This window comes from Lathyrus oleraceus, chromosome 1 (assembly GCF_024323335.1).
Source record: "Lathyrus oleraceus cultivar Zhongwan6 chromosome 1, CAAS_Psat_ZW6_1.0, whole genome shotgun sequence".
In the NCBI taxonomy this organism is placed as follows: Eukaryota; Viridiplantae; Streptophyta; class Magnoliopsida; order Fabales; family Fabaceae; genus Lathyrus; species Lathyrus oleraceus.
The window spans coordinates 204,534,702-204,606,790 of NC_066579.1; the positions used below are offsets into that span (position 1 = coordinate 204,534,702).

At 38.2% G+C, this 72,089-nt stretch overlaps 2 long non-coding RNA genes and 2 pseudogenes across 2 annotated transcripts; 3 read left to right on the forward strand and 1 right to left on the reverse strand.

The window, feature by feature from the left end:
• Positions 1-27,462: 27,462 nt before the first annotated feature.
• On the forward strand, positions 27,463-28,569 carry LOC127115615 (uncharacterized). Its single transcript, XR_007800808.1, has 2 exons — positions 27,463-27,777; positions 28,383-28,569. It is a non-coding gene; the product is annotated as an uncharacterized LOC127115615 (long non-coding RNA).
• Positions 28,570-45,610: 17,041 nt separating this feature from the next.
• On the forward strand, positions 45,611-46,931 carry LOC127115616 (uncharacterized). The gene is made up of 2 exons (XR_007800809.1): positions 45,611-46,067; positions 46,673-46,931. It is a non-coding gene; the product is annotated as an uncharacterized LOC127115616 (long non-coding RNA).
• Positions 46,932-54,168: 7,237 nt separating this feature from the next.
• Positions 54,169-54,268, reverse strand: LOC127116429 (uncharacterized; annotated as a pseudogene).
• A 7,392-nt stretch (positions 54,269-61,660) lies between these two features.
• LOC127116430 (uncharacterized) lies at positions 61,661-61,760 on the forward strand (annotated as a pseudogene).
• The last annotated feature ends 10,329 nt before the right edge of the window (positions 61,761-72,089 follow it).

The window sequence follows — 72,089 nt, forward strand, 5'->3', positions numbered from 1 at the left end:
ACAGATAACAAGCATCAATGCACATAGGTGCAAGCCACAAGGCCTAAGCATAAGTCTCAATGCCTACAAAACAAACTCAAGTTAGTCATAAACAAGCAATAAACCAATCCTAATTGAGTGCACATCATCAAGCATAAGCAATTGTGCTCTTTGACCTGAAACAAAGCTCAAATGTGAGAACACAAACCACTAGTACAAGACTAGGGTCAAAATGGGAGCAATAAACCAAAACAGAACATGAAACTTATCAAAATTAAGATCAATCCAATAAGAATCAAATCCAAGTGGTTTCACATTCATATCATCAACCATCATCATTTCATGAGGCAAAGAGTACAAAGCATGCAATTTAGAACCTCATAGGACCAAACAGAAAGATCCAATTCAAATCAACTCACAAACATTTCAATAAATTCCCAAAAAATTCATGTCTAAACAGCATTAACAACATGATCTGCACACATAATTTCAGGCCATTTGGACAAAGGGAAGCAAGTCAATTAAATTCATCAAGCCAAAGCATACTCAAACAAGCTCATACAAGGCATTAAATCATGCATCAACTTCAAGCAATCATAAAACAGAATTGGCATAATATAAATGAACCAAATCAAAGCCATGACACAATTCAAGATGTCTATAATCACTCCACAAAATATCAAGTCCATCCAATACATATCAAGAATTTCACAAAACATTTAAGATCATGACTCACAAAAGGTCCACATTTGGTTGAACAGAAAGGAAATTCTCAAACAAATAGGAAATGCACTCAAAAATTCCAGAAAAATTCACAAGTGAACCTAACATCAAGGAGTATCAACATGCAAAAATTCAGCTCATTTCAAGTTCATATGGCAAGGCAAATAAAATCAAGAAGTCAAGTAAGACATGGTGTGACACAAATTGTCACACCTCTAAAGATCATAGCATATCTCACAATCCAGGAATGATAAAATCACAAACTAAAATCCAAAATGTCCATTAAGGTCTCTAGAATAAGCATACAAAATTTAAAGAATTTTGGATTAGGCATCATCATTTCATAATCAAAACATCAAGCAAGGTACATGAAAGAACACATCTAAACAAACCCTAGCCAAAACAGAAATCCACATGTGCACAATTTTAATAAAAATCACCAAAAAATAGTAGAGATTGTAAGGATCATGGCACAAAAAAATTCATCTCAATTGGATTATTAATCAAGAAGTTATGGAATTTTGAATGAGGAAAAAAAATAAAAAAATGAATGGAGAGGCATGGTGAAATATGTGTAGCATATGATGAAAAATGAATATCAAAATGTGGAAATGTCATGGCCAGGACTCGAAGTATGTCCACATTTGAAAACTAGCGCGCGCTAACACCTATAGACATGCACAGTAGCGCTATTTTGGATCAAAACATGGAAATCTGGAAAATATTTCAAGCTTCATACGCGTTCTTCATCAAAACCTAACTCAAGAACTTTTTGTCATGAAAATGGACAAACCATACATCATTGGAAAGCTCCTCTAATGTACATCACGAATCCATGATCAATTAAGCTTAATTCGTTCTAGATTAAAAGAATCAAAGCAAAACATTATCACATATCAAAGTTCAAACCAATGTAACTTTCTCATTTCTCAACCAAATTTAATGATTCCAATTGCAGATCACTCTACTAAGCAAGATCTATCCAAATCATATATCAATTGCAAGAATCATTAAATTCGAAAACTCACCTTCAAGAATTGCAGATGTTGAAAACGCGCGTTTCAGGCCTTGTAGGTGCAAAACAGCAGCTCAATAATGATAAGGAAGACGAATGGATGCAAGGCCTTGGCTCAATAGTGCTTGATTTGCTCAGAAATTCGAATTGCCATGGATGGAGCTCACTTTGACAGTTCCAAATTCCTCAAGATTTCTCCAAAATTTTGCTTCAAATAGCTTCCATTATGCATGTAGATGAAGAATTGATGAAGATCTTGGCAAGGCTTTTGAAGAAAATTGCAAAAAAAATGAGAGAAGAAGATGAAGAATTTTGTGATTTTCAGATCTAGATCTTGATTCTCTTATGGTTAATCAGAAAACAGTTACAATTTAGTTTATATATGCATTGTTAATGATGTTCACTAATCATGATTAGTGTAATTACAAAGGATTAGTGAAAATGCAAGTTTCATGCTAAATGGTAATTGACCAATCCACCCTCACTTGTGCAAAACCAATGTAACAGCAGAATTTCTGGTTTTGAGCAAGTTTCAAATGATATTTGTGAGCTAATGCAAGTGGAAATATGTGAAAACAATGAATATTTTACAAAATGACCTTTTTCCCTCCACTTTTCAAAATTGATTCACTTGAAAATGCACTTTTTGTGTGAGCCAAATTCATGAAATGTAATGCTTGTTTTGGATAGAGGACATCAAAATAATTTTGCTCAAAAAAGTCTCACTCCATTTGGCCTTGTGAATCAAAAGTTATGCAACTTTGAAATTCAACTTTTTTGGACAATGATTTGATCATAACTTGCCAACCACAAATGAGAAATTCATGTTCTTGGACTTTTTGGAAAGGTGAGAGCAAGATCTACAACTTTCATGTTGGACAAAATTTCATTTGAAGCATTTTTGGACATGTAATTTTGAGGAGAAAACCTTTCCATTTTTGGCAAATTTGAATTACAAGTCACTTTCTATTTTTGGAAAGTTTTCATCTGACTTTATTTTCTTCATTCTTGATGTTTGAAATGTCAAATGAAACTTGTTTGGACATGAATGAAGTGTCTCTAACTCTCTCCCACCTCCAAATCCATTAGTTGACCACAGTTGACCACAGTTGACTTTTTCTGACTGATAGATGAATTTGCCATGCACTGATGATCTTGAGCTTCATTCTCCTGATGAAATGGCTCAAACATGAAACCCTAGCTTCCATAAGCTCAATAAAATCCTATGATGATCTCCATATCCATTGAAAACCTCATCTTGTTCACAAGCCCTGATTGGCACCATGCAGATGATTAGGGTTGACCAGAGGTCAAAACCCTAATCCCAAGGTATCTGATCAAGCATGATGAATCTCTTGGTGATGAAAAAACCATGATGATGATGATGTACCATTTCAACCAAGATGATGCTCAATCTCCTTGAGGAACCATGAAACCCTAATTTGAATCACACATCCTCAGATGGTCAATGATCAATCCAATGAAACCCTAGCTTGAATCTCAACCTCTTTATCTTCTGATCAAGACCTAGGAGGATGACTTGCTTGATGTAGCCACATGATATGCAAAGATGCAAATGACTAATGACCTAAAAGATGCAATACAATATGTTAAGCTAGTCCCAAGAGAGGAGGGCAAATTTTGAGGTGTTACAGCTGCCCCTATTCAATCCACTGTGAACCTGTCGATATGAACAGCCTCGGCTTTCAGATGATCAGGGTGAAGAGTGATTGAATACCAAGAACAGATGAACAATTTGCGCTCTGATGGGAAAATAATTAACAGTGCCTGTCAGAATCGGCAAAGAAACAATCTTGAAAGAAAAAATCATCCGTCTGGTACGGAGAAAGTCGGCCTGATCACCGAAACTGAATGTTGACCTGGATACCAAAATAAATGGTAACGCAGGGATACCCATGGCCTGAACACCACATCCGCTGGGGATTATCACCTCTTTTTAATTCTTTTTCTTGAACCCCGAAATTTTCCTTTTTTCGTTTTCTTGAACCCTAAAATTTTCTTTCGCGCAAATGATCCCGGATCACTGCATTTGAACCCCGACATCTTGTTTGCCAAAATAATGAACCCCATTCTCCATTTGAACCCCTAGTCGCCTGACGATAACTTGTGATCGCCATTGTGAACCCCGTTCTCCAGAAAATGCCTCAACATTTCCCTTTCTCCAATTGAACCCCGCTCTCCAGAAAATGTCTCAACATTTCCCTTTCGCCGTTTGAACCCCATTCTCCGCTTTCTTGTGATAATTCCGCTGGCAACGTCGGAAATAACACCAAACACCACTCTGAGGGCGACATATCAGAGGGTATACCTTCACAAAAGGAAGGTAACATGTGCATCTCTTCCTCAGAAGACACCCATAACGACCTCCATTGGCCTCAGCCAAAGTCTAAGGTGACACATGAACAAAAGATAATCCTGAGGACCTCATCCCGGATACAATCTTCAACTCCAATCTCCATTTGGACCCCGATCTCCAGAAAATGTCTCAACATTTCCCTTTCTCCGTTTGAACCCCGATTGTCGCGCTGATCGCGTAACGTCCTTTGATTTTATTTCCATCTCCGCCCGACGGAAAAATTTCCTCCAGTATCGCACTACTGGGGAACATTGCCTATCTGACACCAGGATGTTAAACTCCTCAGAGTAACACCTTCACCATCCGGTGAAACCAAATCTCAAACGGTAACCACGGCTTGAGTCGCGTTGATCGCGTCACGATATTACTCTCTTCAGAGTAACTCTTCCAACTTCATTTCCATCTCTGTCCGACGGAAAAGTTCCTCCCAATATCGTACTACTGGGGAAGTACTGTTGATAAACAACGGTGTCAAACTCCTCGGAGCAACACCCTCACCCTCAGGCAACCACTTCTCAAACGATAACCACGGTCTGAGACTAGCTCATGCTTGCAATAATGATGCATGATATTCTTTTCAGCGTAATGCTCCACAATTATGGAAATGCTACGCGATTTATTATGCATTATGCTATGCTTATTTTTTTCATGATGAATGTATAAAAAGTATCCCCCTCAAGGGACTCTCCTGAGGTGCTCGAGACACTCTGCTGAGGAACTTGCCAACACTTCAACCTCCACCCTGCTGGGGAATAGCACTGCTGCTGGGAAAAAGGAAACCCTTGCTGGGGATAACCTCCTTTGCACTCGGTCCGCTTGGGGACATCGCTGGGGATAAGAACCACCAACGCACTCTGTGGGGAAACAACGGTCTTTGACTTGCTGGGGATGCAACACTCCAGACTCTGTTTGGGGAGACACCTCCCACAGATACCTCTGCTGGGAAACAGCAACCTTCAGGCCTAGCTGCTGGGGAAGTATTAATCTAAAACCTGCTGGGGATAACCATCCTGACCCTGCTAGGGAAGCCACCGACCTTGAATCTGCTGGGGAATTAGTCCTCACGACTCTGCTTGGAGAGATAAGGAAACTCTGGTACTGAACACCCTTCGACTCGTCGAACCACGGTATTCATATCCAACTCCCATGTCAGCTTTCCAATTTTGAGAACTCCCAGACTCGTCTGGACTTTTCTGATTCATCACCTTGTATTCCCAACCGCATCGTACTCGACGGAGAACGAACTCCTGGGATTTATACAAACTTTTCAATCTTCCGACTTTGAAGAGTCTTCTTGATTAATTCTCAAGGATCATCGTACGTCCTTTCGTCGCCTCTTTTTCACCGTTCTTCTATTCACTCGTCCCTGATTGGACTCCATGGGGATTGTTTCGTCAAAAGCTTCCACATCACAACCTGCAAGTGAGTGAAAAATATCTAACAGCACCTGTAAAAGAGATCGTTAGATAAAACCGTGCCCCGGGCGTGTCAAGATTTCAACACTTGGGTCACTCAACCTTCCAAATAAGATTTCAAGCTTCAATCTTATAAGCATGCATTGGAAGGGACCTGTATGTCTTAAAATGCAAAATTCTTTATCAAAATAATCGGATGTTTTAGCAATCAAAGCGGTAATGAAAAACAAAAAACAATTTTTTTTGACTGAATATGCATTTTATTGATTGAAAAAGTGTGGCTCAAATGAGCAATACAAAGGAAGCAATCCCTGAAAAGAGGTAATTGCACACAAAAGGAAAAATCTATCCTAATGGCAATGTGAAACCACGATCTCATCGAGTTCCAACTCGGTTACACCCCCTATGTCCTCAGACTTTCCTCGCTTTCTGCCTTCTGAACAAGACGATTCCGATTGATCCCTACCGGGGATTATCCATGATGCCTTAACCAAAGCACAAATGATCATGCTGGACGCAGTTATTCGTTTCAACCCCTCTTTTGCCTGGACCGCCCTTTCAGGTTTTCAGTCCACCGGGATACCCTTTTTTGCCCAAGTCGCCTTTTCAGGTTTTCGACTTGCCGGGTGTACAGTTTTTTTCTTTTTATCCCTAACTTTTGTCCGAACCTTTTCATTCTGTTTTCGGTTCGCCGGAATGCCCATTTTTGCCTGGACTATTTTCTTCTTTTCGTCCAGCGGGTCTCTTTATACGAAGTATTTTTTAACTGCGTCCGCACTCACAGGGGATGGAAAATCTTCGCCATCCATGGTCGTTAACAACAAGGCTCTGTCTGAGAAAACCTTCTTGACCATGAATGGACATTCATAACTGTCTATCCATTTGCCCCACGATCGTTTTGAGGAGGAAGGATCCTTTTCAGCACCATATCACCTACGTGATACACACGAGGTCGCACCTTTCTGTCAAAAGCACGCTTCATCCGCTGCTGGTATAACTGCCCATGACAGATGGCTGCCAGCCTCTTTTCTTCAATCAGGCTCAACTCTTCGTACCGAGTCCTTACCCATTCAGCCCCTTGCAATTTCACGTCCATCAGGACTCTCAAAGAGGGAATCTAGACCTCAATCGGTAATACGGCTTCCATTCCATATACCAACGAGAAAGGCTTTTGCCCCAGTAGGCTCACGCACCGAGGTTCGATACCCAGGATACCAGCTTCATACTTAATCACACCGTCGGTGCATTCAAATGCTAGTCAGGCAGCACAAGGAATGTGGGATCTCTTCGGCGCAACCAGAACGGCACCAACTCCGCTTCCATTCATGTTAATGGGCCCATCAGACATCAGAATCCGTTCGGATTTAGGGCCAGGCCCCTCCTCCGGGATCGGTTCCTCACAATCTTTTGATTTGAGCACCTCGAGATGTCCTCATCAGGGAACTCAAACATCATCAGTTGATAATCCTCCACGGGTTGTTAGGCGAGGTAATCAGACAATACATTCCCCTTGATTGCCTTCTGAAAGCTGCACTGAATATCGCATTCGGTCAGAATCACTTGCCATCCCGCAACCCGTCTGGTCAATGCTGGCTTTTCAGATATGTACTTGATCAGATCCATCTTGGAAATCCACAAAGTGGTATGAACCAGCATACACTGTCTCAATCGGCGAGCAGCCTATGCCAAAGTACAACAAGTTTTCTCGAGCAGTGAATGTATTGTTTCACAGTCGGTAAACTTTTTGCTAAGGTAAATTGCATGCTCTTTTCGACAAGACTCGTCATGCTGACCCAATGCCCCTCGTAGACCCCTCGAAGGCCATCAAGTACAAACTTACCCTTGCTCCTTCCACAGGAGGTATCAGAATCAGAGGTTCCTGCAACTTATTCTTTTATTCTTTCAATGCCCCTTGGTCATCATTATTTCACCTGACCGTTTGATCTCTTTTTTTTCAACAACTTGAGTATAGGCTCACACGTGGCTGTTAGAGGAGATGTGAACCATGACATGTAGTTCAATCTACCCAGAAGACCACGAACCTCTCTTTCCATTCTCGGTTCAGGCATTTCTTATTTTGTGTTTTTTTTTTTTTTTTTTTTTTTAGCAGGATCGACCTCGATTCCTCTCTTACAATGAACCCCAGCAGCTTATCGGCCCGCACTCTGATAGTGCACTTAACAGGGCTACCTCGTGGCATATCCTGACACGACCAGGCGAATGTATCCACATGCTCTTTCAACAGGGCTACCATTCTGCTTTCGACTCGCCTCTGACGCGGCCCCAACTTTCATTTCTTTTCTGACCTCGGCGGTATACTGGTTAACAATCTCAACTCGCTCTTCCTGCGGCTGAATCACCTTCTCCTCTTGTTTTGACAACCTGGCTAATTCCAGCAGATCACAATCTTCTTTGCCTTCTTCTTCGGCATGATAGATCGGATTGTCGAAGTCATATGAGGTGTAACCAAATTGTTGTCAATGAGATCCGGAGAATTACTTTTCAAAGTCGGAACGAGCCAAAACGCAAGGAAAGAAAAATGAAAACAAACATTGCCATTTTTATTTGTTTTTTAAACTGCAAGAATAAATGAAAAGCACGGAACACCGCTTTTAATTGAAAAACATCCATTTATTTATGATGCAAAATGTTGCAAAATGAAACATGAGGTGGCCCTTACAATGAACCATTACGTTTCGGGCAAAACGTAAGGCTTTCATGTAGATAAAATTTAAACAGAAATTATTACTCTTCCGGACGAGTGACCGTGATGATCTTTTCAGCCTTCCAGTTCTGGATTCCCATCCCTGGCGCGCACGGTTTTATCCAACCATCAAACTCGCAGTCACTGTCAGTCTCTTCACCTACCGCACAGGCGTGATCCGAATCTTCAGCAATTGCACTCACCATCGCTTGACCATGCGCCGACATGGGATTAGCATTAACATTCGGAGATGGTGCAAAATTGATGGCCTTGGAGTCTACCAGATCCTGGACAACATGCTTAAAAGCTCTACAGCCCTCAATGTTATGCCCTGGTGTACCAGAATGGAATTCACACTGGGCGTTCTCATCATAATTAGGAGGCCTCTGATCTGATCTTAATGGAACCATCGTCCTTGGCTGAACCAACCCAAGATCCATCAACTTCTTAAACAAAACAACATATGTCACGGGCGACTTATCGAACTGACGATCAATCCTTTTTCCCCTCACTTGGTACCCGGCTCTCTGTTGAGGTGGCTGATGTTGCTGTCGTACTGACTGATTACCAGCAGGGGTAGTTACCGCAGCAGTGTGCTGGTAGTAACGATCCCTACCGTGTCCTCTCTGGGCATACACAACACTTGATTCACCCTCATTTTTACGCTGACCATTTCCGAAGGGCTTCTTCGATCCTGATGACGAAGCATTTCCCTGTATTTTCCCCATTCTCAGCCAACTTTCTATCCTTTCTCCAGCCACAACTATGTCGGCAAAATTGGTAACCGGGCATCCAACCATTCTCTCAGCAAAGGTCCCCTGCAGGGTACCCATAAAGAGATCAGACATCCCCCTGTCCACCAATGGAGGTTGCACCCTGGCAGCCAACTCCCTCCACCTTTGAGCGTATTCTTTAAACCCCTCACTTGACTTCTGAGACATACCCTGCAGCTGGGTACGACTAGGAGCCATGTCAGCATTGAATTGGTATTGTTTAAAGAAGGCATCGCCAAGATCCTGCCAGCTTTTGATATCAGAAGATTTCAGCTTGGTATACCATTCCAAGGATCCTCCAGACAGACTGTCTTGGAAGAAGTACATCCAAAGCTTTTGATCCATAGTGTATGCAGAGATCTTGCGGATGAAGGCTTAAAGATGAGTTTCTGGGCAGGAACTTCCATTATATTTGTCAAATGAGGGCGCCTTGAACTTCTGTGGGATCACAATCCCCTCGACTAGCCCCATGTTTGACATGTTTACAACACCGGGAGTGGCATAACTCTCCAAAGCTCTAATCTTTTCAGCCAGCAACTGAATCTCCTTATTCTGTGGTTGGGCACCGTACTGACCAAACGGTTTGTTGTGCATAGAGAACTGATCAGCTTCTCGGTCTTCCTCTCTGTCATCATCAACCCCAAAGAATGGAGGAAACAGGCTATCCTTCAGATTAGGACCCATCGGACCAGGTTGACCCCCTGTAGCAGCACCAAAGCCGGCAGCATTATTCACTATACCCACAGTTGTTCTTTTTCCACCATCTCTAGAACCACCCAGCCCCTGGTTGGAGACACCATCCAGGTTTACAGCACTATTAGCAGCGGAAGCCCGCTCGAGCTTCTCAACTTTGTCAGCCAAAGCTTTCTGACCAACTGCAAAACCCTGCATGATGTTGATCAGTTTGCTCATTTTATCCTTCAGCTCGAGAATATCTGAATTAGGGAGATCCATCAGTCTGGGAGTGTTGCGTCTGGTGAAATATCTGTGAGGGCGTGTTGAGTGCAAAGGTACAACTCTACGAGCACGAGCAATGATTCCTGAAACAATCAAGCACGTTAGAACTGATACCTGCAAAATAAAACACAAGTTATTATGATCATGCATGAATGCAGTGTTCATCCACATGAGGAACACTTTATCTCTCGATCCTGGCTTCATCGAGACAGATAATAATCCAGCAGCAATATTCTGATATTCAGCATTTGATTTCATCATACAGATCAGAGATATATGATTTAGCATTATACCCCCAACCATGTGTGTGTTGTGCGGGTGCATACGGTAAAGCAAATAAAGCTTGAAGATCAACCACTGAATGAAAACAACCATCACATAGCAAAATGCACAATAAGCGCCATAGTCATACATCACAGCTGATATAAATAAAATACAATCTTCCAGAATCAGAAAGGAAATACAAGCAAATGAATTCCGTCAACAAGCCTGACGGTAATCCACACAAATGATAAAGGTCTAGCCTGATGAGGGTCCCACAGAAGGCCCTATATCATCAACCATCTTTGCGAACTCTGCGGCGAACCTGAGCTCGGTGTTCTCCTGCTGTAATCTCCCCACCTCCTTCTGGTGAATCTTCATCTGCCTGAAGTAATGATCTCTCTCAGCAATGTAATGATCTCTCTCGGCGGTGATCTTCATTTTCTCTGCTTCCCATTCCGCAGCAAGGACTCTGGCTCTGGCATCTCTCTGATCTCTCACGAGGATTTGCCTCCTCTTCTGATCTTCAATGACCCTGGCAGCTCTGGCTAGCTTCTCCTTAGTGATGTCGTGCTCCTTTGTGGATGACGCTAAGGCTTGGCTGATCTTCCCATAGTAAGCAGTATCCATCTCAAAGCGTTTTGCTTCCAGGGCATGTCGCTTATCCTGATCTTCCATCTTCACTCTAATCTCCTGATTAGACATCTGAATGCGAGCAACACTCATCTCCAATTCAGATTTCTCCGCAAGCAACTGATCTCTGGCTCTCTTCATCTCGAGGAATTCTTCCATACTGACAGAAGAACGCGGACCCTCAATCAAAGGACACCAAGGATCACCTCCAGGAAATGGTAGATGTGTGATCTCAATCCTCTTCCGAAGCCAATCATCAAATAGAGGAAAATACAGGTTGTTGACCTTGCCATAAGGAACTTTGCCCTTTCTCTGAATGTCACGCCACTCATCCAACACTTGTCTCAACTTGGCCTGATTGCCCTCAATCGGGAAGTAAAAGGACTCCTGGATCTCTCGCCCGAGAGGAGGACCCTCCACAGCAAACCCCATCTGTCTCCTAAGAAGCACCGGGTTGTAATTGATGCAACCCTGAACTCCTACAAGAGGCACATTGGGAAGACTCCCACAACTGTATATGAAATCCCGTCCAGCCATACCATTATGAGTCCACGCTATATCAGCAGCCCGCAAACCCATCAACCTGACTGACCACTTGATCGTGGGATCCAGAAAAGCAAAAGCACCTCGGGAAGGCAAATACCCCATAAACCATCTGAATAGCATCTGAGCACAACATCGGATCAGTCCCCCACGCCGCTTCTCGTTCCTGTTATGAACCGAGTAGTAAACATCTCCAATAAGGGTAGGAATGGGATTCCTCTGCACAAACAATCTGATAGCATTATGGTCCACAAAGCTCTTCTGATTCGGAAACAGAATGGTCCCATAAATGCTCACAGCAATCAAAGCACATACCGTTTTCCAATTACCCGTAGCAGCATGTTCCTTGGCTTTGGCCTCCAAGAAACCCAAATGAAAACCCGGTAATTTTCCTTTCTCCTTCAAACCCTCCTTGACCATCTCCGGACTCAAATAAAGAGCACGGGAAATCCCAAGGATGTCAGGCTCTCCCCTAATGGCACAGAAAGGAATCTGATCTCGGATCTGCATACCCAGAATACTAGCATAGTCCTCCATCAGTGGCCCCAACAAGTAATCCGGAAACACAAAACACCTCAAGCCCGGGTCATAAAACTGGAGAAGAGTATGAATGGCGCTTCTGTCACTGTCAGTGAGTTTGAAAACCATCTTCAGAATACCACCGTATGACTCTCTGAACATCCCCACATGGTCGGGCGTAATCAATGCTATCATATCTCTCAGCACACCAATCTCTGGGTCGAAGAAGCTGTAGACAACATCGTGTTTCAAACCGGTCCTCATGTCTGAGCAAGGAGTCTCTCAACCAGGATCTCGATCAAAAATGTCCCTGCATATGGATAAACATGTGTTAGATGCAGATAAATGCAAAATGTGATGATGCTGATGAATGAATGCAATGCATTGCCATCCTCCAAGTCATCTGATCATCTGTTGCCCTGAGTCACAGCCCTGATTTTTGAACTGATCACAACCATCTGAAGGAATATATAACCCCAAATCCAACTCAAGGGTTCCGAAATAAACGGAACTGAAAGATACATCATCATCATCATCAGACAATCTCTGAGCAGATAACCACAAGAACCTCTGAATCGACCCGGGGAATCCTGAAATAAACGGATCCCCACTGATAAATATCACAGATGGAACTCCGGCGTCTCTGAAATAAATGGCCATAAATCCGACTTATAAATAGGACTCTGATCAATGGAACCATTAGTCACCATCAAAGTCACCATCTGAACATGCATCTGTAAGAATCACCCTCCCCTCACAGGTAAATTCTAATCAGGTCATCCTAAGGCGGATAATAGTCTCGACAATCGGGAAGAGATACTCAATGGGTTTGCCCTTTCGGGTGTGCCATTGTAGCTCCCTTAAGATCGTCTAAACCAAAGATCCGGGAAATGATCGGTCACCAGAGTCAATAGTCCAGATGAAGTCACTCAACCAAAGTGGATACTCCACAAAGGAAAAGTTCCCTCAAAAGAACCTCGTCCAGCTTGTGGTACATCACGTTGCCAAACACATGTTGACCTAACATGAAGGAGGCAACATGAGACCACACTAATCCTAGGTGTATACTCGGGCCTGGGTTTTAGCCCCACTCAGAACACCCACCCCAAAACAGAGGAACCACCTGTACAGAGGACAGCAACATGATAGTATGATGCATGCAAATATTTATGCAAATATATACACAACAGAATAATAAATGCAATAAATAGAGCACAAGCAACCTAAACTATCCTAGAACGCTAGGAGAGACTCTCTTAGGGAAGATGGACCAGTAATAGGTCAACTTCAGAGTCCCCAGCAGAGTCGCCTGTTGTCGCATCCCCGAAAAACAACCGGCGGGCTAAAAACAAAACAACACAGAGCCGCCACCGTGCGTTATTTATCCCAAAAGAGGGAAAGGAAACGCTCGAAGTAAACCTGGGAAAAGCATGGTCTCGCGACCAAAGAGAATGGGATCGGGAGTCGGTTATGCGAAGGGAAGGTATTAGCACCCCTACGCATCCGTCGTACTCGACGGGATCCACGCTCAAAAGATAGAAAAAGGTTGCTAAAACAAACATCATACACACACACTGAAGATAACACAGATGGGGAAAGAGGGGAGAGGGCTCGCTAGGATATCGCATCCTATGCCTACGTATCTCATCTGGAACGAGAATCAGAGCTGTCGTAGTTCGGCTCACGCACGCCGAAACAAGACACACACAAACACAGGCAAACTTGGAATCCGAACGCCAATCGCTGGACTTACATCAGATTCCAAACCAAACAAATACTCAGGATACGGACAGCCAATCGCTGGGCTTACATCCATATCCTGACACACAAGAGGGTTAACAAACAAACAAGTTACTAAGGAGTCAGGCACTCAAGCCTAGCAACTGTCAAGCAAACGCACACAAAAAGAAGAAAAGGGTGCCCGGAGAGACCTCGCACGGTCTCCTGCCTACGTACCTCATCTGGTATGAGGATCAGGGCGACGTAGTTCCCCTGAACGGGAAAGAAATTCCAACCAGATACAAAGGGAGACACACTACTAGGGAGCTGGACTCGAGCCTAGATGTTATCATGCATATCATCCCTAAGTTATGGTTTCTATCCTAACTTGCATAGGCAGCAAGCTAATCCTAAACAGGAAAAGCACAGCATGCAAGCACAATCAAAACAAAGCGAATATTCACAATCAGCACACACTATACACAGACAGAGGTGGCTCAAACAAGGGTTAGGCTGCCAAAGCAAGCCAACTGTATCAGGTGATGTTAGCTCTTAACCCTAACATTGAGAGTTAGGGTGAAGCAGATGAAATGGGAAGTGAGGGGTGTGCCTCACAGCTCTTATCCCTGGCCAGGGAGAGGTTCAGACAAAGAAGTGTGGGTTCAGAAAGTGGGAACCCTTCTACACTTATGACACTGACTCAACTGTACAACTGTACAAGGATCTTGGGTTAGGATATACAAGGCATCAACATGTGATGTGAGCCAAGGGATGACTCAACAGATTAGCAGGAGATGGATTGCACATCTCTTGTGTCTGCCAATTGCCTTAACAAAGGTCTTTTCCTGCTTGGGGACAAAGATAAACAAGCACAAGCATTGCCTCTTAAGGAGGACTTCAGACAGGTGCCTGGCCAAGTAACAGGCAGGTCTTCCAGACTACATGGAGAAAAGAAATTCTACCTCAAATGGTTTATACAACCAAGCAACAGCACAAGCAAGTTCACAATGAACTATAGCAACTAAGGTACCTGAAATAAATCCAATATAATCAGTATACCAGACAAACAAAAGTCAAACAGAAAATTACAAGTCCACAACACAAACAGATAACAAGCATCAATGCACATAGGTGCAAGCCACAAGGCCTAAGCATAAGTCTCAATGCCTACAAAACAAACTCAAGTTAGTCATAAACAAGCAATAAACCAATCCTAATTGAGTGCACATCATCAAGCATAAGCAATTGTGCTCTTTGACCTGAAACAAAGCTCAAATGTGAGAACACAAACCACTAGTACAAGACTAGGGTCAAAATGGGAGCAATAAACCAAAACAGAACATGAAACTTATCAAAAATCAAGATCAATCCAATAAGAATCAAATCCAAGTGGTTTCACATTCATATCATCAACCATCATCATTTCATGAGGCAAAGAGTACAAAGCATGCAATTTAGAACCTCATAGGACCAAACAGAAAGATCCAATTCAAATCAACTCACAAACATTTCAATAAATTCCCAAAAAAATCATGTCTAAACAGCATTAACAACATGATCTAAACACCAAATTTCAGGCCATTTGGACAAAGGGAAGCAAGTCAATTAAATTCATCAAGCCAAAGCATACTCAAACAAGCTCATACAAGGCATTAAATCATGCATCAACTTCAAGCAATCATAAAACAGAATTGGCATAAGATAAATGAACCAAATCAAAGCCATGACACACTTCAAGATTTCTATAATCACTCCACAAATTTCAAGTCCATCCAATACATATCAAGAATTTCACAAAACATTTAAGATCATGACTCATAAAAGGTCCACATTTGGTCGAACAGAAAGGAAATTCTCAAAAAAATAGGAAATGCACTCAAAAATTCCAGAAAAATTCACAAGTGAACCTAACATCCAGGAGTATAAACATACAAAAATTCAGCTCATTTCAAGTTCATATGGCAAGGAAAATAAAATCAAGAAGTCAAGTAAGACATGGTGTGACACAAATTGTCACACCTCTAAAGATCATAGCATATCTCACAATCCAGGAATGATAAAATCACAAACTAAAAGCCAAAATGTCCATTAAGGTCTCTAGAATAAGCATGCAAAATTTAAAGAATTTTGGATTAGGCATCATCATTTCATAATCAAAACATCAAGCAAGGTACATGAAAGAACACATCTAAACAAACCCTAGCCAAAACAGAAATCCACATGTGCACAATTTTAATAAAAATCACCAAAAAATAGTAGAGATTGTAAGGATCATGGCACAAAAAAATTCATCTCAATTGGATTATTAATCAAGAAGTTATGGAATTTTGAATGAGGAAAAAAAATAAAAAAATGAATGGAGAGGCATGGTGAAATATGTGTAGCATATGATGAAAAATGAATGTCAAAATGTGGAAATGTCATGGCCAGGACTCGAAGTATGTCCACATTTGAAAACTAGCGCACGCTAACACCTAGAGACATGCACAATAGCGCTATTTTGGATCAAAACATGGAAATCTGGAAAATATTTCAAGCTTCATACGCGTTCTTCATCAAAACCTAACTCAAGAACTTTTTGTCATGAAAATGGACAAACCATACATCATTGGAAAGCTCCTCTAATGTACATCACGAATCCATGATCAATTAAGCTTAATTCGTTCTAGATTAAAAGAATTGAAGCAAAACATTATCACATATCAAAGTTCAAACCAATGTAACTTTCTCATTTCTCAACCAAATTTAATGATTCCAATTGCAGATCACTCTACTAAGCAAGATCTATCCAAATCATATATCAATTGCAAGAATCATTAAATTCGAAAACTCACCTTCAAGAATTGCAGATGTTGAAAACGTGCGTTTCAGGCCTTGTAGGTGCAAAACAGCAGCTCAATAATGATAAGGAAGACGAATGGATGCAAGGCCTTGGCTCAATAGTGCTTGATTTGCTCAGAAATTCGAATTGCCATGGATGGAGCTCACTTTGACAGTTCCAAATTCCTCAAGATTTCTCCAAAATTTTGCTTCAAATAGCTTCCATTATGCATGTAGATGAAGAATTGATGAAGATCTTGGCAAGGCTTTTGAAGAAAATTGCAAAAAAAATGAGAGAAGAAGATGAAGAATTTTGTGATTTTTAGATCTAGATCTTGATTCTGTTATGGTTAATCAGAAAACAGTTACAATTTAGTTTATATATGCATTGTTAATGATGTTCACTAATCATGTATAGTGTAATTACAAAGGATTAGTGAAAATGCAAGTTTCATGCTAAATGGTAATTGACCAATCCACCCTTACTTGTGCAAAACCAATGTAACAGCAGAATTTCTGGTTTTGAGCAAGTTTCAAATGATATTTGTGAGCTAATGCAAGTGGAAATATGTGAAAACAATGAATATTTTGCAAAATGACCTTTTCCCCTCCACTTTTCAAAATTGATTCACTTGAAAAATGCACTTTTTGTGTGAGCCAAATTCATGAAATGTAATGCTTATTTTGGATAGAGGACATCAAAAGAATTTTGCTCAAAAAAGTCTCACTCCATTTGGCCTTGTGAATCAAAAGTTATGCAACTTTGAAATTCAACTTTTTTGGACAATGATTTGATCATAACTTGCCAACCACAAATGAGAAATTCATGTTCTTGGACTTTTTGGAAAGGTGAGAGCAAGATATACAACTTTCGTGTTGGACAAAATTTCATTTGAAGCATTTTTGGACATGTAATTTTGAGGAGAAAACCTTTTCATTTTTGGCAAATTTGAATTACAAGTCACTTTCTATTTTTGGAAAGTTTTCATCTGACTTTATTTTCTTCATTCTTGATGTTTGAAATGTCAAATGAAACTTGTTTGGACATGAATGAAGTGTCTCTAACTCTCTCCCACCTCCAAATCTATCAGTTGACCATAGTTGACCACAGTTGACTTTTTCTGACTGATAGATGAATTTGCCATGCACTGATGATCTTGAGCTTCATTCTCCTGATGAAATGGCTCAAACATGAAACCCTAGCTTCCATAAGCTCAATAAAATCCTATGATGATCTCCATATCCATTGAAAACCTCATCTTGTTCACAAGCCCTGATTGGCACCATGTAGATGATTAGGGTTGACCAGAGGTCAAAACCCTAATCCCAAGGTATCTGATCAAGCATGATGAATCTCTTGGTGATGACAAAACCATGATGATGATGATGATGTACCATTTCAACCAAGATGATGCTCAATCTCCTTGAGGAACCATGAAACCCTAATTTGAATCACACATCCTCAGATGGTCAATGATCAATCCAATGAAACCCTAGCTTGAATCTCAACCTCTTTATCTTCTGATCAAGACCTAGGAGTATGACTTGCTTGATGTAGCCACATGATATGCAAAGATGCAAATGACTAATGACCTAAAAGATGCAATGCAATATGTTAAGCTAGTCCCAAGAGAGGAGGGCAAATTTTGAGGTGTTACAACTTGGACCATATTTTGTGATATATCTTGTTTGTGTATACTTGTGTTTGTTTGTGTGGTCTTTAACCATTAATGTACATAACAAGAACAAAAACCCTAAAAAATATCTTGTGTGGACTGTTGGTTTGATCTGAGACAACTAGACTTAGAATTTAGGCAACACTCCCTTTGGGATAGAAGCATCGAAGGTTCTCGATTGAACTTGTTGACTCTGACTGAAAAGAATAGGTCAGATTGAGAGGAATTCTTGTCCTACTTCTTAATGTTTGCCAAATGCTACCACTTTAATTCAACAATGGCTCCCTTTGTCAAAAGGACTCATGGGCCTGAATGGTTCACCCATGAGTTCCCAGCTACTGACGAGCATGAAATCAAGTTGAAGAAAAAATGAGAAGCTTTCTTAACTCTCATACTTCTTTCCACAAGACATGGGACTTCCAAAGACAATGTGAAGATTCTTTGCTATCAACCCAACTTGGTGTTGCACCAGTTTGGAATCAGTCAAACTATGCCATATACTTTTTCAATCGAAAAAGTGAATTGTGCCTTTGCACCATCAATTACTCTGAGGACGACACTCTTCAACAGATAGCTCAACATGTTTTTACCGCCCTATGATGTCTCTATTCTCTTTCCAACCATCATTCTATTGTACCCCAGAACTTGACACCATGTGGAAGGCGTATCATGGCAAAGAATTTATGACTGCTACAACATTAAACCAACATCTAACTGATGTTTTCTCTTTTCTGTAGAAAAAGTTCAACAAAAGTAGAGCTCGACACATCAAAGAGATCCAGGTTTTCCAGAATTACTTTGAAACTGTGTATGACCCCAACAACCTTAGTCGGACAATCTATGAAGTAATTGTTACTCTGAAAGGAAAAATGTTGGCGAAACTTCCCAACTTACGCATTCCTGATTATGTAAAAGACAAGTACATATTTGCTTTAAATTATTATCCTCATAAATTTCCCTATTTGCTCACCAGCGAAATGGATTTGGCTTTCACCCCTCCTTTTCCATGGTGGTTTATTTGTGGGAAATTTTTGAAGGTACACACAAAAGGAATGTCTGAAACCTGCTCATCGAGTAACTCAGACTAAGAATGACATATACAATTTCAAAGGCGACCTTTATGTCGACATAAATCATGTTAGAGTCGAAACTCCCATACATAAGGGTGAGGAAAGCAAAAGATCTTTCCACCATATTTTTCAACCCTAAAATATTATTTTTTATACTCACAATTGACTTTGTCTGTTCACAGCTGTTGAGCATAGAAAGAGGACTATGGATGCTGCCAATGCTAAAGTAGCACTTAGGCAACCCAAAGTCGAAGCAACTTCCTCCAAACCTCCAAAAGTAAGTTCAAAATCTGAAATTAACTTTAGCATGCTCACTATATTGAACTTACACAATTTGCACTATTATAATTTCTCATTCTTTATGCAGGTTGATGGTGCAACCGTCGAGGGCGAAACTGCTGAAATTGTTCCTAAACCCATTCTGGTTGAAGACTCGTCTCATGGACCCGCTAAAAGCTTAGAAACACTGGTGTTGGCACTAGGAAAATCCTAGTTATCCCTAAAGTGGTTCCTACCCCAAAAATAAAGAAGGAAAAGAAAACTACCATAGGGAAAGGTGAAAAAGCGACTAACACAACAAGAAAGTTAGTCTCGACTGAGAGCACAAATTTAAGCCCAGATACAGACACCTTAAAAGCAAGACTACTCTTCTTTATCCTTTCCATTCCCTTTTTCTATGTACTAACAACTGAAATTTGAAGGACAAACCGTTGACCAAACCTATGTCGGCCTTCACTCAAATAATGTCTCAAGCTACCAGCTCACCACAAATCAACCTACCCCTGCTGCAGACATTGCTGAAGAAGTCAACAAGCCTATAGAAGTTGATGATAACATATCCTATAACTCGACCGACAATGCTCAACCATATGAATCAACTTCCTCGACATTTGAGGAAGAAAGAGGGCACAAAATGGAAATGGACAAAACTTCTCCAGAGGAAACCTTCGATCCAGGAGACTACTGATCAAGATGCTCATTGTAGCGGGGTTTTCGTTACCTTTAGGTTTATTGACTAAACCAAAAGTCAACATACAATTCAAGTCGTCACCGCACTTTTATTTGTACAAAGGAAAGGCTAAAAAGGGAACAAAAGCCAAGTAAGAAGTTTTTCAAATCAAAAACTAATAAAAATGTCAGAGATATAGGAAAGGGGGTTGGTTATGAAATGGGAAGGTTTTACGCACCCAAACCATCCTTAGTACTCTAAGGGAACCCTTTTTGCAAATATGTGTTGTAGGTTGGTATTTGTGAAAATATTTGTACAAAAGATTGGGGGGATGAGAAGAGAATGGATTATATTTACAAATTTTGTTGTTTGAATGGATGAACCCATTGCCTACGTACCATCACAAAGGAGGATCAAAACCTCGTAGTTCGGGGTAAAAATCTCAAAGATTATTGAATTGATTTGACCAAAAGCCTTAAGGTCTTTTGTTATCAAAGGGAGAAAACTCAACCTAAACCAATAATCCACCATGTGAGGAAGGCTTCAACATGCTAGTGAGGGGTTAACCCTATAATAAGCATGGAACACTTATAATCCAATCACTAAGGATGCGGTGAGATTTACATCAACCACTATGATAACTCAAACCTATGACTAATGTTTATGAAAAACGTTTTAATAAGGTGGCCATTGGAACTATCAAAACAACTTAAAGTGAGTTATATTTACAAGTTAGCTTTATTTATAAAATGAAGTCAAAGTTGGATTAAAGTTTATTCACAATGAGTATTTATGAAAATAGTTTTGAAAAGTCAAAGGCTTAAGGCCTGAGTTTCTAATTTGAAACAAAGTCAAAGTTTAGAAAATGGTTTTAGGCTTGGTTAGAGTGGGGAGAAGAAGATAAGGTCTAGTCCTAAAGCATACAAAGATAAGAGGGGAAATATAAACCCTTGGAGTTCCTTTTCTTGGAATCATAGAGATGATTCAAGATGCTCCTTTCCTTTGGACTTAGCAAACAAGCAATCACACAATTTGAATCCAAGCTCCTAGGATCTCCATTTGGCTTGGCTCTTAACTTGGCTACTCATGACAATGGTCCTCTTTTCATAATCTCAAGGTGGGATACCTATCACACACAATCAAACATCAAAAAGTTCACAACACAATAAGGGGAATGGACAAAGAATAAGTTTGGAGAAAAAGTCCTTTAAGATCAACTGAGTTTTAGCATTCTAAAGGCATGAGGCCTAGTTGCTCTTCAACAAGTTTTGCATTCTAAAGGCATGGGGCCTAGTTTCTCTTGAACTCCTTTAAGCATAGGTAAGTCCTAATTCTAAGTCCTTTCTCCTTTTGCAATGGTTCACACAAAACAAACACAAAGCAAACACAAGATAGCAATATATTTATATACAATAATGGGCTCAAATGAGCAAAAGAAAAATGACATAAACATAAAATATATGCTCAAGTGAGCAAAGTGAAAATCAATATGAATAATGAGCAAGAAATAAATGATATTAAAAGTAAATGACAAGAAATTAAATGCTCAAATTGAAGTTAGTAATTAGTGAGGTTATGTTAGCTTGTCATAAGACAATGTAGCGCTATGTTAAGCAAGCGTAAGTGGACTAATATAGTAGTCACGCCTATCTGAGGCCGGTCAATAAAAATATAGGCAAAGAACACAAGTTAGAGATCATGACTAATAAGCCAAGCTCCATAAACTTGCCATGCCAAAACAAAGGGGAAGGGCCTTGTATTGACTTTAGGTTATTTGCTTGACCAAGAAGCAACCTATCTTGGACACAAAGCAACTCACTTGATCATGGATCAAGTTGAGTTTGGTTTGGACCAAAGAAGGTTAAACCTCTCATTTGTCAAGACCAACCATAAGACTTTAACTCATTGGCCATTGATGGAAATAAAGGGATGAAGATGAAAGGGACGGAAAAAGAAGACCACAACCAAATCCAATTGATCAAATGTGAATCAAATCATCATCCATCAACACCAAACAGGAGAGAAATGAAGATAACAAGTCAACAATATTTTTTTGGTATTTTTTGAATTAAAATAAAATGCAAATAAAAAAATAAACAAATAAGGTCAAACCTCAAATTTAATTCAAATCAACTTCAAAGAGTCCAATTAAATTCTCATAGGTTCAACATAGTCAAACAAGCTTTGACTAATTTTCTCACAAATTTTTGAAATCAGCAAGTATTTAAAAACAATTAAAAACAATTAAAAATAGCACAATATGAATTAAAATCTCAAATAATCTCAAATCAAATAAGAAATTGATGAGACTATTTTTCACTGGCTTATCATGATCCATAGATGCTAGGAAAATATTTTTGGATTTTTCAAAAGTTAGAAAGTATTTTAAAATGAATTAAAACTATTGAAAATCAAATAATCCATAAAAAATATCAAATGAAGTCACAAAAATAATTAAAAATCAAAATATGAAACTAGATTTTTCAAGAAACTTTTTTGGAATTAGTCTCATATTTTTATGACTTCAAATGAATTTTTTATGAATTTTTGAAAATCAAATTAATTAACTGAAAATAAAAGAAAATAGAATAAAAGGGAAAAAAACCAGCGCCACAGGATGGACTTTATTAATTGAAGTGGCATTCATGAAGGATCCAGATGTGAGGACGCACGATGCAACCAAGTCAAACGCGCTGCATATGGCATTAAATGAAGTATTCCAAATGAATGATCAAGATTAAAATGTGGCATCCAGATCCAAGGGCCAGGAAGCAAGACACGTTGTGGTGGTGATGGAAACCACCGTCTTCTCAGGCGAGTCAACAGAATTCGGCCACCAGTTGCAGAGAAAAAAGTTTCATGAAAATGGAAAACAAGGACATGGAAATGAAGCTCGTGTGATGGAGATCATCACTGTATCCATGGATCTTCCTCACTCTTCCTATATTGAGAGAAATGTGAAGGAGAAGATCATGGTGTTCAAACTGAAAGTTCATGAAATGGAAAATTGAAAGCATCACAAGCTTGCCTCGAGTGTGAGGACTTTAGAAAACCACATAAACACAAGAATGCTACATTGAATTGAGAGTTCTAGATCCAAAAAGTTTGAATGTATACCTCTAAATTGAAGCACTTCAAGCCACGAATCCTTCAAGATATTGGCTCCTCTTTGCTCTAGGGATGTAGAGGAAGTGAAAGGTTAAGGAATTAAGCTTTGAAGATCAGCTAATGATGCTGAATTTCAAGCTCGAAAGTGAATAAAAATTTGATCAAATTCCTTTGGTATGGCTATGGTTTCAATGCTGTAGCAATTCAAATCTCCAAAAGGTTGATGAATGAATGAGAAGGAACCTCTATTTATAGCTGAAAGTCTCAAATGATCACACTTCTCTCATGCGCATGGCAAATTGAAATTGGATGCATGGGCCTGTACAGGCGTGTGGAAGGCCCAATGATGGCTGCAAAATCATGATGAGTGCATATGGAAAGGATTTGGACGTGTACATGAAATGGAATCATCTTGCATACCAAGTTATAACATGAAATACCAAAATGCACCTAAATGGAAAGGTCTTCGCAACTCCCAAATGGTAAGTCCAAAAGAGTATTGTCAGTAATGGTTGGAAATCCCTTGAAATAAGGAAAAAAAAGTTATGTTGGGCAAAATTTCATTTGGCATTTGGAAATTGATGAAAATTGGCTGTGAAAATCCAAGTACAAAACATATTCAAAGTACTTTGAAAAATTTCCCCAAAAGCAAGCTTAATCAAACCCCTCTATTTGCGTGATGCAAGCTTCAAATTGAAAACCCTCCAACATTAAAGTTGTAGATATTTTCAAGTTGATCAATTTAGACTCAAAGTTTGCATCCTTTTGATTTTCTATGACAAAGTTATGGGCATTTGAAGTTGGGTACTTTTTCAAATTCAATGAATTAGGTCCAATATGACCTATAATGTTTTGTATTATTGTCGCATCTCGAAAAATACGATTCCTCACGATGGTCGCGGAAAAAATTATGTTCGAACAGAGTCGCCACCGAACTTTATTTATCCCAATGATGGAATAGGAAAATATCGATAAAACCTTTAGGAAATGGAATAATGGTCGTCGCAACCATATTCGGGTTCGGGAGTGGATTACGTAAGAGGAAGGTATTAGCACCCCTTACGTCCGTTGTACTCAACGGGAACCTTTTAGTTCTAATGTGCGTTTCGAGTGTTAATTTATGTTTGTTTGTTATCTTTGGGTTATAAAAAATAGAAATGGATGAGAACCTCAGAAAGGGAAAGGGGAGGTTTTTTATTAGTGTGCTCGCCAAGATCTCGCAATCTCGTGCCTACGTATCCTTATGGTACAATAAGGAAGTCAGAGCATTCATAGTTCGGGAAACTACGGTTTGTTGGTGTCTTTTAGTGAACATATGTTTAGGTCGCATTCCAAAGGCTAAACGTTGGCTTGTCTACTCTCGGCGGAGGCTTAAACACTAGTTTGTTGTGCGCATTAGAAAGGATTAAATAATGTTCTTTCTGAAAATAGTTTTGGTCACATGGGGGTGACAAGTTGGATTAATATGTCGGATATTTTGATTGGTCGAGATGTTTTTGGTCGGATGACGATTACTCGGATAGTCGAGTAAGACAACTCGTATCCTAACAATCGGGAAAGGGAATAGAAGACTCTAGACCACTTTCTTTTTCCATCCTTAATTATAGAAAGGATTTGATAATAATTAAGGTATTTTGAATGGATGACGAATATTCGGATAATCGAGTAAGACAACTCGTATCCTAATAATCGGGAAAGAGAATAGAAGACTCTAGACCGCTTTCTGTTTCATCTGAATATTTATGAAAATAATGTTGTATATGGTTGATATTTTTAGAATAAACGACAAGTACTTGAGTGTCTGAGTAAGACTACTCATATCCAAGTATTTGAGAAGAGGAGTTGAAAGCTCAAAACCATCCCCTTTTTCGTATAGTTTGTTAAGAAAATGATTTGATTAGGTTGTATGTTTGCGGAAAAATGACAGTTGTTCGACTGACCGAGTAAGAGAACTCGTATTTGACCAACTGAGGAGTGAAGTTGAAAACTCAAAGTCAACTCCCTTTTCATTTAGCTTACTGTGAAAATATTTTGATTTAATCGGGGTTTGGAAATTTGTAGAGGAACGACAATTATTTGACTAACCAAGTAAGAGAACTTGTATTCAAATAGTCGTGGAGAAAAAATTGAAGACTCAAAGTTATCTCCCTTTTGGTTTCTTGTTATAAAAGGATTTGATTTGTTTGTGCTTAAATGAATTAGAAATGACGACTATTTGACTAACCGAGTAAGAAAACTCGTATTCAAATAATCGAGGAGAGGAGTTGAAAACTCAAAACCATCCCCCTTTTCATTTTCAAATGGAGTGTCGTTTAGATGTGATTAAGTATTTTAATTTAACTTTCGATGTCGGATCGAGGTTCTAAAAAATTGCATTCTTGTGAATGAATTGAATTTATTTAGTGAATAATCCATTTGATCGATTAATTAAAACCGAATAGGTCTCATTGTAAGAAAAGCCCAAGAGTAAGCCATGTGAGGTTGATGGCGATGCTTTTACAAGCGATCGACTTACATAGGTGTTTTGAAAAATGGGCTCGACTTTGAATCGAGAAGTTCTATTTGTTTTAAAAATTGGTTTGAATTGATGGCATGGAAATTATAATCTTTTTGTATTTTTAAGTCTTTATTATTTTTAGGTTCATTTTAAGATGAGATGAAGAATGTACAATGATATATCATAAAGCGAAGTAAAGTAAATATAAAAAAATAAATGTTAGAAGCGGAATTTAAAAGAGTTAGATGTTAATTAGAGTTAATCGTTAAATGTTAGGTGTTAATTGAAATCAACATGAAATAATCAAGAGAATTGCAATAAAATATTAGATCTAAAACAAATAACTAAAGTTTAAACAATTAATAAAAGTATCATTAAATTAAAACTCAAAATAATATTGAACTATCAAAAATCTCAATTCTAAACTATTATCCAAATATTAATTTTAAAATATTAACAAAGATTAAATTCTAAAATCATTCTACATTAAATTAAAAAAATCTAAAATAATTCCAAATCACCTTATAATTATAATTAATCTACAATTATTTCTAAATAAAAAATTATCTAATTAAATTCTAAAATATTAACAAAGATTAAATTCTAAAATCATTCTAAATTAAATTAAAAATTCTAAAATAATTCTAAATTAACTTATAATTTTAATTAATCTACAATTATTTCTAAAAAAAAATCTAATTAAGTTATAAATATTTTCAAAGTTTAAATTCTAAAATCATTCTAAATTAAATTAAAAAAATTCTAAAATAATTTTAAATCAACTTATAATTCTAATTAATCTACAATTATTTCTAAAAAAGATCTAATTAAATTCTAAAATATTAACAAAGATTAAAATCTAAAATCATTCTAAATCGAATTAAAAAATCTAAAATAATTCTAAATTAACTTATAATTCTAATTAATCTACAATTATTTCTAAAAAAATCTAATTAAGTTATAAATATTTTCAAAGTTTAAATTCTAAAATTATTCTACATTAAATTAAAAATTCTAAAATAATTGTAAATCAACTTATAATTCTAATTAATCTACAATTATTTCTAAAAAAGATCTAATTAAATTCTAAAATATTAACAAAGATTAAAATCTAAAATCATTCTAAATCAAATTAAAAAATCTAAAATAATTCTAAATTAACTTATACTTCTAATTAATCTACAATTATTTCTAAAAAAATCTAATTAAGTTATAAATATTTTCAAAGTTTAAATTCTAAAATTATTCTACATTAAATTAAAAATTCTAAAATAATTCTAAATCACCTTATAATTATAATTAATCTACAATCATTCCTAAAAAAAATCTAATTAAATTCTAAAATATTAACAAAGATTAAATTCTAAAATCATTCTACATTAAATTAAAAATTCTAAAATAATTCTAAATTACTTTATAATTCTAATTAATCTACAATCATTCCTAAAAAAAGAAATCTAATTAAATTCTAAAATATTTTTCTAATTAACATTCTAAAATAATCAGTATGGGCCTACAAAGAACCAACCAATCGTATGGGGTATAGATAATGAAGTGGGGTGTATCTATTGATTGGGCCCAAAATCATAAAAATGAATCAACCCATCCTGTGTGTTTCTTCTTCCTATCACATTTTAAGTAAATAAATAAAAATAATAATAATGATGGTAAATAAAAAAACAATATCAAAACACTCCAAAGTTACACGTCACAAATTAGGTTTGCAGAGAGAGGGAGTAAAATGGGATAGGAAATGAGAGAAGGAGAAAAACGGACCTCCACAACAGCGTGAGCGAGAGTACGATGGCCTGAATGAGAGTACGGTGGTGAAGGCCGTTATCGGCGGCGGCAAGTGGTTGTCGGAATGGTGGAGGTTGCGCCGGTGAGGATGGTGTTACGGTGGATGGAAATCGGGTTAGGTTTTTCTGAATCGAGAGAGGGTCGTGGGAGATCGTCGTGGTCGTGGCTTGAAGATGGAACGCAGAACGACGATGCTCGAGTCGAAAGATGAAGAGCGGAAGCGAATCAATTCCGAAAAGGTATTGTCGAGTTTTTTTCGCTTCTCTCTTATGCTTCTGTTATTTCTTTTCTTTCCCGACTCTATCTCTCTTCTTCTCCTTCGATTACTGATCGATTCGTGAATCGTCGGTGAAGGATTACCGACCGCCGTTTCTGTTATTGTTGTTGTGTTGTTATGTTCTTTAGGTTTTTTTGAAAGAAAAAAAAAAAGAAAAATCTGTTGTGTATATCTTGCTGTGTTTGCTGTTCTTGCTATGTGTTTCTGGTTTAAGGTTTTTTTGTTTTTTTTGAGGAAAAAAATTGCTTTGCTATGTTGTTGCTGTTTAGGTTTTTGAGAAGAATTCTTACTGTGTTGTCTATCCCTGTTAACCTCTCCTCCCCAAATTTATGAAGACCAGATTAAGTCTTAAGAGACTCCTTGCTTTTTTGAATTTCTCATCCCAGATTATGTGGGATTTGGTTTATTCTGTTTTAAGTTAATTTCAAAAGCGCTTTTTTGATGTTCAAGTTAACCTGTTGTGTAAAGTTTCAAACTAAGTAATTTGTTTAGTTATTTTTCAGTTTTTTAAGCGCTTTTGAAAAGTGCTTTTTAAAATAAGCTATTTTTGTATTCTGCAAATTACAGGTTTGAACAGACTTTGATGGAATGGAAAAGTGGCTGCTCCAAGCTTCAAGACAGCATGTTTTTGCAACTAGGACCAAAGGAGTGTTTAACCACTTAGTCAAAAAAAAATGTAATTATTTAGTCAAAAATGTAATTATTTAGTTTAACAATTATAGCTCTGAGATATCTAACCTGTTTTTGCAGCAAATTCCACTTAATAAAAAAAAATGTAATTATTTAGTTTAATAAAAAATTTTAAAGACAAAATGTATTTGGATTATTTGGAACTTTTTGAATTAAATTTTAATTATGTAATTATCTTTTAAGTTTTTTTTCAAAATTTAACTCAACATTTATTTATGCTAATCAATTTCTACTTTTAAAAACAACAAATTCCTAACTTAAGTATAATGACTTAGTTTTAAAAAAACAAAATATCTCTAACTTAAGTATAATGACTTAATTTTAAAAATAACAAATTTCTAATTTAAATATAATGACTTAATTTTAAAAAACAAATTTCTAATTTAAGTATAATGACTTAATTTTAAAAACAAAATTCTAATTTAAGTTTAATGACTTAATTTAAAAACAAATTTCTAATTTAAGTATAATGACTTAATTTTAAAAATAAATTTCTAATTTAAACACAAAAACTAAGTATAGTAATTTATTTTTAAAAAAAAAACACAATTCTAATTTAAACACAAAAAATCTAAATGTGGGACTTTTAATTTTAAAAAAAACAACACAATTCTATTTTAAATACAAAAATATAAATATGGAACTTTTAATTTAAAAAACACAATTCTATTTTAAATACAAAAATCTAAATATGACACTTTTAATTTCAAAAAAAAAAAAAAAAATCATACATGTTTCTAAAAAATGCAAATTCTAAATATGGGACTTTTGAAGCAAAGAAATCTCATGGATTAAACCAAAATGGTCGGACAAAATTGGGGTATGACAGCTGCCCCTATTTAATTACCTCAAACCGGTAAGTGATAATGACAGTAGTCTTTATGCATTCACGGTGGGAGATAATTAAATACAAGAAGACCCAAATTTTGTCCTAGGCATTGAAAGGAAAAAAAATACAGAAAGAGAATGCGTTGAGAAATGGCAAAAAGACATCATTCCACAGTAAAATGGAACAGTCAAGACTTTCTGGGAGTCGTCAAAACAATATCTTGGACGTTACAGTCAAGATATGTTAGCAATGGAATGACATCCCTAGCTAAAACTCAAGATTTTTCAAGATGCTAGAGCAGTATAAAGGAAATCTGGCATGAGACTCTTCATATCGATGAAGCAGCATCTCAATAGTAAAAGTGAGATTCTCTGTATCGAGTCGAAACAACATCTTACATGATAGAATTAAAATATTCCAGCAAGGAAAAAATACTTTAATTGAATCTAAGATTTTCCGAGGATACTTAGAGCAGTATCTCTAAAAAAATCTGAAATGAGACTCTTCACATTGATGAAGCAGCATCTCAAACAGTAAAAATGAGATTCTCTGCATCGAGTCGAAGCAACATTTTATATGATAGAATTAAAATATTCCAGCAAGAGAAAAATACTTTAATTGAATCTAAGACTCTTCGAGGATATTAGAGCAGTATCTCTAAAGAAATCTGAAATGAGACTCTTCATATTGATGAAGCAGCATCTCAAACAGTAAAAGTGAGATTCTCTGTATCAAATCGAAGCAGCATCTTATATGATAGAATTAAGATATTTCTAGCTAGGAAATGATACCTTAATTGAATCTAAGACTCTCCGAGGATATTTAGAGCAGTATCTCTAAAAAAATCTGAAATGAGACTCTTCACATTGATGAAGCAGCATCTCAAACAGTAAAAATGAGATTCTCTGTATCGAGTCGAAGCAGCATTTTATATGATAGAATTAAAATATTCCAGCAAGAGAAAAATACTTTAATTGAATCTAAGACTCTTCGAGGATATTAGAGCAGTATCTCTAAAGAAATCTGAAATGAGACTCTTCATATTGATGAAGCAGCATCTCAAACAGTAAAAGTGAGATTCTCTGTATCAAATTGAAGCAGCATCTTATATGATAGAATTAAGATGTTACAGCAAAGGAAAAATACCTTAATTGAATCTAAGACTCTCCGAGGATATTAGAGCAGTATCTCAAAAAAAATCTGAAATGAGACTCTTCATATTGATGAAGCAGTATCTCAAACAGTAAAGATGAGATTCTCTGTATCGAGTCGAAGCAGCATCTTATATGATAAAATTAAGATATTCCGAACAAGGGAATGATACCTTAATTGAATCTAAGACTCTCCGAGGATACTAGAGCAGTATCTCTAGAAAACAAATGAGATTCCTCAAATTGATGAAGCAGTATCTCAAACAGAGAGATGAGATTCTTCAGATAAATGAAGCAGTATCTCGAATATTCGTCTGTTGGGGGAATTTTTTGAAAAGACTCCTTTTGAGGGAGATTCACTAGAAATGCTTTGCAGGGGAAAAATCTCATAAGAGACTTTTTAGGGTAACCTCTGCTTGGGGAGCAATGATTGTAAAGAAAAATGCTGGAAATATAATTTTTAATCATAAAGTTGAACAATGATTTGCTGAGAAATAATTCTACGAGCATATGCAGGGAAATAACTTCATTTGGAAATGAGGAATATCCAAGATATACACGAATGACCTTGGATCTTGTTATTTTATATTTGATTTTTGTATAATGTCCCACTTTAGGTGGGAATTCCATGCATGGGATGTATGCAAGTATGCAATTTTGTTGGGGATATTTGGCTGTAGGAATGCGAATGATTTTATTTTATTTTGCTGAAATTCCCATTTTGTGGGAGTGTTATGCATGAGTATGTTGACGATTGATATGACTGTTTTTTTTAATTTCCTTGTTTGGCAAGAAATTATGCATGAAATGATGCTTGTGATGCATGAATGCAACTGGGTAATTAGATATGCCCTGGTTAGGATATTTCGCTTTGAGGTATGATGCCAGCGGTATGGATTTTTTTATCATTGGGGCGATCAATGGAGATCAAGTTTTAATGCCCCTGCTTGATGGTTTTGGGAATATATTTGGGTTATTCCGAGTCATTGAAAGGTTCAGACTTTTCAACACGCGATACTCCGTCCATGATTTATCAATTTTATGTTGGAGATGTGATGGAGCCTTGCCCCGGTCTGGCTATACCGTGAGTACATTTATGAGAGGTATGAATCAGTAGTTGAAAGGAACATAATTGTCTGTAATCAGTCTTGCACCTTTATGAAAGACAAGAGTGAGTCTTGAGGACTAAAGGATTCGTCCACTTACTATTTCAAAAGTAATTTTACCACGTTATTCAAACATGCATTTTTTCTCCAATAGTTTTTAAAAGCGATGTTTATCAAAAATAAAAGGTTCTTTGCAAACAAACAGGTAAAAAAATGATTTGGGCACACTTTGTTGAGAAAAAATTCTCTTTTATTGATTTGACCCTTAAATGGGTGATTGTACATAAAGACGCAATCCCTTAATGAGGTAATTGCTGTGCATAGAAAACAAAATGGCAATGAGAATTGAGTTCTTATTGAGTTTCCACACTACTATGATCCTTATGTCTCCGATAGCCCGAGCACTTTGCTTTTGAAAAGTGAGGTAGATCGATTCTTTGTCTTCCAGGGTATGTCAGATGTCTGTAAGTACAACTTTTTGCCTTGGAATTAATCCCTAACTTTTGCCTGGACCGCCCTTTCGGGTTTTCGATCCACCGGGATACCCATTTTTGCCTGAGTCGCCCTTTCGGGTTTTCAACTCAGCGGGTCAAATTCTTTTATTTTTATCCCTAATTTTGCCTGGATCGCCCTTTCGGGTTTTCGATCCACCGGGATAGCCATTTTTGCCTAAATCGCCTTTTCAGGTTTTCGATTTAGCGGCTTTTATTGTTCCACTTTTTTAGGCGAAGTACTTTTTAACAGCATCAGCGTTGGTGGGAAGCGGCAACTCATCACCGTCCATAGTTGCTAAAATTAGAGCGCCTCCGGAAAAGGCTCTAACCACCATAAATGGGCCTTCATAATTTGGTGTCCATTTCCCTCTAGAGTCTTTGTGAATGGGCAAGATTTTCTTCAGTACTAAATCTCCTTCTTGAAACACCCTGGGACGAACTTTTTTGTCGAATGCCTTTTTAAGACGCCTCTGATAGAGTTGACCGTGACCTAACGCTTTCAAGCGTTTCTCCTCAATAAGGTTAAGCTCGTCATACCTTGATTGAACCCATTCCGCCTCGTCTAGCTTAGCCTCCATCAGGACTCTCATCGAGGGGATCTCTACTTCTATAGGGAGAACTGCTTCCATACCGTATACCAAGGAATAAGGAGTTGCCCCAGTTGAAGTTCGCACCGACGTGCGATAACCATGTAATGCGAAAGGTAACATCTCGTGCCAATCCTTGTACGTAATAACCATCTTTTGGATGATTTTCTTGATATTTTTATTTGCAGCCTCAACAGCCCCATTCATCTTAGGTCGATAGGGTGATGAGTTGTGGTGCTCGATCTTGAATGTTGCACATAATTCATCCATGGTCTTGTTGTTGAGATTGGACCCATTATCAGTGATGATCTTGTTGGGAATACCATATCGGCATATGATGTTATTTTTCAAGAAACGGGCGACCACATGCTTTGTGACATTTGCATAAGACGCGGCTTCCACCCATTTGGTAAAGTAATCTATGGCCACCAAGATAAATCTGTGTCCATTTGTCGCTTTGGGTTCTATCATTCCAATCATGTCGATCCCCCACATAGAGAAAGGCCAAGGTGATGCTATGACATTCAGCGGGGTAGGCGGCACGTGTATTTTGTCAGCATAAATTTGGCACTTGTGGCATGTTCTGGTGTAATGATAACAGTCAGTTTCCATTGTCAACCAGTAGTAACCTGCCCTTAGAATTTTCTTGGCCATGGCATGCCCATTGGCGTGCGTACCGAAAGAACCTTCGTGTATGTCCCTCATAAGTTGATCTGCTTCATGTTTGTCCACACACCTTAACAAAACCATGTCATAGTTTTGCTTGTACAATACCTCTCCATTCAAGAGGAATTTTGATGCCAATCTCCGGAGGGTCCTTTTGTCAAGACTGGAAGCCTCTACCGGATATTCCTGCTTCTCTAGATACTGTTTGATATCAAAGAACCAAGGTTTACCATCTGGCTCTTCTGCTGTCGTCAGGCAATGAGCAGGTTCATCGAAACGCCTAATTTCAATATGAGGCTGATGGTTGGGCCATATCAATTTGTACATGGAGGCCAGAGTTGCTAAGGCATTTGCCATCTGATTCTCTTCTCGAGGAATATGAGAGAAAGTGATTTCGTCAAACTTGGGGAGTAGCTTCAGCACATAATCCCGGTATGGAATTAGGTTAGCATGTCTTGTTTCCCAATCGCCTCTGATCTGATGTATGACTAGAGCGGAGTCCCCGAATACTTCTAGTATCTTGATCTTCAACTCAATAGCTTCTTCCAACCCTAGTATGCAAGCTTCATACTCGGCCATGTTATTTGTGCAGGTAAAACAGAGCTTTGCGGTGAATGGTAGATGGAAATTCTTGGGAGACATCAACACTGCCCCAATTCCATGGCCTATTGCATTTGAGGCACCATCAAACATGAGCGTCCAGCCTGCTCTTGGCTCGAGGCTTTCCTCTAGTTCGGAGTCTTCAACATCCTTAACAGCCATGATGTCCTCGTCTGGAAAGTCAAATTTCAACGATTGGTAATCCTCCAGTGGTTGGTGAGCAAGATGGTCTGCTAGTATGCTTCCCTTGATCGCTTTTTGTGCAACATATTGGATATCATATTCTGACAACAACATCTGCCATCGAGCAATCCTACCAGTGAGAGCTGGTTTCTCAAATATGTACTTGATGGGATCCATTTTAGATACCAGCCAAGTTGTGTGAGTTAGCATGTACTGCCTGAGACGCTTAGCAGCCCATGCGAGTGCGCAACAAGTCTTCTCGAGTAATGAATATCTGGTCTCACAACCATTAAATTTCTTGCTCAAATAGTAGATGGAATGCTCTTTTCTACCAGTCTCATCTTGTTGTCCCAATACACAACCCATGGATTCATCGAGCACGGTTAGATACATGATGAGAGGTCTTCCTTCAACAGGGGGTATTAGAACCGGTGGCTCTTGCAAGTATTCCTTGATTTTATCAAAGGCTATCTGACAATCCTCATTCCACTCCACGTCTTGATTCTTCCTCAGAAGCTTGAATATTGGTTTGCATGTTGCAGTGAGGTGAGAAATAAACCTGGCGATGTAATTTAGTCTCCCTAAGAAACCACGAACCTCCTTCTCAGTCTTTGGTGCAGGCATGTTCTGAATGGCTCGAACCTTGTCAGGATCTACTTCAATTCCCTTTTGGCTCACAATAAATCCTAAAAGCTTTCCAGATCGAACCCCAAATGTGCATTTATTAGGATTAAGTCTTAACCTAAACTTCCTCAAACGTGTGAATAGTTTCTCCAGGTTGGTGATGTGCTCTTCTTTTGTCTGGGATTTGGCAATCATGTCATCGACATACACCTCGATCTCTTCATGAATCATGTCATGAAAGAGAGTCACCATGGCACGTTGGTATGTTGCCCCAGCGTTTTTTAAACCAAACGGCATTACTTTGTAACAAAAGGTGCCCCAAGGAGTAATGAATGTGGTCTTCTCCATGTCTTCGGGATCCATCTTAATTTGGTTGTATCCTGAGAAACCGTCCATGAAAGAAAACACGGAGAACTGAGCTGTGTTATCCACTGATACATCAATATGAGGTAATGGGAAATCGTCTTTGGGACTAGCTCGGTTTAAGTCTCGGTAGTCTACGCACATGCGGACTTTTCCATCTTTCTTCGGCACCGGTACAATGTTGGCAACCCATTGCGGGTATTTAGCGACTTCCAGGAAACCAGCGTCAAACTGCTTTCTCACCTCTTCTCTGATCTTGAGAGCCATATCAGGTCGTGTCCTTCTTAGCTTTTGTTTGACAGCAGGGCATTCTTCTTTAAGGGGAAGCTTGTGGGTCACAATGTCAGTGTCTAATCCGGGCATGTCTTGGTATGACCAAGCAAACACGTCGTCATATTCGTGGAGGAGCTCTATCAGTCTTGTCTTTACTGTATCTTGAAGCGTTGCGCCTACCCTTACTTCTCTCTTATCTTCTTCTGTCCCTAGATTGATAACTTCAACGTCTTCCTGGTGTGGTTGAATAACCTTTTCTTCTTGTCTGAGTAATCTGGCCAACTCTTCAGGGAGTTTGCAATCTTCCCCCACTTCGTCTTCAGCTTGGTAGATTGGACAATCAAAGTCATATTGGACCATAGCAGTGTTGTTATCAATAGTCTCGGTGGTGTTTCTGCATGTTATGATTTATGCAGTTTATTTAGAATGTGCGTGCATCAAAAATTGATTGCCATTTTCGTAAATAGATCAAAACGAAAGAAAAAGAACAAAAATTTGAATGCAAAACGTCATTTCATTAATGATAAAAAAACTCTTGAAAAAGATAAAGGAGGCCCTACAACATGCCACTGTGCCTTGGGCAGAGCACAGGGTTTTGTCTAAAAATGATAAAATTACTTTTGAAATATTTGGGGAACTTCCACAGCCTTCCAGTTTGTTAGTTCTTCATTAGGTGCGGCTTGACGCATCCAGCTGGACTCCCCCTCCTTGCGGTCTTCTTCACTGATCATTGCCACCTGCTTGCCAAAGATGTGGCCAGCGCTGGTGAATGTTTTCTCCACAGAAGGAATCTTCTCTTTGTCAGATTGGTTACCAACTTTGTGTGATGATGGGTCATACCCCAAGCCAAACTTGTCTCGTTTCTCTTTCAATTCCACCACTTTGCCCCAGTCTTGTGCATCTTCACTTTCCATAACGGCTTTAGCTCCTTTCCATGAGGCCATGGATGGTCCGGATTTCGGGACTTCTAAGGTTTGTTGAACGGCCATCATGTTTACCACTTCCAGGGATTGGAATGGTGTCTTAGTGATTTCGCCATCCACCTCGATATACCGAAAAGATGTTAAGTGACTGACCAAGATATCTTCTTCTCCTCCAACCACAATCATTTTGTCATTTGTGATGAATTTTAGTTTTTGATGCAGAGTGGAGGTGACAGCACCTGCAGAGTGAATCCAGGGTCTCCCGAGTAAGCAACTGTAGCCAGGATGTATATCCATGACCTGGAATGTAATATTAAAAATTGTTGGACCTATCTTGGTTGGTAAGTCAACCTCTCCTATCACTGCTCGCCTTGAGCCATCAAATGCTTTTACGATTAAGGTGCTGGGCTTCATACTTATCCCTTCCACTGGCAGTTTTATCAAGGTCGTCTTTGGCATGACGTTCAAAGAGGAACCCGTGTCTACCAACACCCTTGACAGTATAGTATCCATGCACTTCAAGGAGATGTGGAGAGCCTTGTTATGGTTCTTTCCTTCAATCGGTAGTTCGTCATCATTAAAACCCAAGAAATTTTCAGTAGTCACACAAGCTATTACGTTATCAAACTGTTCTATTGTTATGTCCTTGGTGATATGAGCGGCGCTCAATACCTTCAACAGCGAATTCCTGTGTGCTTCTGAGTTGAGGAGGAGAGATAACATGGAAATTTTGGAGGGTGTTTGGTTTAGCTGGTCCACCACCTTGTAATCGCTTTTCTTGATTATTTTCAAAAACTCCTCAGCCTCCTCATGAGTGACACTAGCTTTAGGAGACAGGTGCATGTCCTGCAACCCCTGATTAGGAATGGGGATCTGGACAGCAGCCTCCTTCCCTTTAGCTCTCTCAGAAGTATCAGCAGTTCTTGGTGCGAACACTCGGCCGCTGCGCGTCATTCCTGCTGGCCCCACAATTGAAGTGACATTTGGTTCGTTAATCATTAAAGGTTTATCTTCTTGCCCCTGCCTAAAAGCTCTGGGCTGATATATCCATGGGACTGCCTTCTCATCTTTATATTCGAAAGGTGCTGGGAACTCTATCACCAACGTATTTATAGGTATTTCTACTATGACCTCATCATAGGGGATATCTACCACGGCTATCTCTTCCTGGCGCTTGCTCTTGACATGGTAAGTTATCTGTAACTCGCCTCAATCCAGCATTCGTTGTATAAAACTCTTCAACTCTTCATTATTCTCTTCCTCAACCATCTCTTCCAGGATCAAACCACTTTTCAGCAATTGTGCTCCTATCATGGTGATAGGGGTTTGAATCTCTTCAACCTTACGGATCAGTTTTCCTCCATCACTCTCCTCAATGGCACTGACGGAAGCATCCTTATGCGTCGGCATAGGGTTGGTATTCACGTTCGGGCGTCTTGGAGTGAAAGAAACGACCTTGGCTTCGATCAAGTCTTGTACTCGATTCTGAAATGCGAAACAGTTTTCCAAGGTATGACCAGGTGCTCCCATGTGAAATTCACAATGGGCATTAGCGTCGTATCCAGGTGGATATGGAAAAACAGCTGGTTTTAACTCCCTCAATGTTAGAAGGCCCTCTTTCTGCAGATAGGGGAATATCTGACTATAAGGTACTGGTAGAGGATCAAGTTGTCTTCTTGGAGGTCTTGGCTTGAAATGTCTTGGTGGTGCGGTATTTTGTTGATGATGATGTTGTTGATGTTGTGGTTTATACATTTGTTGTTGCTGTGTCGGCTGTTGATAGGGTATAGGTACCACGGCGGCGACTTGACCATATGAAGCTTGTTGCTTCCCTTTGTAGTTCCTGGATATAGCGTTTGTTTCCCCTTCTCTTTTCTTTGGGAATCCTCCAGAATATTTCTTTGGTGCGCTAGATGTTGTCACTGCTCCAGGAATTTTTCCATCCCTCAATCCCTTCTCTATGCGGTCTCCAATCGTGACGAGATGTGCGAAGTCAGATGCGGCACTGCTCACTAATCGATCAAAGAATGGGTCCTTCAAGGTGTCCACAAATATACCGGTCATTTCCTTCTCAGACAATGGTGGCTCTACCTGAGCAGCCAACTCTCTCCACCGCTGAGCATATTCTTTGAATGACTCACTCTCCTTCATAGCCATCCCCTGCAACTCATTCGGTCGGGTGCCATATCTAAGTTATATTTGTACTGACGGAGAAATGCGTCAGCCAAATCCTCCCAACTTTGAATTCGGCCTTGTTCTAAACTCATATACCATCTCAGAGATGCTCCACTCAAACTGTCTTGGAAACAGTGTACGAGTAGTTTGTCATTTTCGGTATGAGCAGCCATTTTCCTGAAATACATCACCAAGTGACTTCTTGGACAAGTTTGTCCTTTGTATTTCTCGAAATCAGGGGTTTTAAATTTAGTTGGGATGACTAAATTCGATACCAAACACATGTTCATGGCAGAAGCACCGAAGATGTTGTTTCCTTCTATGGCTTTGATTTTCTTTTCCAGGGCACGAAGCCTATCTGTAGCAGGATCTGAAAGTATCTTGGGCTTTGGTTGATCGGGCATGTAGAATGCATCATACTGGTCATCTCCAATTTCGGATCCATGATGAGTAGACGTATCAGAAGGTTCTGCACGGTCTCCATCTCCTTTGCCTCCTACTGGTATCTGAACCAATCTCTTCTTGGTGGGGATGTAACTTTCATCTTGGGGATTCGGACCTGGCGTGCCATCATTCCTTTTTTTCCTGGCTTCCTCCTCTTCGCTCCTCTCTCTCTGAGCGATTGCAAGCATCGTCTCCAACAGCTGATCCATCTTCTCCTGGATCGTATTGATGTCTGTCCTCATGGTAACCTGGTTGGCCTCCACTTGTTCTAATGTCATCTTGTATTTGCTTCGCGTCTCGTACCGGTGTCGATTAGTCAGTGTGGCTGGATAAAGGGTAAAAAGGTTGGGAAAGTTTTGATTTTTATGAAGTGTGATGCATAATGAAGATGCAAATGTTATGCATATTTTATTTCCAGGGATTCATTCGAGTTTCATTAGTCGTTTAGCAATTCGAAGAAACAAAGAAAATACTTATAATAGCAATAATGGAGTAATTTTTTAAACGTCATTCATTCCAATACATAACATAGAGATCCAAAAAGGTCATAGTTCAAAAGTACATTTGTTAAAGGAACAAAATACAAAACATAAGCAAATTAAACAGCCGACTTTCTGGCCTGAAGCTCTTCTAGTTCCTCATTGAATCTCTTCAACAACCCTTTGCAGAGCAGAACGAAATTGATTATGGCTGGAGGAGTGCTATCTTCTTTCAACTCTTCGACTGTGTCTCTCAACCTCCAGGGCAAATCTTTAGCTGCCCAATTACAGAATCCTACTAGCCCATCGAGTTTTGCACGAAACTTATCCCTGTCCCCTTGTAAGAAGTCTATGGTCTTCTTAAAGGATTCATAATCTTCAATCACATAGTCTCTCTCTTTTAACCATATGGAGCTGTCCTGGCGTAATGACTCTAGCTGGTTCTTCCAATAGCTTACAGACTCCCTGGCATCTCTTACTTCTCGACACTTTTCCTCCCATACCATGGGTGACACCCTAGAAGCTTCAGTGGCTATTTTCTTGAGTCGGCGCTCCTGGTCTACTTCTGCTTTTGCCTGACGAACAGAATTGGTTAGTTCTTTTATTTGAGCCCCAAGTGTATCCCTTATTGTCTTGTTCTCCTTTGTGGCTAGATGCCACCAACGCTCATTGTCTTGACATTCTTTCTGAGCTTGTCGTAGTTGACCCTTAAGAGTATCCAAACAATGATCAGCCTGTTCTAATCCCACTTTGATCTTCTTTCTCTTATGCTCTTCCTTGTTGAACTTTTCCACGTGAGCTTGAAGTTGCGCTTCTTTTCTCTCAAGCTCCCACTTCATGTTATTTTTCTCATTGATGGTTTTTTGGAGTTTTGTCTGAAGCTCTTCATTCTCTTTTTCTAGCTTTGCCATGGTGGCCTTGAGTTCCTCCATTTCTTCAATAGGGACATGGGTGAGCTTAGGTTCAAGAAGAGGTATAGGTGTCCGAATGACGAATGACATTTTAATTATCTGCACCCTTTCCTTCACCCACTGAAAATATGGTTCTTTTGTAATCCCATTTGCTCTCCCTAACTCAACTTTTCCTTTTCGATTGACATTTTTCCAAGCTTCTTTGATTCGTTGGAATAAGCTAGGATTCTCAGCCCCAAAGTCAAGTAACAAGAAAGCTTCCAAAGAATTTGCTTCTGGAGGGCCTTCCATTGGGTAACCGAGTTGTCTGAGTGATAGAACTGGATTAGCATTCACACATCCTTGAGTTCCAATGAGTGGTAGATTTGGGAAATCTCCACAACTGAATATGATGTCTGCGTTGATATATTCTTTGGAGTACCAAGATAGATCTTCAGATCGGAGTGATCCCAATCTCTGAGGCCAACTGATATCTGTCTGTTCATCCCAAGCACCTGTCTTCGGAAGATGTTCTAGAAACCACTGATACAATAAAGGAGCACAACAAGCAATCAATCCCTTCTTCTTAGTATACCTATGACTTATGTGATAATACACATCGGCTAACAAAGTGGGTACTGGGTTCCTAGTAAGGAAAACACAAATGGAAGTCATGTCTACGAAACCATCCATATTAGGGAACAGGACGATGCCATAGATAGCCAATGCAATAGCAGAGTAACAAGCATCCCAACTTTCTGCCTTCAATAGGGTATGAGCTCTTTCCAAAAGAAAACTTAGTGAAAACCCTTTGGTATTTCCTTTGGTCTCTAAATTGTCTTTTGCTTCTTTTTCATCCATGTGTAGCGCACTAGCAATGTCCTCGAGGGGAAAAGATTCATCTGTCCCTTCAAATAGTGACTTGTCCTTCATAGGGATCCTAACAAGACGCTCGAATTCTTCCAACGTTGGTGCTAGCTGGAAGTCTTGGAATGTGAAGCATCTTAAAGGTAAGTCATAAAATTGGGCTAAAGTGATCAAGGCTGTATGGTCCACTTGTTGATTGAGGATGCTGAGCAAATTGCCATAGTTCTTTCCAAAGTTGATTCTGTATACAGGGTGCATCTGAGAGATCAAGCTACGTAAGCTCCTTAGATCGGGATCTTTGAACTTGAATGAGTAAATGTTCCTTTTGCTTGATTCCATGTTTCTTGAATTCCTGCAACTCATGATACTCAGATTCCTTGGAAATAAAATAATATGAATGCTATGCTATGAATGATGTTATGCATGTCACATGTAGGTTGATATACAGGTCATGAGAGCGGGTATTCTTGGTTTCTAAACAAAACCCTTTTGGTAGAATGCTAAAGGTAAGAAGTTCCCAAAGTCATCAATCAATGTTTAAGAAAGTTATTGTCATGATGAAAACGCATCCGCTAATAACATCCCTAAACAGAGTCTCGTTTGGGTGAGGCCTTCGTATAGTCCCAAAGAGGAAGACTCCTAGTGGGTCCATACTAGACAACTCTCGAGTCCAAGGTTCTAATAAGGTTCTCAGAGTCATAGATCGAGGTTGGGAATACCACTGTAAGGTAGTAATACGCCCAAGGGATCTCATCTGATTGGGGCTCTCGTATTACCCTAATAAGTCAGAGACTTTTCAGGTAAATACTACATAACCACCGGATATAATGGGTTAAAAGGTCCCTAGAGTCATTGATCCAACTTGAGAATACTATCACCGTGACGAAAACTCGTCGGGCAATAATATTTCAAGAGAATCTCTTCTAGGCGGGGTCTTCGTTTCTTCCCAACAAGGAAGACTCCTTGCGGGCGCCCACTACGCAACCACCAACTTAATCTTATGGTTTTTCTCAGACTCGGGTGAAGAGCCTACCTCACAAAGTATCATCAACCAGAGCACCCCAAATAAGACATAGTCAATAAATCACAATATAATAATTATGACAGAATAATAATAGCATAATAAAAAAATAACAGACAAACAAACAAGATTAACACACAATACAAAAACTGAACTAGATTAGGCTTCACTCTCTTTTGCTTGGAGCTAGTCCCCAGCAGAGTCGCCATCTGTCGCATCTCGAAAAATATGATTCCTCACGATGGTCGCGGAAAAAATTATGTTCGAACAGAGTCGCCACCGAACTTTATTTATCCCAATGATGGAATAGGAAAATATCGATAAAACCTTTAGGAAATGGAATAATGGTCGTCGCAACCATATTCGGGTTCGGGAGTGGATTACGTAAGAGGAAGGTATTAGCACCCCTTACGTCCGTTGTACTCAACGGGAACCTTTTAGTTCTAATGTGCGTTTCGAGTGTTAATTTATGTTTGTTTGTTATCTTTGGGTTATAAAAAATAGAAATGGATGAGAACCTCAGAAAGGGAAAGGGGAGGTTTTTTATTAGTGTGCTCGCCAAGATCTCGCAATCTCGTGCCTACGTATCCTTATGGTACAATAAGGAAGTCAGAGCATTCGTAGTTCGGGAAACTACGGTTTGTTGGTGTCTTTTAGTGAACATATGTTTAGGTCGCATTCCAAAGGCTAAACGTTGGCTTGTCTACTCTCGGCGGAGGCTTAAGCACTAGTTTGTTGTGCGCATTAGAAAGGATTAAATAATGTTCTTTCTGAAAAGAGTTTTGGTCACACGGGGGTGACAAGTTGGATTAATATGTCGGATATTTTGATTGGTCGAGATGTTTTTGGTCGGATGACGATTACTCGGATAGTCGAGTAAGACAACTCGTATCCTAACAATCGGGAAAGGGAATAGAAGACTCTAGACCACTTTCTTTTTCCATCCTTAATTATAGAAAGGATTTGATAATAATTAAGGTATTTTGAACGGATGACGAATATTCGGATAATCGAGTAAGACAACTCGTATCCTAATAATCGGGAAAGAGAATAGAAGACTCTAGACCGCTTTCTGTTTCATCTGAATATTTATGAAAATAATGTTGTATATGGTTGATATTTTTAGAATAAACGACAAGTACTTGAGTGTCTGAGTAAGACTACTCATATCCAAGTATTTGAGAAGAGGAGTTGAAAGCTCAAAACCATCCCCTTTTTCGTATAGTTTGTTAAGAAAATGATTTGATTAGGTTGTATGTTTGCGGAAAAATGACAGTTGTTCGACTGACCGAGTAAGAGAACTCGTATTCGACCAACTGAGGAGTGAAGTTGAAAACTCAAAGTCAACTCCCTTTTCATTTAGCTTACTGTGAAAATATTTTGATTTAATCGGGGTTTGGAAATTTGTAGAGGAACGACAATTATTTGACTAACCAAGTAAGAGAACTTGTATTCAAATAGACGTGGAGAAAAAATTGAAGACTCAAAGTTATCTCCCTTTTGGTTTCTTGTTATAAAAGGATTTGATTTGTTTGTGCTTAAATGAATTAGAAATGACGACTATTTGACTAACCGAGTAAGAAAACTCGTATTCAAATAATCGAGGAGAGGAGTTGAAAACTCAAAACCATCCCCCTTTTCATTTTCAAATGGAGTGTCGTTTAGATGTGATTAAGTATTTTAATTTAACTTTCGATGTCGGATCGAGGTTCTAAATAATTGCATTCTTGTGAATGAATTGAATTTATTTAGTGAATAATCCATTTGATCGATTAATTAAAACCGAATAGGTCTCATTGTAAGAAAAGCCCAAGAGTAAGCCATGTGAGGTTGATGGCGATGCTTTTACAAGCGATCGACTTACATAGGTGTTTTGAAAAATGGGCTCGACTTTGAATCGAGAAGTTCTATTTGTTTTAAAAATTGGTTTGAATTGATGGCATGGAAATTATAATCTTTTTGTATTTTTAAGTCTTTATTATTTTTAGGTTCATTTTAAGATGAGATGAAGAATGTACAATGATATATCATAAAGCGAAGTAAAGTAAATATAAATAAATAAATGTTAGAAGCGGAATTTAAAAGAGTTAGATGTTAATTAGAGTTAATCGTTAAATGTTAGGTGTTAATTGAAATCAACATGAAATAATCAAGAGAATTGCAATAAAATATTAGATCTAAAACAAATAACTAAAGTTTAAACAATTAATAAAAGTATCATTAAATTAAAACTCAAAATAATATTGAACTATCAAAAATCTCAATTCTAAACTATTATCCAAATATTAATTTTAAAATATTAACAAAGATTAAATTCTAAAATCATTCTACATTAAATTAAAAAAATCTAAAATAATTCCAAATCACCTTATAATTATAATTAATCTACAATTATTTCTAAATAAAAAATTATCTAATTAAATTCTAAAATATTAACAAAGATTAAATTCTAAAATCATTCTAAATTAAATTAAAAATTCTAAAATAATTCTAAATTAACTTATAATTTTAATTAATCTACAATTATTTCTAAAAAAAAAATCTAATTATGTTATAAATATTTTCAAAGTTTAAATTCTAAAATCATTCTAAATTAAATTAAAAAAATTCTAAAATAATTTTAAATCAACTTATAATTCTAATTAATCTACAATTATTTCTAAAAAAGATCTAATTAAATTCTAAAATATTAACAAAGATTAAAATCTAAAATCATTCTAAATCAAATTAAAAAATCTAAAATAATTCTAAATTAACTTATAATTCTAATTAATCTACAATTATTTCTAAAAAAATCTAATTAAGTTATAAATATTTTCAAAGTTTAAATTCTAAAATTATTCTACATTAAATTAAAAATTCTAAAATAATTGTAAATCAACTTATAATTCTAATTAATCTACAATTATTTCTAAAAAAGATCTAATTAAATTCTAAAATATTAACAAAGATTAAAATCTAAAATCATTCTAAATCAAATTAAAAAATCTAAAATAATTCTAAATTAACTTATACTTCTAATTAATCTACAATTATTTCTAAAAAAATCTAATTAAGTTATAAATATTTTCAAAGTTTAAATTCTAAAATTATTCTACATTAAATTAAAAATTCTAAAATAATTCTAAATCACCTTATAATTATAATTAATCTACAATCATTCCTAAAAAAAAATCTAATTAAATTCTAAAATATTAACAAAGATTAAATTCTAAAATCATTCTACATTAAATTAAAAATTCTAAAATAATTCTAAATTACTTTATAATTCTAATTAATCTACAATCATTCCTAAAAAAAGAAATCTAATTAAATTCTAAAATATTTTTCTAATTAACATTCTAAAATAATCAGTATGGGCCTACAAAGAACCAACCAATCGTATGGGGTATAGATAATGAAGTGGGGTGTATCTATTGATTGGGCCCAAAATCATAAAAATGAATCAACCCATCCTGTGTGTTTCTTCTTCCTATCACATTTTAAGTAAATAAATAAAAATAATAATAATGATGGTAAATAAAAAAACAATATCAAAACACTCCAAAGTTACACGTCACAAATTAGGTTTGCAGAGAGAGGGAGTAAAATGGGATAGGAAATGAGAGAAGGAGAAAAACGGACCTCCACAACGGCGTGAGCGAGAGTACGATGGCCTGAATGAGAGTACGGTGGTGAAGGCCGTTATCGGCGGCGGCAAGTGGTTGTCGGAATGGTGGAGGTTGCGCCGGTGAGGATGGTGTTACGGTGGATGGAAATCGGGTTAGGTTTTTCTGAATCGAGAGAGGGTCGTGGGAGATCGTCGTGGTCGTGGCTTGAAGATGGAACGCAGAACGACGATGCTCGAGTCGAAAGATGAAGAGCGGAAGCGAATCAATTCCGAAAAGGTATTGTCGAGTTTTTTTCGCTTCTCTCTTATGCTTCTGTTATTTCTTTTCTTTCCCGACTCTATCTCTCTTCTTCTCCTTCGATTACTGATCGATTCGTGAATCGTCGGTGAAGGATTACCGACCGCCGTTTCTGTTATTGTTGTTGTGTTGTTATGTTCTTTAGGTTTTTTTGAAAGAAAAAAAAAAAGAAAAATCTGTTGTGTATATCTTGCTGTGTTTGCTGTTCTTGCTATGTGTTTCTGGTTTAAGGTTTTTTTGTTTTTTTTGAGGAAAAAAATTGCTTTGCTATGTTGTTGCTGTTTAGGTTTTTGAGAAGAATTCTTACTGTGTTGTCTATCCCTGTTAACCTCTCCTCCCCAAATTTATGAAGACCAGATTAAGTCTTAAGAGACTCCTTGCTTTTTTGAATTTCTCATCCCAGATTATGTGGGATTTGGTTTATTCTGTTTTAAGTTAATTTCAAAAGCGCTTTTTTGATGTTCAAGTTAACCTGTTGTGTAAAGTTTCAAACTAAGTAATTTGTTTAGTTATTTTTCAGTTTTTTAAGCGCTTTTGAAAAGTGCTTTTTAAAATAAGCTATTTTTGTATTCTGCAAATTACAGGTTTGAACAGACTTTGATGGAATGGAAAAGTGGCTGCTCCAAGCTTCAAGACAGCATGTTTTTGCAACTAGGACCAAAGGAGTGTTTAACCACTTAGTCAAAAAAAAATGTAATTATTTAGTCAAAAATGTAATTATTTAGTTTAACAATTATAGCTCTGAGATATCTAACCTGTTTTTGCAGCAAATTCCACTTAATAAAAAAAAATGTAATTATTTAGTTTAATAAAAAATTTTAAAGACAAAATGTATTTGGATTATTTGGAACTTTTTGAATTAAATTTTAATTATGTAATTATCTTTTAAGTTTTTTTTCAAAATTTAACTCAACATTTATTTATGCTAATCAATTTCTACTTTTAAAAACAACAAATTCCTAACTTAAGTATAATGACTTAGTTTTAAAAAAACAAAATATCTCTAACTTAAGTATAATGACTTAATTTTAAAAATAACAAATTTCTAATTTAAATATAATGACTTAATTTTAAAAAACAAATTTCTAATTTAAGTATAATGACTTAATTTTAAAAACAAAATTCTAATTTAAGTTTAATGACTTAATTTAAAAACAAATTTCTAATTTAAGTATAATGACTTAATTTTAAAAATAAATTTCTAATTTAAACACAAAAACTAAGTATAGTAATTTATTTTTAAAAAAAAAACACAATTCTAATTTAAACACAAAAAATCTAAATGTGGGACTTTTAATTTTAAAAAAAACAACACAATTCTATTTTAAATACAAAAATATAAATATGGAACTTTTAATTTAAAAAACACAATTCTATTTTAAATACAAAAATCTAAATATGACACTTTTAATTTCAAAAAAATAAAAATAAAAAATTACATACATGTTTCTAAAAAATGCAAATTCTAAATATGGGACTTTTGAAGCAAAGAAATCTCATGGATTAAACCAAAATGGTCGGACAAAATTGGGGTATGACAATTATCACATGTGTTTCTTTTAGGATTATGAAATTTGGTCCAACATAACATTTGAAGTAGACATCTCAATATTTCCAATGCATTTGGTGTCACCTCACAATAATAAAAAATAAAGAAGTTATGCCCTTGGTAAGTTGACCCAAAATTAGGGTTTCAGTCAAAATGACCTATAATGTTTTGAAATGAATGATGACCTTACAAGCTTCAAATGGATTTTTTATAAGCATTAAAGTTGTTCAGGAACATTGTTTCTCTTGGGGTAATCTTCATATGACAAACACATTAAAAGTTATATCTCAGTGATCCTCAGTTTAGTTAGATGACTTTGAATGGTCAACTTTTAAGGGCCAAACTTCCAACCTTGATGAATAAATGATTGAGTATCCTCAAATGGGCTCATCTATGCCTAAAATTATGAATGAAAGAACTTCCCTTGGTTAAATTTGATCATAGGTTGAGATTGCTTCATGGGCAAGGCATAGTCAAAATAGAGTGGAATTAGGGTTTCCTTGGGAAACAATCCTCAAGCCCTTTGGGTTATCTTGATCAAATTGGAAAATTGAGATACTTGGGAGACATATATGATGATTAGGAGATTTATGGACCATTGTCATGCTTTTTCTTATCTTCATCTGGCCATTTCATTGGGCTTAGGAGCCTCCTAGGAGCATTGGAACACATGATCACTTGAGCTTTAAAACAAAAAGAGTTAGTGACATATTTTTATGCTTTTGGTTAGTAATCTAATAAGAAAATAAATAACATACAATAAAAGCATGCTTGGTGGTCTCAAAACACTCAAACAAGTCCCACCCTAGGGTTAAGGAGCCAAACATGCTCTGATCCTTGAGGCAATGCACTTGTGCAATAACATGATGCCATGAGGGATCTTAGTGGTTAAAATTAGGGTCTTACAGATGCCCCTATTTAAGTTCATTCTATCCAGAGATATGAAGGTTAAAATTTTCGTCTCAACGAGATAGAATGAGCTTAAATAATAACAAAGAGACGAGTTTTGGTCCCTAAGAGACCTCATGATGCAAATGTATGTATGCAAAATAAAATCTTCATGGTGAATAACTGCCACAAAAGAAATCTGAAAAGACTGAACAATCCATATGAGTAACACACTCACTAGGGAGATAGACACTCTGAGAAATAAGGTAAGAATGCGTGAGCAGGTCACGACTTGAAAACTTGCTGGGAGACACAAAGGGATTCCATGAAAATAAATCGATGGAAAGACTCGAGCTGACGCAAAGATGCATGTATTGGGGAATATGCCAATACAGCAAAACTATCCACAAAGGATACATTGGATAAAAATTCAGACTCAGACGGGGATGTCCATAAAGGACTCAGCCGAGGAAGAAACAACGAGATATTACCGGTTATTGGGTAATAAACTCAAGGAGAGACATGTTATTGAAACACCGGTTACTGGGTGAGAGAACAACACGCTCAGGGAGAAAGAACATCTAAGACCGGTATAAGGGTGAGAGATATCAATCATCCGAAACATCTGAGGAGGACCCAAAAGGCACATCTCAACTCAGGAAAAATCTGACTCCACAAGGGACAAAAAGTCATAATAGGGAGCAGAAGGAAGGGACACCAGAGATACCGGTCACTGGGCATATAATAGGTGACCAACCAGGCGTGAATTGGGAACATATCCAAGACACTCATCATCCGAAAGGAGGGCTGAAAAAGCAAACTCGACTTACAGGATGGACATTCGATTCCACAAGGAAATACGGATCTTACTCGACTGGGGAAGAAAAAGACTTCGAATGAAGAGCGCATGAGACATATAATCTATTACCGTCATAACATAGATAACATACTCGCATGGAAGATTATCCACAACCAGTTACTGGGTTAATGAAGGATAAATCGACCGAAAAGAAAGGGCATCAGGATACCGGTTACTGGGTATAAAATGATGACCAATCAGAAGGAGAAACAATCATTACCAAATACGGGTAAATGAAAGATGACTTGCGGGGGACAAATTTCCTGACAAAAGCAATTATCCAAGAGATATATCACCGGTTACTGGGTGGTATACTCAAAAACGAAGGAACATCACGGTTACTGGGTAAAGATAACCAACAAAGAGGGGATTACATCTATCGGTTACTGGGTAGAAAACCAAAGAAAAAGGACTTACAACTATTGGTTACTGGGTAGAAGGCCAAAAAATTCGCTGGGAAAAAGATGGACAATTACTGTTATTGAGCAATTGAATAACTAAACCACAGGGAACTGCAGGGGAATAACAAGGAAAGAATCAATCTAGGAACAAACTAGAAAGACACAATCAAACAAGACTCAACCCGATGAGGATATAACTCAGGGGAGTAATTCCATCCCGATACATAACTGGGGAGGAAACTAAAACAACAATCATCCACGAGGATCTAACTTAGTGGGGAAGAAAGAAGGAAAGATAGACACTTTTTGCCTATGGGGCTGACTCTATATGGAGAGATCAGACACAAACATCTTCTTGGGGAAGAACATTTCACCAATAGCAGCGGATAACAAGCAAAGATATATGGCAAAGAATGCAACATGAATATCTGAATGCTATGATTATGCATATATATGCATGATTTGTGTATGATTAATGTTGACAAACAGACATATCTAACACAAACAAGTCCGAGAATCACGAACGGATACCCGACACAACTTCTCGACAAGAAGGGCGAAGCCTACTGGAGAACTCAACTCTGGTGGGGATGATCTCGGGAAAAAGAGGAGACTTTAACCAAAGATAGGAATAGGCAAAGTCAAAGCTTCCAACTGCAAGAGGTAACACTCTGCACAAGAGAAGTCTCCCAGGGGCAAACAATCCTGACATAAGGAAGATGCAGAAGATCTGCCGGGAATTTTCCACCAATTCTCTCGGGGACAGGTGGTTAAATAACAGTAAGATCCGTTGGAGAAGAAACTCTACTAGGGAACCTTATGACGGGATGATGTGAAAACTCTGTGGGGAACAACCACCAATTAGATGTACATCAATCAAAACACTCCTTTCTATCTGTCGGAGAGGAAACTCTACAAAGGGGAGAAATAGCATTTTGCTCCACTAGGGAAGGAAATAAACATCTTTACCACCAACTCTTAATGCTAGAAGAAATCTTCAGATTCGGAGGAAATACAACCTTCAAACTCTGATCTGGCAACTCTACTGGGGACAGGATGCAAATGTCCTCAAAGGAACTACCCTGGTTGAGGAAATGGGAAATGAATCCTTCGTCAACAAACGACATACTGGGAATGAAAAGGAACACAAGCCCTTCACCAATTGCTCTAGGAAACTTCCCGCTGAGGAGATAATTATCTGGAAAGATAGCTCTGCAGGGAACACATGCTTACTCCGCTGGGGACTTCTACTCATGCTGGGGAAAGACAAACCTCCTCTTGAGTAGAATAGCATATCAACTTTTATCAATCTATAAGGGATTTTAGGTCAGTCCACACAAAGGATGACAACCATATAATTGATAAAACACAAATGCTAATGCCTGATATAGAGGGATACATGTATCTACAGGATCAAGGCAAGAACTAGAACAGAAGGGATCACCTACGGATCAACCATACAACCAATCATGGATTGCCAAGACTCCGCGGGGGAAACAAGCATGTAAGCACAAACAAACTATCTAGGAGTGTGTTGGATGAATATCCACAAATTCTGCTAGGAGAAAGCAATCCAATCAGATAGATCAATCCACTGTCATCAAAGAGAATTCTTATATCAGACTCTCTAGGAAGCTGATGATGTATCATTCTTCCTGCGCTCTCTAGGGAGATAACTTGAAAGCTGATGAAGAGGGTATAAGAATGCCAGAATATGAACAAATGACTTCCCTTTTGGTAATCATACTATCCTTGGGAAAGCACTGAGGACATTCCATTTATCCTTTCAGTCATTGTGAATGTTCATTTTGTTTAAAACAATTTATAAAAACTTTATTTGTTTAAAACAATGATATTCATCAATTAAAACATGCAAACATTTGTTAAACAGAAACAAATAAGAGTGCAAAGAATTGGATAAAGGCTCAAATTTATTTAAGAGAATGGTAGTCTGTGATAACATGAAATTATATCACATTTTAGGACTTAATTCAATTAGATTTTATTATCATTTACTTTAATTTATCTCATTTTATCAGATATTATGCGGTATTTCCTTTCTATTTATGTCAGGCATCCATTTTGAAGCAAAAGTGAAAAAAGGGAAGAAAAGGAGGTGTAAAAAGGAATAAAAAGGAAACAAATAACAAAGACCAAGCCCAGCCCAAAGAAAGCGCACGTTATGCCTGTGACGGGCGTCACAAAGGTTGTGACGAGCGTCACACTAAGCACACTCTTGTGACGAGCGTCACACATGGTGTGACGAGCGTCACACATGGTGTGACGGACGTCACACCATTCCCCTATATTTTTGGCGCTAGGAACTCAACTGACCACGTTGAAAGCTATTTCCACGCACGCTTAACCCTCGGAACGAAAAGACCGCGCATACGGAAACCCTTGGAAAGCAGTTACACCAGCAGCTGTATAAATAGCAGCTAATTGGGAAGTTCCTCAGCTCCGGTTTTTTCCACGCTCATATTGCCGAAGCTCTGCCAATTTTCTTTTCACGCTTTTGCTTAATTTTCTTTTCCAGCAACTTAAGATTGTTTATTTTATTTATTTCTTTTGCAAGTTCTACATTCTTTTTCCCTTGCAATTTACCTTTCCCTTTTTAGCATTTAGATATTTTTCGCATAATAGTTTCTACACCGGAAACTATTGTGCAACTTTTTATCGGATCTAACCTTACGTTAGATTCTAGTTTTATTTCCTTGGTTTAATTTATTGTTTAATTGAAGAATCGAAGAACAAATCCTACCGGCTTGTGGTGGAGTGTTCAAGACTATTGTATTACGCATTCAGGTTCTTTAATCATTATTTAATATTTTGTTTTATTATTTATCTATATTATCTGCCTGGAATGAGTCTGTTTATGCATGATATGTATTCTTGTTTATTTAGCATGTCTGGCTAATTCGCCTAGGTATCGGTATGTAAAGTAAGCAGAATAAGGGATCAAGACTAGTCGGTCTATCTAAACTTAAAATTAGAATCAATCTTTTTACGGTCTCAACTTACAGGTTTAATAACAAGATTTTTTTACAAAAGTAAAGGACATAAAGAAGTTAAAATCAACAGAGCGAGAGTTTGAGGTTTTAACTGGACAGTGTAAGTTAGGCATTAATTCTAGATCAGGGCGAGAGCAAGTTTTAGAGTTAATTAAATTCTGACTTTTTCCAAAAAGTATTTTTAAAGATTGAATGTGAGGACGAGAGTTAAGCATTTGGATTTAATTATATAACCTAAGTCAACAGAGCGAGAGTTTGAGATAAGGGTGTTTAAAACGGTCAGTATTTTCTTAAAAAGAGTTTCTGCAACTTTATTGTTTTCAAAATATGATTTTTGACTTAATTATAAGTGACAGCTACATTAATATAAAATCATGGTTTATTCAACAGAGCGAGAGTTTGAGATAAAACCTTTAACCAATAAAGTTAACCGAAACGATTTATTTTAAAACCAAGAAACCGACAAAGACTTGATTCCCTAGTTGTGACGAACTACATACCGATATCCGTTTTATTAATATTTAATCTAGATCTTAGTTTAGCTCTTAGTTTTTCCCCAAACAATCAAACATTTTCACCTTAGATTTACGTAGTAACCTTAGATAACGGTATATCGATTCATAAGTCCCTGTGGGATTGATATCTTTTAAAACTACGCGATAGAACTGTGCACTTGCAGTTTGTATCCCATTCTCGACTCACACAGTCGAGCGATCAAGTTTTTGGCGCCGTTGCCGGGGACTTTTATTCAATCGATATCGTAACTCTTCCGTTACGCTGTAGAGACTAAGGTTTCTTTTTCTTCTATTCTTTCTTTCGTTGATTTGTATGCCACGCACTCGCTCACAAGGCGAACCGCTCTATTTACGAATCAACGATATCGAACTATATCTCCGAGTCTTACGACGAATTCGGGAATATCGTGCTGCGAACAATCTCCCTCCTATAGACTTTCCTGATCTCAAAGATCTTCCTTCTTTAACCGAGATGGCAGAACCAGCTCGTGCTCTTAGAGATTACGCCGCTCCATCGCAAGATGAACCGCATTCAAGTATTGCTCCGCCCGCAATCGAAGCAAACAACTTCGAACTAAAACCTTCGATGTTGCAGGCTGTGCAACAGAACCAATTCTCTGGAAATCTTACCGAAGATCCAAACCTTCATTTATCCGTATTTGTTCAATACGCTGATACTGTTAAAGCTAATGGTGTCACTTCAGAGGCAATTCGACTTCGTCTTTTTCCTTTCTCATTAAGAGATAGCGCTAGAAGATGGCTTCAATCTCTTCCTTCCAACTCAGTCACCACATGGAACGAGTTGAAGAAAGTTTTTCTTGCCCGATATTTTCCGCCAAGCAAAACAGCTATGTTAAGAGCCCAGATAAACGGATTTAAACAGAAAGACAACGAGTCTCTTTTCGAAGCATGGGAAAGATACAAAGACATGATGAGACTTTGCCCACACCATGGTTTGGAAGACTGGTTAGTAATTCACACATTTTATAATGGTCTCTTATACAACACAAGGTTAACAATAGACGCCGCTGCAGGTGGTGCACTAATGAACAAACCTTATGCTGATGCTTACCAGCTTATCGAGAGCATGGCCCAAAACCACTATCAGTGGGGAACCGAACGAACAACGGTGGAAAAACCTCAACCGAAAACTGGCATGTACGAGATAAGTAACCTTGATCACGTTAATGCAAAAGTGGATGCTTTGGTCCAGAAAATTGAAAGTTTAAACGTATCACCTCCAGCCGCCGTGGTTGCTATAACTCAGAATTGCGAGGTCTGTGGAATCCAAGGCCACACTCCTGCGGAATGTCAACTCTTGACTGGAATCCAAGCAGAGCAAGTAAACTATGCTCAAGGAAGCCCCTATTCGAATACCTATAACCCAAATTGGAAGAACCATCCGAACTTTTCATATAAGAGTAATAGTGCTTTATATGCACCTGGACAGTCTCCAAATCAAGCCCCATCTATACCTCCGGGATATCAGAAACCGAATTCTAACAATAATACCCCTAGAAAATCCAACTTGGAAATCATGATGGAAAACTTTATAGCTTCCCAACAACAAACCAATAAAGATTTCTTAAACCAGAACATACATACTGGCGAACAACTTAAACAACTAGCAAGCAAAGTAGATGCCTTGGCTACCCATAACAAAATGCTGGAAACACAAATATCTCAAGTAGCTCAACAACAAGCACCTACTGCTGCCCCAACTGGTACATTCCCTGGACAGCCCCAACCTAATCCGAGAAGCCAAGCTCATGCAATTATATTAAGAAGTGGAACGGAAGTGGAAGGACCGTCTGATCCAAGGATAGAAAACCAAAACCCTAAAAAATCAAATGAGGAAAGTGAACCTAAGGAAAAGGAAGAGAGTAATAAGGAAACCCTAGAAAAGAAGGAACCTTATGTACCTCCACCACCTTACAAACCACCTATACCTTACCCTCAAAGGCTTGTTAAAACCAAAGATGCGAGCCAATTTAGAAAATTTGTTGATCTCCTTAAACAATTAAACGTTACAATTCCGTTCACCGAAGCTATTACGCAGATGCCCTCATATGCTAAATTCTTAAAAGAAATTCTTTCTAATAAGAGGAAACTTGAGGATAGCGAAACCGTTACACTCCCTGCCGAATGTAGCGCTATAATCCAAAACATGCCTCCTAAACTCAAGGATCCGGGTAGTTTCTCTATACCCTGTCACATAGGAAAATTTGTCATCGACAAAGCTTTATGCGATTTAGGAGCCGGAATTAGCGTTATGCCTTTATCCATATGTAAGAAACTGGAAATGGGAGAATTAAGACCGACCAAAATGTCCGTGCAACTAGCAGATCGTTCCATCAAATATCCTGTAGGAATCCTTGAAAACGTTCCCGTACGCATAGGTCAGTTTTACATTCCCACTGACTTCACAATTATGGACATTAGAGAAGATGATATTACACCTATTATACTAGGAAGACCGTTCTTAGCAACTGCCGGTGCAATCATAGACGTAAAACGAGGACGACTCACCTTCGAAGTAGGTGAAGAGAAAATTGAATTCATTCTTTCCCAATTCTTGAAAGCACCTGCAATAGAAGATACATGTTACTTCATGGATATCATCGATGAATGCATAAAAGAAGCAGAGTTAGGAGAAGACAAATCATCAGACTATCCTTTAGAAGACAAATCTAAACAATGCTTAGCAATAACACCGGACCCTACACAGTGTCTTAACAAACCAACCCCTGATTTGAAAACACTTCCCAAAAATCTGAGATATGAATTCCTAGACTTAGAACTTGAACGACCTGTGATAGTTAATGCAGATCTAGGAAGACTCGAAACAGAAAAACTCTTACATATCTTAAGGAAATACCCCACCGCACTAGGATACCACATCACCGATCTTAAAGGAATAAGCCCTTCTATTTGTATGCACCGCATCATGTTAGAAGAAGACTGTAAAACCTCTAGGGAACACCAGAGAAGACTAAATCCGATCCTAAGTGAGGTAGTAAAGAAAGAAATAACCAAGTTATTGGAAGCAGGTATTATATATCCTATATCTGATAGCAAATGGGTCAGTCCTGTACACGTTGTACCAAAGAAAGGAGGCATAACCGTTATTGAAAACGAAAAAGGAGAAACTATAACTAAACGAATCGAATCGGGATGGAGAATGTGCATTGATTATAGGAAACTAAACAAAGCAACCCGAAAAGATCATTTCCCTTTACCATTCATTGACCAAATGTTAGAACGATTAGCAAAACATTCACATTTCTGTTATTTAGACGGTTATTCAGGCTTCTTTCAAATACCAATTTCCTTTCCATATTGTATTTCATTTCCTTAAAAACATTGGGGACAATGTTTAATTTAAGTATGGGGGGAAAACTTGTTCTTCCTATTGCCATTTTTTTTTTTTTTTTTTTTTTTTTTGAATAAATCAAGAATGAATATTAAACGGAAATTAAAAGAATAATTAAGAAAGAAATAGGGAAATGATAATAATAGAATAATAAAATAACAAATTAATTTGTGGGTTGTCTCCCACTAAGCGCTTTGTTTAAATGTCGCAAGCTCGACAAAGAAACTGTTAAATATAGTCTATGAGTCCTGGGGGCGTTTCGTCTAAGTGTAGGATTTGCGAATCCTCGTTGGTTTCCGCATAGTGATAGTGTTTCAGACGTTGCCCGTTTACGGTGAACGGTTCTGTAGATTGTCCTTTTATTTCTACCGCTCCACTGGGAAAGATTTTAGTGATATGAAAAGGCCCTGACCATCTGGATCGTAGTTTTCCCGGGAATAACTTTAGTCTAGAGTTAAATAAAAGTACTGCGTCGCCTTGCTTGAAGATTTTCCTTGATATACGCTTGTCATGCCTTTGTTTTGTTCTTTCTTTATAGATTCTGGCATTTTCATAGGCGTCTCTTCGGAGTTCCTCTAATTCATTTATGTCAAGGATTCTCTTTTCACCGGCGGCTTTATAATTCAAATTTAGATTTCTAATAGCCCAATAGGCTTTATGTTCTAATTCTACCGGGAGGTGACAGGATTTTCCATAAATGAGCTTAAATGGGGTCGTCCCTATGGGGGTTTTATAAGCAGTTCGGTATGCCCACAAAGCTTCTGGTAATTTCAATGACCAATCTTTCCTTGAAGTGGCTACCGTTTTTTCTAGTATTTGCTTGATTTCTCTGTTAGACATTTCCACTTGTCCACTGGTTTGAGGGTGGTAAGGTGTCGCTATCCTATGTCTCACTCCATACTTAAGTAGTAGTTTTTCGAGTACCTTGGATATAAAGTGCGATCCACCATCACTGACTACTATTCTTGGGATGCCAAATCTCGGAAATATTATATTCTTAAAGAGTCTAGTTACTACTCGGGTGTCATTTGTTGGAGAAGCTATAGCTTCGATCCATTTTGATACGTAGTCAACTGCCACGAGTATGTATTTGTTACCGAAAGAGGATGGGAAAGGTCCCATGAAGTCTATCCCCCACACGTCAAAAATCTCTACTTCCAAAATACCTTTTTGTGGCATCTCATCACGTCTAGATATGTTTCCCGTGCGTTGACATCTGTCACACTCCTTAATAGCCGCATGTACGTCCTTCCATATAGTTGGCCAATAAAAGCCAGCTTGTAGGATTTTAGAGCAGGTCTTGGATGTACTTGTGTGTCCACCATAAGGCGCGGAGTGACAGTGTTGGATTATATTTTCTACCTCTTCTTCGGGTATACATCGACGGAAAATACCATCGGGGCCTCTTTTGAAAAGTAAGGGATCATCCCAGTAATAGTGTTTTATGTCGTGGAAGAATCGTTTCTTCTGCTGGTAAGATAAAGTAGGTGGAACTATTCCGGCAGCTAAATAAATGACTAGATCAGCGTACCATGGTGTGACAGATATAGCTAAGGTGGTTTCTACTTGTATGTCGGAGTTGTTCTCTTCCAAAGTAGCTATAAGTTTGTCGTACGAGAAATCATCATTAATTGATGTTCTTTCCGGTTCAAGGTTCTCAAGTCTAGAGAGGTGGTCTGCTACTACGTTTTCAGTTCCTTTCTTGTCCTTGATTTCTAAGTCGAATTCTTGTAGTAACAAGATCCATCTTAGGAGTCTAGGTTTAGCATCCTTTTTTGTTAGAAGGTACCTGATAGCAGCGTGATCAGTGTAGACTATTATTTTGGCTCCTACCAAGTAAGAACGAAATTTATCCAGCGCAAATACCACCGCTAGGAGTTCTTTCTTGGTAGTGGCGTAATTCATTTGCGCTTCATCCAGGGTTCTGCTAGCGTAATATATAACGTGAAGCTTTGTATCCTTCCTTTGTCCTAAAACAGCACCTACAGCATAATCACTGGCATCGCACATTATTTCGAACGGTTCATTCCAGTCTGGTGTCTGCATAATGGGTGCGGAGATCAATGCTTGTTTAAGAGTTTGAAATGCTTTTAAACAGTTATCGTCGAATATGAATTCAGCATCTTTCATCAACAGTCCGGTTAAGGGTTTAGTTATCTTAGAGAAGTCTTTGATGAATCGTCGGTAAAAACCGGCGTGTCCTAAAAAGCTTCGTACTTCTCTCACGGTTCTTGGGGGTTGAAGATTTTCGATTACCTCTATTTTGGCTTTGTCTACTTCAATTCCTCTGTTCGAGATGATGTGTCCTAAAACAATTCCTTCTTGTACCATAAAGTGGCACTTTTCCCAATTAAGTACTAAGTTTACTTTTACACATCGCTCAAGAACTCTTTCTAGGTTTTCAAGGCATTCTTCGAAACTTTGTCCGTATACAGAAAGGTCATCCATAAATACTTCCATGATGTTTTCGAGAAAGTCGGCGAATATTGCCATCATGCATCTTTGAAAGGTTGCAGGGGCATTACACAGACCAAACGGCATTCGTCTATAAGCGAAGGTACCAAAAGGGCATGTGAACGTTGTCTTTTCTTGGTCATCAGGGTGAATTGGTATTTGAAAGAAGCCTGAATAACCGTCTAAATAACAGAAATGTGAATGTTTTTCTAATCGTTCTAACATTTGGTCAATGAATGGTAAAGGGAAATGATCTTTTCGGGTTGCTTTGTTTAGTTTCCTATAATCAATGCACATTCTCCATCCCGATTCGATTCGTTTACTTATAGTTTCTCCTTTTTCGTTTTCAATAACGGTTATGCCTCCTTTCTTTGGTACAACGTGTACAGGACTGACCCATTTGCTATCAGATATAGGATATATAATACCTGCTTCCAATAACTTGGTTATTTCTTTCTTTACTACCTCACTTAGGATCGGATTTAGTCTTCTCTGGTGTTCCCTAGAGGTTTTACAGTCTTCTTCTAACATGATGCGGTGCATACAAATAGAAGGGCTTATTCCTTTAAGATCGGTGATGTGGTATCCTAGTGCGGTGGGGTATTTCCTTAAGATATGTAAGAGTTTTTCTGTTTCGAGTCTTCCTAGATCTGCATTAACTATCACAGGTCGTTCAAGTTCTAAGTCTAGGAATTCATATCTCAGATTTTTGGGAAGTGTTTATAAAATCAGGGGTTGGTTTGTTAAGACATTGCGTAGGGTCCGGTGTTATTGCTAAGCATTGTTTAGATTTGTCTTCTAAAGGATAGTCTGATGATTTGTCTTCTCCTAACTCTGCTTCTTTTATGCATTCATCGATGATATCCATGAAGTAACATGTATCTTCTATTACAGGTGCTTTCAAGAATTGGGAAAGAATGAATTCAATTTTCTCTTCACCTACTTCGAAGGTGACTCGTCCTCGTTTTACGTCTATGATTGCACCGGCAGTTGCTAAGAACGGTCTTCCTAGTATAATAGGTGTAATATCATCTTCTCTAATGTCCATAATTGTGAAGTCAGTGGGAATGTAAAACTGACCTATGCGTACGGGAACGTTTTCAAGGATTCCTACAGGATATTTGATGGAACGATCTGCTAGTTGCACGGACATTTTGGTCGGTCTTAATTCTCCCATTTCCAGTTTCTTACATATGGATAAAGGCATAACGCTAATTCCGGCTCCTAAATCGCATAAAGCTTTGTCGATGACAAATTTTCCTATGTGACAGGGTATAGAGAAACTACCCGGATCCTTGAGTTTAGGAGGCATGTTTTGGATTATAGCGCTACATTCGGCAGGGAGTGTAACGGTTTCGCTATCCTCAAGTTTCCTCTTATTAGAAAGAATTTCTTTTAAGAATTTAGCATATGAGGGCATCTGCGTAATAGCTTCGGTGAACGGAATTGTAACGTTTAATTGTTTAAGGAGATCAACAAATTTTCTAAATTGGCTCGCATCTTTGGTTTTAACAAGCCTTTGAGGGTAAGGTATAGGTGGTTTGTAAGGTGGTGGAGGTACATAAGGTTCCTTCTTTTCTAGGGTTTCCTTATTACTCTCTTCCTTTTCCTTAGGTTCACTTTCCTCATTTGATTTTTTAGGGTTTTGGTTTTCTATCCTTGGATCAGACGGTCCTTCCACTTCCGTTCCACTTCTTAATATAATTGCATGAGCTTGGCTTCTCGGATTAGGTTGGGGCTGTCCAGGGAATGTACCAGTTGGGGCAGCAGTAGGTGCTTGTTGTTGAGCTACTTGAGATATTTGTGTTTCTAGCATTTTGTTATCGGTAGCCAAGGCATCTACTTTGCTTGCTAGTTGTTTAAGTTGTTCGCCAGTATGTATGTTCTGGTTTAAGAAATCTTTATTGGTTTGTTGTTGGGAAGCTATAAAGTTTTCCATCATGATTTCCAAGTTGGATTTTCTAGGGGTATTATTGTTAGAATTCGGTTTCTGATATCCCGGAGGTATAGATGGGGCTTGATTTGGAGACTGTCCAGGTGCATATAAAGCACTATTACTCTTATATGAAAAGTTCGGATGGTTCTTCCAATTTGGGTTATAGGTATTCGAATAGGGGCTTCCTTGAGCATAGTTTACTTGCTCTGCTTGGATTCCAGTCAAGAGTTGACATTCCGCAGGAGTGTGGCCTTGGATTCCACAGACCTCGCAATTCTGAGTTATAGCAACCACGGCGGCTGGAGGTGATACGTTTAAACTTTCAATTTTCTGGACCAAAGCATCCACTTTTGCATTAACGTGATCAAGGTTACTTATCTCGTACATGCCAGTTTTCGGTTGAGGTTTTTCCACCGTTGTTCGTTCGGTTCCCCACTGATAGTGGTTTTGGGCCATGCTCTCGATAAGCTGGTAAGCATCAGCATAAGGTTTGTTCATTAGTGCACCACCTGCAGCGGCGTCTATTGTTAACCTTGTGTTGTATAAGAGACCATTATAAAATGTGTGAATTACTAACCAGTCTTCCAAACCATGGTGTGGGCAAAGTCTCATCATGTCTTTGTATCTTTCCCATGCTTCGAAAAGAGACTCGTTGTCTTTCTGTTTAAATCCGTTTATCTGGGCTCTTAACATAGCTGTTTTGCTTGGCGGAAAATATCGGGCAAGAAAAACTTTCTTCAACTCGTTCCATGTGGTGACTGAGTTGGAAGGAAGAGATTGAAGCCATCTTCTAGCGCTATCTCTTAATGAGAAAGGAAAAAGATGAAGTCGAATTGCCTCTGAAGTGACACCATTAGCTTTAACAGTATCAGCGTATTGAACAAATACGGATAAATGAAGGTTTGGATCTTCGGTAAGATTTCCAGAGAATTGGTTCTGTTGCACAGCCTGCAACATCGAAGGTTTTAGTTCGAAGTTGTTTGCTTCGATTGCGGGCGGAGCAATACTTGAATGCGGTTCATCTTGCGATGGAGCGGCGTAATCTCTAAGAGCACGAGCTGGTTCTGCCATCTCGGTTAAAGAAGGAAGATCTTTGAGATCAGGAAAGTCTATAGGAGGGAGATTGTTCGCAGCACGATATTCCCGAATTCGTCGTAAGACTCGGAGATATAGTTCGATATCATTGATTCGTAAATAGAGCGGTTCGCCTTGTGAGCGAGTGCGTGGCATACAAATCAACGAAAGAAAGAATAGAAGAAAAAGAAACCTTAGTCTCTACAGCGTAACGGAAGAGTTACGATATCGATTGAATAAAAGTCCCCGGCAACGGCGCCAAAAACTTGATCGCTCGACTGTGTGAGTCGAGAATGGGATACAAACTGCAAGTGCACAGTTCTATCGCGTAGTTTTAAAAGATATCGATCCCACAGGGACTTATGAATCGATATACCGTTATCTAAGGTTACTACGTAAATCTAAGGTGAAAATGTTTGATTGTTTGGGGAAAAACTAAGAGCTAAACTAAGATCTAGATTAAATATTAATAAAACGGATATCGGTATGTAGTTCGTCACAACTAGGGAATCAAGTCTTTGTCGGTTTCTTGGTTTTAAAATAAATCGTTTCGGTTAACTTTATTGGTTAAAGGTTTTATCTCAAACTCTCGCTCTGTTGAATAAACCATGATTTTATATTAATGTAGCTGTCACTTATAATTAAGTCAAAAATCATATTTTGAAAACAATAAAGTTGCAGAAACTCTTTTTAAGAAAATACTGACCGTTTTAAACACCCTTATCTCAAACTCTCGCTCTGTTGACTTAGGTTATATAATTAAATCCAAATGCTTAACTCTCGTCCTCACATTCAATCTTTAAAAATACTTTTTGGAAAAAGTCAGAATTTAATTAACTCTAAAACTTGCTCTCGCCCTGATCTAGAATTAATGCCTAACTTACACTGTCCAGTTAAAACCTCAAACTCTCGCTCTGTTGATTTTAACTTCTTTATGTCCTTTACTTTTGTAAAAAAATCTTGTTATTAAACCTGTAAGTTGAGACCGTAAAAAGATTGATTCTAATTTTAAGTTTAGATAGACCGACTAGTCTTGATCCCTTATTCTGCTTACTTTACATACCGATACCTAGGCGAATTAGCCAGACATGCTAAATAAACAAGAATACATATCATGCATAAACAAACTCATTCCAGGCAGATAATATAGATAAATAATAAAACAAAATATTAAATAATGATTAAAGAACCTGAATGCGTAATACAATAGTCTTGAACACTCCACCACAAGCCGGTAGGATTTGTTCTTCGATTCTTCAATTAAACAATAAATTAAACCAAGGAAATAAAACTAGAATCTAACGTAAGGTTAGATCCGATAAAAAGTTGCACAATAGTTTCCGGTGTAGAAACTATTATGCGAAAAATATCTAGATGCTAAAAAGGGAAAGGTAAATTGCAAGGGAAAAAGAATGTAGAACTTGCAAAAGAAATAAATAAAATAAACAATCTTAAGTTGCTGGAAAAGAAAATTAAGCAAAAGCGTGAAAAGAAAATTGGCAGAGCTTCGGCAATATGAGCGTGGGAAAAACCGGAGACGAGGAACTTCCCAATTAGCTGCTATTTATACAGCTGCTGGTGTAACTGCTTTCCAAGGGTTTCCGTATGCGCGGTCTTTTCGTTCCGAGGGTTAAGCGTGCGTGGAAATAGCTTTCAACATGGTCAGTTGAGTTCCTAGCGCCAAAAATATAGGGGAATGGTGTGACGTCCGTCACACCATGTGTGACGCTCGTCACAAGAGTGTGCTTAGTGTGACGCTCGTCACAACCTTTGTGACGCCCGTCACAGGCATAACGTGCTCTTTCTTTGGGCTGGGCTTGGTCTTTGTTATTTGTTTCCTTTTTATTCCTTTTTACACCTCCTTTTCTTCCCTTTTTTCACTTTTGCTTCAAAATGGATGCCTGACATAAATAGAAAGGAAATACCGCATAATATCTGATAAAATGAGATAAATTAAAGTAAATGATAATAAAATCTAATTGAATTAAGTCCTAAAATGTGATATAATTTCATGTTATCAAACTCCCCCATACTTAGATCTTTGCTTGTCCTCAAGCAAAATACAGTATAGAAATCGTTTTAAAATTTTAGCCAGATGAAATTTCAAAATACACATCAATTCGTAATAGGTTGCAAGTGGATTTTGTTTAGAAGCAACTTGAGTTTAATCTTGACATTAACAACTACCGTTACAACTCAGATAACTCTACCTTATGCAAATCAGTTCAAGTACTGCCATTATAGCTATCCTAGTTCCTTTACTTTTATTTCACCCGCTTTCATTCTAGCGAAATCACATTAAGCCCTTTATCTTTTCGCGCACATAGTGGAGTAACCGGTTAGTGATTATGATCCGCTTTTAGCTAGAAGTTCTGGTACATAAGTCGGATAACTTCGTTATTCAGTCCATTGCAAATTGTGGGGGATCGAACCGTAGTCCGCCCTACCGAGTTCAGTACCAGATACCTACTGAACCAACTCATAATGGATTTTTCATATTGTGTTTTTGCATGATCTGCAACCTTTAGATTAAATGATCTGGTAAGGATCACCTAATTTAATCAGTGCATTTTCTGATATATTCATATATTTTATGTTACTTTGGGGATCATTCACTTATATTCATCGGCTCTCCACGTAGTTTGCTATTAAGATGGTGCTGACTTCTCGTATAAACTACTCGGGGTTACTCTAAAGCTAAAAGTTCGAGGAATCGGTATAATAGGTACTTATCCTGATCTAACATGTTGAGGTTCTCAAAGCGTTGTTATGGTAATGATTTCTTGATTTCACTCAAGTTTTATAAAGTAAGCAACCTTTATACTTATTGGGTGTGTTAAAATTTGTTTTGTTATGGCTCAAGAAAATTGAGGGGAATAGATAATAGAAATATTTCACACTAGGGACTTAACTTAAAATTATAATAATTTTTTTTTTTTTTTTTTTTTTGCATAAGAAAGGGAAATAACAATGAAAGGGAAGGTAACATACTTGAAAAAAAAAATGGAAATAGGAAGAACAAGTTTTCCCCCCATACTTAAATTAAACATTGTCCCCAATGTTTTTAAGGAAATGAAATACAATATGGAAAGGAAAAAAAAAACTACAACTAAGGTTGTCTTCCGCCTCTGGTTCTTGGACCTGGTGATTTCTGACGTAAGTCTAAGTAGTCGAACCTGCTGAACAACTCAGTAAACCGCTGGTCAGTTATGGCATTCCTAGCATCCTGTTGTTGTTGCATTTGATGCATCATCTGCAGCATTTCGACATTTTGTGCCTGCATGCCATCGATAGCATCCATAATGTCGTCGTTGGTTGCAGGCCTTCTTCGTCGACGACGTTGGGAGGATGGGCCAGTTGTATTGCCGGAAGGGTTGAGCGGGACTGACTGTTGTGTAGGCGGATGATCACCTTGTTCCATTTCTTCAAACTCATCTGTTTGCGGGTTTGTTTGTAAAGGCTCGGTGGTTTCAGGAGCGTTTAGATCATAGAGGTGGTGGTCGGGGTTTGTGACATCAGTGAGGGCAGTATTTGGTAGAACAACGCTTGGGATTGCCTGGTTGTTCACCATGAGATAATATCCTCCGCCTACTCTGTTCTTAATCAAGCGGCTGGATCGACAGTAGCTGGTGTCCATAGATAGGGGAGGTAGGGATTCTAAAGTTTGGAGTTTATCTCCTAGGTGTAGGCCAAGTGCGATGGTGGTTATTAAGCCACCAATTATAAAAGGTTGCCTGCCTCTAGCACATAAGGTGCGGATATGATGAAAGAGAAAGGAGGCGGCGTTTACCTGAGTATCTGGTTCGAAGACGCACTGGAGGAAAAATAGTTCCTTTGAGTTGACCTTGCTGTTGTTTGGCCTTCCAAAAATTGTGTTTTGCAAGATGCGGATAAAGTACCGGATAGTGGGGTTATGTATATGGGAGAGAAGGAGTTCTTCCCAGTTGTAGGTATCTATACCGGAAATTTTCTTAAAAAGGCCAAAAACGCCAATTGTGTTCCAGTTTGAGGTTGGAGGGATTCTGGCGTGCAGCAGACCTTCTGTGGGAAATTGTAGCATGGTACTCAATTGGTTTTGGGTTAGAGAGTACTCGGTGTTAAACATACGGAAGGTTGCCGTACCGGTTAGAAATTCGTCTTCACCGGCGGGGGTGGTGTAGTCGTAGGAACTTAAGAATTCTAAGGTTAGGGATGGATAGGTGGGTTGATTATGGGTGCAAAGGAAGGTTAAGTTGGCTTGACGGAGCATCCATTCGATACCTTGAAGTAAGCCTAATTGTTGTAAACAAGGTAAATCGGGGTACCTGGTGGAAGCGACGCCTCGCTGTTGGAAACGCTCGAATTGCTCCCTCTGATAATTGTCATCTACGGATCGGAAGATGATATTTCCGAAATTCTGATTTCCCGCCATTGTGATGAATTTTTGAAGGGATGATTTGGAAAGAAAAAGAAGTGTATTTGATAGGAGAGAATTGTTTTGTGGTGAATGAAGGAAGGTTTGGTGGGTATTTATAGGAGAAGAATTTGGGAGGTGGAAAGAAAAAGTGGTTGAAAAGTAATTAAGTGTGGTTAAATGAAAAGTGAATGGGGAAGGTAAAAAGTTAAAGGTGTAACGTTCGTCTCCAACGGCTCCTTAACGTTCACTAGTCTGAAGGGTGTTACGCTCGTCACAGGGATGTGACGCTCGTAACAGGCACTAAGCGTGTCGTCCGTTATGGATAGTGTGACGCTCGTCACACTTCCTTTTTGGAAAGGCTTAGTGGCGCTTCACAGAATTACTTTGGTAGCGTATTTTAATGTTTTGTTTTGTTTATGATCAGTTTAGTCTGCAATTTAATTTATTGTGCACGCTTAATTGCTTTGTATAATAATTAATTCATAGGTAACAACAGTAGAGCATAATAGCTATTGCATAATAAAATTAACTAAACAGCTTCAATAAAAATGATCATAATGTAATACAGGAAAGGAAAACAATGAAATGAAAGAGAAATAACATGAATTCAAATAACATTAATAAATAATCTAACTTAAAACTAAATAACTTAGGAAAATAACTAAACTCTATCCCTCTGTGCGATCTCTGGCCGGAGGAGCAAAAGAGTTAACATGATGTAGCAATTCGTGAAACTGATTCGTCATACTGCTCATGTATCCTAGGACTTCGTCTCTCATGTTAGTAAATTCTCCTCTGAGGGCGTCTTGTTCTGACATCAAAGCTTCAATGGCGGTGTTATAATCAGTTCCGGGCATATGATGTCAGAGGTCAGGTATGGCTGATTCTTCGGTCGAAACAGGCTGAGGAGGAGGGTCAATATCATGATAGCCGGATGGTGTCTGAGGGTCAGATTCAGCATGAGATATCTGGTCAACATAATTCTCATAGTCATCACAAATCTCATAATCCTGGATGGATTCAGTGGATCCAGCAGGAGTTGGGGTTTCATTCAGGTTATAGAGCCAGTTCCTTTGGTTATGAACACTAGTCCTAGGATCGGGCATGGTGAATAGGCAGAGAACCTGGTTATCAATAATAAGCTCAAACTCATCAGACCCTAGGTTTGCTATAAACATAGTGTTGAAGAGGAAAGGTATACTCATAGTAGTAATGCCACAAAAAGGGCTAAGGTCAAGCATAGGCTGACGTAATCCAATAGCATTACCTATCATAGTTATCAAACCGCCTATTCTAATGGGTGCTCGCTCATCCTGGATAAGGTGGTCCAAATTAGCTAACATAAAAGTGGCACCGTTTACTGGACGGTTCTGGGAAGCACAAAATATGATGAAAAGTTCATCACGTGAAACTGAAGTACTGTTTGGCTTCCTCCCAAATAAAGTGTGGGTCAGGATCTTATGGAAGTAGCGAAAAGCCGGGTTGTGTGTGTTTCCAGAGAGAAACTCATGTTCTTCGGGCTCATCATTTCCAGTCAGCTTACCCCAAAAGTGTTCAAGCTCTCTATATTCAAAAAGTTCTTCCTGGCTTACAGTGAATGTATCAAAGGAGGTAGGAAAACCCAAAAGGTTGGTGAAGTCTCTAATATTAAATTGGTACTCCATATTGAACATTCTGAACTGGATAAAACCTCTGCTAATTCCTTTTCCATGGCTGGGTAGATAGATTAGTGAACTAAGGAATTCTAGTGTGAGTCTCCGGTAGGTGGTGAAATGTCTCAGGATAGGGGATGTCTCCCATCCTATCTGATTCAGCAAATACAGGACACTCTGTCTCAGTCCAAGGGCAGTCATAGCCCAATCATCAGCATATAAACTAGGTAGCATCTCTCTAGCGGCTAGTTCTTCAAACTTTTGTTTCTGAGCCATTCCTCTGAACTTGATACCCATACGATCAAAATGTCCCATCTGGTTAGTGTTAGCTAGAGAAAAGAAAACATGAGTTTAAGTCAGGATTTGGCCAAATGCCGAAAGAAGAAAAAAAAAATTATTATTATATATGGGGGGAAAACTTCCATGATGTTTTCGAGAAAGTCGGCGAATATTGCCATCATGCATCTTTGAAAGGTTGCAGGGGCATTACACAGACCAAACGGCATTTGTCTATAAGCGAAGGTACCAATTCACCCTGATGACCAAGAAAAGACAACGTTCACATGCCCTTTTGGTACCTTCGCTTATAGACGAATGCCGTTTGGTCTGTGTAATGCCCCTGCAACCTTTCAAAGATGCATGATGGCAATATTCGCCGACTTTCTCGAAAACATCATGGAAGTATTTATGGATGACTTTTCTGTATACGGACAAAGTTTCGAAGAATGCCTTGAAAACCTAGAAAGAGTTCTTGAGCGATGTGTAAAAGTAAACTTAGTACTTAATTGGGAAAAGTGCCACTTTATGGTACAAGAAGGAATTGTTTTAGGACACATCATCTCGAACAGAGGAATTGAAGTAGACAAAGCCAAAATAGAGGTAATCGAAAATCTTCAACCCCCAAGAACCGTGAGAGAAGTACGAAGCTTTTTAGGACACGCCGGTTTTTACCGACGATTCATCAAAGACTTCTCTAAGATAACTAAACCCTTAACCGGACTGTTGATGAAAGATGCTGAATTCATATTCGACGATAACTGTTTAAAAGCATTTCAAACTCTTAAACAAGCATTGATCTCCGCACCCATTATGCAGACACCAGACTGGAATGAACCATTCGAAATAATGTGCGATGCCAGTGATTATGCTGTAGGTGCTGTTTTAGGACAAAGGAAGGATAAAAAGCTTCACGTTATATATTACGCTAGCAGAACCCTGGATGAAGCGCAAATGAATTACGCCACTACCGAGAAAGAACTCCTAGCGGTGGTATTTGCGCTGGATAAATTTCGTTCTTACTTGGTAGGAGCCAAAATAATAGTCTACACTGATCACGCTGCTATCAGGTACCTTCTAACAAAAAAGGATGCTAAACCTAGACTCCTAAGATGGATCTTGTTACTACAAGAATTCGACTTAGAAATCAAGGACAAGAAAGGAACTAAAAACGTAGTAGCAGACCACCTCTCTAGACTTGAGAACCTTGAACCGGAAAGAACATCAATTAATGATGATTTCTCGTACGACAAACTTATAGCTACTTTGGAAGAGAACAACTCCGACATACAAGTAGAAACCACCTTAGCTATATCTGTCACGCCATGGTATGCTGATCTAGTCAATTATTTAGCTGCCGGAATAGTTCCACCTACTTTATCTTACCAGCAGAAGAAACGATTCTTCCACGACATAAAACACTATTACTGGGATGATCCCTTACTTTTCAAAAGAGGCCCCGATGGTATTTTCCGTCGATGTATACCCGAAGAAGAGGTAGAAAATATAATCCAACACTGTCACTCCGCGCCTTATGGTGAACACACAAGTACATCCAAGACCTGCTCTAAAATCCTACAAGCTGGCTTTTATTGGCCAACTATATGGAAGGACGTACATGCGGCTATTAAGGAGTGTGACAGATGTCAGCGCACGGGAAACATATCTAGACGCGACGAGATGCCACAAAAAGGTATTTTGGAAGTAGAGATTTTTGACGTGTGGGGGATAGACTTCATGGGACCTTTCCCATCCTCTTTCGGTAACAAATACATACTCGTGGCAGTTGACTACGTATCAAAATGGATCGAAGCTATAGCTTCTCCAACAAATGACACCCGAGTAGTAACTAGACTCTTTAAGAATATAATATTTCCGAGATTTGGCATCCCAAGAATAGTAGTCAGTGATGGTGGATCGCACTTTATATCCAAGGTACTCGAAAAACTACTACTTAAGTATGGAGTGAGACATAGGATAGCGACACCTTACCACCCTCAAACCAGTGGACAAGTGGAAGTGTCTAACAGAGAAATCAAGCAAATACTAGAAAAAACGGTAGCCACTTCAAGGAAAGATTGGTCATTGAAATTACCAGAAGCTTTGTGGGCATACCGAACTGCTTATAAAACCCCCATAGGGACGACCCCATTTAAGCTCATTTATGGAAAATCCTGTCACCTCCCGGTAGAATTAGAACATAAAGCCTATTGGGCTATTAGAAATCTAAATTTGAATTATAAAGCCGCGGGTGAAAAGAGAATCCTTGACATAAATGAATTAGAGGAACTCCGAAGAGACGCCTATGAAAATGCCAGAATCTATAAAGAAAGAACAAAACAATGGCATGACAAGCGTATATCAAGGAAAATCTTCAAGCAAGGCGACGCAGTACTTTTATTTAACTCTAGACTAAAGTTATTCCCGGGAAAACTACGATCCAGATGGTCAGGGCCTTTTCATATCACTAAAATCTTTCCCAGTGGAGCAGTAGAAATAAAAGGACAATCTACAGAACCGTTCACCGTAAATGGGCAACGTCTGAAACACTATCACTATGCGGAAATCAACGAGGATTCGCAAATCCTACACTTAGACGAAACACCCCCTGGACTCATAGACTATATTTAACAGTTTCTTTGTCGAGCTTGCGACATTTAAACAAAGCGCTTAGTGGGAGACAACCCACAAATTAATTTGTTATTTTATTATTCTATTATTATCATTTCCCTATTTCTTTCTTAATTATTCTTTTAATTTCCGTTTAATATTCATTCTTGATTTATTCAAAAAAAAAAAAAAAATATATATATATATATATATATAATAATAATCTTTTCTTCTTTCGGCATTTGGCCAAATCCTGACTTAAACTCATGTTTTCTTTTCTCTAGCTAACACTAACCAGATGGGACATTTTGATCGTATGGGTATCAAGTTCAAAGGAATGGCTCAGAAACAAAAGTTTGAAGAACTAGCCGCTAGAGAGATGCTACCTAGTTTATATGCTGATGATTGGGCTATGACTGCCCTTGGACTGAGACAGAGTGTCCTGTATTTGCTGAATCAGATAGGATGGGAGACATCCCCTATCCTGAGACATTTCACCACCTACCGGAGACTCACACTAGAATTCCTTAGTTCACTAATCTATCTACCCAGCCATGGAAAAGGAATTAGCAGAGGTTTTATCCAGTTCAGAATGTTCAATATGGAGTACCAATTTAATATTAGAGACTTCACCAACCTTTTGGGTTTTCCTACCTCCTTTGATACATTCACTGTAAGCCAGGAAGAACTTTTTGAATATAGAGAGCTTGAACACTTTTGGGGTAAGCTGACTGGAAATGATGAGCCCGAAGAACATGAGTTTCTCTCTGGAAACATACACAACCCGACTTTTCGCTACTTCCATAAGATCCTGACCCACACTTTATTTGGGAGGAAGCCAAACAGTACTTCAGTTTCACGTGATGAACTTTTCATCATATTTTGTGCTTCCCAGAACCGTCCAGTAAACGGTGCCACTTTTATGTTAGCTAATTTGGACCACCTTATCCAGGATGAGCGAGCACCCATTAGAATAGGCGGTTTGATAACTATGATAGGTAATGCTA